This window comes from Diadema antillarum, unplaced genomic scaffold (genome assembly GCF_040938485.1).
Source record: "Diadema antillarum isolate AM-2024a unplaced genomic scaffold, OU_Dant_1.0 seq00001716_RagTag, whole genome shotgun sequence".
Classification (NCBI taxonomy): domain Eukaryota; kingdom Metazoa; phylum Echinodermata; class Echinoidea; order Diadematoida; family Diadematidae; genus Diadema; species Diadema antillarum.
Genome location: NW_027272405.1, coordinates 8,510 through 80,598, shown reverse-complemented (window position 1 = coordinate 80,598; position 72,089 = coordinate 8,510). Strand labels below are relative to the sequence as shown.

Sequence of the window (72,089 nt, the reverse complement as noted above, 5' to 3'; positions counted from 1 at the left end):
CAGTGATTTTTCTCAATGTTGCAGGTCAGCATATGTGAAGGTGGAAGCTGTTGGTGGGCGGGGCTCCACTTCAGGGGCTGGGTGGGGCCCACCAGGGCGGGGTACAGTAGAGCAAGAATTCCTCATGGAAGATGATGACGGACTGGATGAACTCATGATGGAGGAATTGGAGACGATTGAACGACAACAGCAGCAACAGCAACAACAGCAGGCACAAATGACGGTAAATATGATTAATATATCTAAAAATCTTATTTCTATTTGACTTGTATTACTTGTTGTGGTAAAACAGAGATACGTGGTGTAGATATGTAGTGTAGTGTAGATTGTTACCATTTTCCAAGTGTTCATCCATGCTTGCATAGCAGACAATTTTGAGCAAATGGCTCAGTGACTCAAACAGACTGGTGGAACTTTCATCAATGTCAGAAAAGTTATGAAATTCTGAAGTTTTACATGGTTGTGGTAAAACAGAGATACTTGGTGTAACCACTAGTGGAAATTAGAGAAAATGATGTTGTGGCAATGCAAGTCTCTCATTGACCTGCACACATTCTCTCATTCTCTCTTTCATCCCCTCTTCTTTTTCATTATAGTACAAGTTAATTAAAGGGCAGGTAAACCCAAAGAGCAATGTGGATTGAGTGAAAGCAGCAACATTAGTAGAACACATCAGTAAAAGTTTGAGGAAAATCGGACAATCGATGCAAAAGTTATGAATTTTTAAAGTTTTGGTGTTGGAACTGCTGGATGAGGAGACTACTAGAGGATATGACGTATGAGTGGACAACAATACAAAGAAAATATAAAGGAAAGTCAACAAAAATTCACTTTTCTAGAATTATGAAAGAGCAATGGACCAACCTCTTTCAGAAAGCAGGGGGAATAATTGCTACCCTTAACATATGTCAATATCAAGTTGATGGAATTTGTAATTTTCATGAAAAATGGATTTTTGTAGAATTTTCTTTATATTCTCTTGGTATTGTTGTCCATTCATACGTCATAACCTCTAGTAGTCTCCTCATCCAGCGGTTCCAACACCAAAACTTTAAAAATTCATAACTTTTGCATCGATTGTCTGATTTTCTTCAAACTTTCACTGATGTGTTCTACTAATGTTGCTGCTTTCACTCAATCCACATTGCTCTTGGGGTTTATCTTCCCTTTAAGGATGGGAATGGAAATGGAGGGTCCCTCTACAAAGCAAAGCTTGTACGATATGGGACCCTCAGAAAATACATAAGACAGCGAATAATGATACAGTCAAACTCGGATACCTCGAATTCGTCGGGACTGAAGAAAATGGTTCGACGTACGCGAATTTCGAGGTACGCGTACGTCAAATTTTCTTCGACTTGTCCGATGTTTATCGATGTTCAACGTTTATCGATGTTCAACATGGTGTCTGTTATAGTGCCTACTGATTGTTTGCATGCTTGTCAATTTGAATTGAATCAACTTTTATATGAATGAATTGAGTGAAAATAGGAAATGAAATCAAAATTTCAGAAATAAAGATTTTGGTGGCCCGATCGCGCCACCAAAAAAAAAAAAAAAAAGTCGGATGTTTGCCTTCACTTTTCAAAATGAACAGCGGTAACAATCGGTTACGTAAGATGCTAAAATAAATGTCAGAGTTTTGCGTTTAATTGTGGAAATGAATGACGGTAATATTCGACTCGGTATGATACTAAAATAAATGTCGGATGTTTGCTCATAATTTTGGAAATGAATAACGATAAGACTCAGCTCCGTATGGTGCTAGAACTAATGTTAGATATTTGATTTTGCGTTCGGAAATGAATAAGGCTAACATTCGGCTCCGGAAGACGCTGAAATAAATGTCGAATTTTTGCTATGACGTTCGGAAATGAAAAACAATAACATTCAACTCTGTACGATGGTTAATTAAATGTCGGATGTTTCCTTATACTTTTGAAAGTAAATAGCAATAGCATTCGGCTCCGGAAGATGCTAAAATAGATGTCAGATGATCGTTTTTATGTTCGGAAGAAAATAGCAGTAATATTCTGCTCCATCATGTCCATATGATGCTAAAATAACTGTCTGATGTTTGCTTTTAAATTTCGAAATGAATAACAGTAACATTCAGCTGCGTTTAATGGTAAAGTCAATGTTTGATGTTTGCTTTGACGTTCGGAAAAGAGTAACAATAATATTCAACTCCTGACAATGATGAAATAAATGCTGGATGTTTGCTTCTATGTTCGAAAGTAAATTGCAATAACATTTAGCTCCGAAAGATGCTAAAATAAATGTCGAATGTTTGCTTTGATGTTCTGAAGTGAATAACAATAACATTCAACTCCGTACGCTGATAAAATAAATGCCGGATACGTCCGAAAGTAAATGTCAATAGCATTCAGCTCCGGAAGATGCTAAAATACATGTCGAATGATTGCTTTTACGTTTGGCATGTTTGGAAGTGAACAGCAGTAACATTCTGCCCCATACGATGATAAAAAAAAATATATATATTGGATATTTGCTACGGTACATTTCAAAATAAATATCAGTAACATTCAGCTATACGTTTGATAGTCCAAAATGTCTGATGTCTGCCTTTACGTTCAAAAATGAAAAACAGTAACATTCGGCTCCGTGCGATGATAAAATAATTGTCAGATGATTCATTTCACTTTCGGAAGTGGACAGCAGTAACATTCGGCTCCGTTCGATAATGAAATAAATGTCGGATGTTTGAAATGAATAACGGTAATATTCTGCTCCGTACGATGCAAAAATAAATAACAGATTGTTGCTTTAAATTTTGGAAATGATTAATGGTATTAATCCGCTCAGTTAGATGCTAAAACAAATAGCGGATGTTTGCTTTCACGTTTGGAAATGGATTACGATAGTATTCAGCTCCGTAAGATTCTAAAATGAATGTCGGTTGTTTGCTTTTACATTTAGAAATGAATAACGGTAACTTTCGGTTTTTTACAATGCTAAAACAAATGTCGGATGCTAACAAATGTCTGCAAATGCTCCCATTTTCTCATTTCAAACGTAAGTTTTGACCTCCTCAATATATGGGCATCAACTTTTATAATAATATCTACGCCTATTAACTTGTCAAATCTTTAAACACTGAGTAAGATGATTGAATTTTCTATTCATTTGTTTTAGACATGGACATCTGTATCACTTCAATAATGCTTAATATTAATTTGTCTATGTTTAGTAGGACCGATTTAGTTTTTCTAATGTTTTTCCTGATTTTTTTTTTTGTCACCAGATTTTACTTTCGACCACCAGAAAATAAAAATCAATGATATTGGTGGCCCGATAAAACTTAGTGCGGAGCCCTGTGTATTCTATTCTTCATTGTGATCGGCCTATACTTCCAGATTTTCATAATCGCATTGCTGGAAAAAAAAAAGTTTCAGTGCTTGCGTTCTCGGGGAAGTAAACTTCGTGAAAGGCAAAAAAAAAATAGTTTAAAAAAAGGCACTACGAGGTAGATTGATGTTTTGACAGTGGAGCGTGATTAATGGCAAAGATATAACTGTCAACGTAAGCAGGTGCGCCCCGACGGTTGAGAAATCTACGCGCACGGTATGACTGTCTCGATCAAAAATCAAAACACAGTGGTTAAAGAAAAGCAAATGATGGGGCAGCGCGTAGTGCTCTATCGTAAAGCACTCCATTGGCACGGGTGCTATGTGCATACCATGTACGTGTGGTGTTGGGGATTTTCCTTGTCAGCTGTGTATCGGGTATTTCTTCTTGGGCGCGCGATTGTTCTGGGGACCATTTCATGAAGGAACTTGTCGGATAAAATATCTGACAAGTCTCTTTTATCCGACAAGTTTTGAGAAATTCTTTAGTCTGATTGGCTGATTTCTCTGAACTTGTCGGATATAATTGACTTGTCGGACATTTCATCCGACAAGTTCCTTCATGAAATGCCCCCCTGGTCTCAGAATATTTACAATCGAGTGTGAAAACATGTGACACGTCTTCGCTGTCCACGCGCGCTTAATCGGAGTGATGTTTACAATTTCGATTCGAGCAACATGCTGGGAAAAACAATAAGTTAATTAAGATCGGGACATTAGATTTCCCTTCGAGGTAACCGAACTTCGAGTTATCTTTTTCGAGCTACGCGAATTTTAATACGCGGAAACTCCATAGGAACAATCGGGACTTTCATTTTGCCCCCGAGGTAAGTGATATTCGGCTTATCCGATGTCGAGGTATCCGAGTTTGACTGTAATTGCATTGCTGTCAGTCTCTCTTTCTTTCTTTCCAATTTCTATCTCTCTATCTCTATCTCTTTGTGATCCACTCTGTTTACTTCACACTTTCTTTCCATCTCTTTTCTCTCTCTCTCCCCTCCATATGAATGTCCATCTATCTCTGTTCCCCGTCTCTCCTTCCTCTGGCTTCTATTCCCTCCCTCTCCCTCATTTTATTTTCTGTCTGTCTACTTTATGAGCTGTTATTTTCGTGAGGGTTTAATTTTCGCGAATTTCATCGCGAATCTCAGTTGGACCGCGAATTTAACAACATGCGAAAATGTCACCATACGCTAAGGTAGTAGTGCGCTTATGTAGGCCTCTGTGTCAATTCGCGAAAACAACATCTCGCGAAAATGTCCATGACTTCCTCATGCGCGAAAATATCTGTACGCGAAAATAACAGCGTATAGAGTATCTGTTCATCTGTCTGTCTGTCTGTCTTTCAGTCTCTCCAGACAAAGAGCAGAGGCCCAGTCAAGAAAGAAGAGGCCTTATGGGAGCTGGATGAGGATGAGGAGGAGCAGCTACTGGCCATGGACTGGGATGATGACTTCCAACAGGACCAGGGTAGAAGTCAGCGGGAGCATGTTGGCAGGGCGGGGCACCAGCCACGCCCTCAAGGGGAAAGTAGTGACACCAAGCATTCGCTGAAACAACTTCCAAGCAATTCATCAAGGATGCTGACCTCAACACCGCGACGGCCTTTCTCCAGTGCAGAATCACACGGGATAAAATCAGAAAAGAGAGCCAGTCAGGGTCACGTCAGGGGCCATCAAGGAGCGGTAGTGGCTTCGGTGGCACCGCTTAGAGCCGCTTCGTTTCAAGTGGCAAATGCCATGCCCCTCTTCAAAACGGACTCCAACCAAAGAAAGGAGGGGCAGTCAAGTGTGGCTAGCGCATCACTGCCACCAAGACAGCCGGAGGCGTCCCTCCACAGCAGGATAAGCTTGTCTAGAGGTGGACCGCACAGAACTGAAGAATCACGCTCCAGGACTCTCACAACCAAGAAAACCATCAAGCAAGAGCCGTTGTCGCAAGAGAAATCTTGTGAAAGCCGTTTGAGTCAAAACGTGGGGCCAGGAGAGAGCACGGCCAAGAGAAGACGAATAGAAGTTGGTGAGGAAAGTTGCATTGCATATGTGATTTAACCTGAAAGTCCACATTTCTGTAATTTGATGAGGTATCTTGTTATTACAAATGCTACTATTTATCAGTAGTCTCATACGGTGGAGTAAAAATTATATTTTATGTGAGCCTCTTGTTATTCATCTATTTCTGTTTGTGATGGTTGCAGAAATTTAAAAATTCTCTTTTCTAAACTTTTTACTTAAATTGGTAACACATTTCAGAAAATTAAAGTTCCATTGTTCTCTCAAATTAACAAGATTTTAGATTTCGATCTTGTGCAGACTCAATTGATTTAATAAGTTCCATCTAATCTTTCTGTAATTATATGATTATACAGTGAAATACAGGGAAGTCATTTAAGTGATGGTGATTGTGCTGTGACAGATTTTTACCAAGATGATAATTTCTGCGACAAATTCCTCCAGCCAGGACTTGATTGGTCAATATTAAAGAGAAAAGAAGAAAGCATGTTGTATGGAGATTGTGTAGAAATGATATTCATGGTGGCACATTTACAGGATTATTCCATGTGAAAGACAGCATTCTGTTTTTATGCCTCTTCCACGAAGTGTCACTGGAGGCATTATTACCTCTTATGCCAGACACAGCCTTGCGGACGAGTACCCTGTTTCTTATTAGCTCTCAATGTTAGAATTTTAGAGAAACATACATGTCTTAACTGTAACTAGCAACATTTGGAGAAGTTTGTAAGAAGTGATTTTGAAAGTTTAAGCTCAGGCAGTATACAGTGGCTCTTCAGTCATAATTTTGACATAAATCATTCTTTCTATAAAACTGAAGTCAACATCTTATTGTTTCACAGAGAAGAGTGTGAAATTTCCCTTCATCTACCTGATAGACATGGAAGACGCCATCGCTCGGAGAGAAGCTTGCCAATTTGACATCAAAGTGAGTGCGCCCTCAATGTTGTTAATTTCCAACAATTTTTGTGTGGTGCTGTTACCGATGCAGTCTTGAAAGTTGTCCAATTAGAGTATGATTCCATGATATGTTCAAATTGGCTTTGATAGATATGATTAAATCACACAAACAGAGTGATGAATTTGCTGTAAAAAATGAATGAGAAAATGGTGGCATTTAAAGTTTCATATGTTTGATGAAATCATAATAGAAATACTAGTGTCATGTGCAAATTATAGGCCTCATTAGCTTCCCATTTACTGACACACCAAATCTTTGCTACAGTTCCTTTATTTTTTGAATAAGAATATGTGCATCTTTGACATCACCTTTTTGCTGTGTTGAAAAAACACCAAAAACACATATTAATGTTATCTAGAGGGGAAAGGTTGTACATGCTAGATTATCAAACAAAAAATGATTTTAGTGATATTTTGTACACAAGCCAATGGGAGAGTTTAGAGTTGATGACTCTTTGGAACGCTTTTCAGTGTTTTCCATAAGTATTGAAAGGAAGGTCTCCTACCACTTCAATAAAGGAAAGCATTTATCTATTTATTTATTGTTCCAATGACAGTAACTAGTGGATTACTATTATGTCATCATCAGTGACAGCATGTAAATGCACAGTACCTGTAGTTTTTCAGATAGTGGCATAATGTGGATTCAGTGATATTTTGCATAAGGTGATGGAGAAAGCCATTTAGTGATTGGTGATTGACAGTGTTTGGTGTTTTTGGTGGTGATGATATTGTCTTGTAGGGTTTCATCATGACCCTGGTGTCCGGCCTATCACATGTCCCGGAATGGAATCTGATCGCCAAGATCAACGATGGCACCATGTCCCTAGACGTTGACATCTCAGATCCGGTTAGTAAAGCCGGGAGGGATGCGATGATTTGTAGACATATTTTGTCATGCAGTCAAAGAGTTGTCAGTAAGGTGCATTTTTGCACACATTGATTCATTATTTCTTCTCTTTTCTTTCTACAAGAAGCATACATACATACATGGGAACCATGTTATAATGAGCTGCTTCAGACTACTGAAATTTCCTGGTTATATCAGGTATCCCACTATATCAGGCGCCATTAAATGAGAAAATAACCAGAGACTCAAGGTACGTAGTGGTTGGGTTTTTATTACCGAGCTCAAGTTGGCTGTATATCCACTGCTGATAGATGGCATTAAAAACATCAAATACAACCATAAACAACATATACTGGCGAGGGATAAAAACAAGAGGATATAAAAGGAATTGGACCTGCAAAGTTGCCTTGATATATTGGATATCTTGCTGTATTCAACCTCATTATAACAAGGTTCCAATGTATGAACATTGTATAAGACCCTGTTTGCTAGCAAAATCAGCAATAAGTATCGCTGTTTGCAAAGCTTGAGAATGGAGTAGAAGCTGAGTAAAGATTTGAGACTTCCTACAACTACATGACCCAAGAAATGCATTACATACTATGATCAGCAGTTTACACTTAATAAGAGGACTGTACAGTACTGGTTGAGGTGAGGATTCAGCTTGTAACGTTTTGCGAGATATTTAGAAACCACCCTATGAAATGTTAAAGAGCATACAATTCTAAGGGAATCAAAAGTTTATTTGATGAAAATCGGATTCGAAATGACTGAGGTATCTAAAAACAATCTAAAACAAAGAGATCCTAATAAAAGTCGTAGCTTGTCAATTCTATCAAGATCACATTTTTGGATATGTCAGCCGTTTCAAGGCCAATTTTCATCAAATAAATGTTCAATCCTTGAAATTACATACTCTTTCATATTTCATAGAGGTTTCTCATCTCGCCAAAAAATGTTATAAACCTGAATCCTCACCTCAACCAGTACTGTACAGTCCCTTTAGATACCTGACTTTCTTCAGTATGTAGTGCACTCCTGTTGTAACAAAACTCTCATTACAACAAATTAAAAACTCATGTCTTTAGATTATCATCTTTATATTTTTAGATACTTTTCTGTTTGGCTATAATGAAATTTGGAAATGATGCAAGAAAACTGCCGGTCCAGAGGACTTTGTCGCAGCAGGAGGTGCTTGTGAAAGAATAAGTGTTCATGTCATGTGGGTTTAACTCTTTAATGTATGACAAAATAAAGCAAAGGTTGAAATCACTTACTTCTAACTTTTTTACTCTGGGTTACTCATCAAAGATTGTAGAAAAGGATGTGTTTATATGTATAGTAATATACATCAAAATTGTATTTCTTATTCAAAAGTTTCATCATTTGTGTGATCATTGTGGATACCATATATTGCAGAGTTCCCTCCTTCGTACACAGGAAGTGTTTATGATTAATTTTCCTTTTTTTTCTACAAATAATGAATAACTGAACTTCAGGTCCTGACTGGATTGATTGGCTTTTCGGTTCCCAAAATGCAGGTAATAATCTTGAGAACATTTCTTCTTTTGTTTTTGTTTGTGATCAAAGACTCTCACAATAATAAGGTACACATATCTAGTTTCTCTGTTGTTAAAGGAAACCCAAACCCAAAGAGAATGTGGATTGAGTGCAAGCAGCAACATTAGTGGAACACATCAGTGAGAGTTTGAGGAAAATTGGACAATCGATGCAAAAGTTATGAATTTTTAAAGTTTTGGTGTTGGAACCGCTTGATGAGGAGACTACTAGAGGTTATGGCGTCATGTGTGGACAACAATATAAAGAAGATATAGAGGGAATTAAAAAAAAAAAAAAAAAAAAAAATCATTTTTCATGAAAATTACACATTCCATCAACTTGATGCTGACATATGTTAAGGGTAGCGATTATTCCCCCTGCTTTCTGACAGCGGTTTGTCAAGTGCTTTTTTATTTTGCTTGAAAAGTTAATTTTTGTCAATCCACATTTCTCTCTGGTGATTTGGCCATCAGTGATCTCAATTTTTTTTTTTTTTTTTTTTTTTTTTTTTTTGGGGGGGGGGGGATGGGGTATTTTCTGATTATAGCTTTCCTAATGATTTGTTTTATGCATATTAAAAATCCTTTGTTTTTATGCTAATACTGAAACTCAATGAGGCCTGGACATTGTTTGAAATTTCGTTTTCGATACTATTTAAGAAAGTGAAATGCAGCCAGAGTTGATTTCATGAAGGTATTTGAAGATAACAGTCATGACTTTCTCTTTATACTTCCTGTTCTGCCTATTTCCCAACAGATATCTTCTACTTTTCTTTTCTTTTTCTTTATTTTATTTTATTTTTTTTTTGGGGGGGGGGGGGGGAGTGAAAATTCTATGCCAAGTTCCTGCTACTAAAGCTCTTCTCTAAATATCACTTTCTTTATTTCTGCACCTTTTTCTATATTCTAGAGTATGCGGAATCAAGTGCAGTCTGCCAGCAAAGAGAAAGCAGAAGAGATTAAGAATGAAGTCAAGCAAGTAAGTGCAGTGCAGCTTTCCTGGGTTGCACAATGTCTGAGCAGAACTGTGCTTGTTGGGTGTATGTTGGTGCATGTGAGGTAGTATGCTTACATTTCTGCAACAAATGTTACCTTAGGGCAGGGGGAATTCGCTCTGGGAAGCTGGGGAGGGGGTAGGGGCTTATTAGGTTTTCTTTTACTGAACACAGATTCATTGTGTTTTTTCTTTCTTTTTTTTAATTCTTGTGCAGGTATTTTTTCTCTGTGACAGCATTACGAAGAAACAGCTAGTGTTTGTTTGTTTGTGTATGTTTTTGTTTTTAAACTTTTTTTGTTGTTGCTATGCTATGCTATGTGTATCCTGATACTGGATTGGATATTGTTTTATGCAATAACTGGATAGAACTTGAGTGAAAAGAAAAATACTGGATATGTGTGAAGCACATAGGGTTTTAGACAGCTGGATTCACACTGCATCAGTGAGGTATTGAAACCAGTCCACTGTGTTTGAGCTTGGGGTGTGTGAGGTTTGACATTGATTGGTTGGCTAAGAGTAGGATGCTCCTTGATGACGCAGTGGGCTGTCCCCTCTGTGGTATTACTTCCAGGGCAAGATGGGGATGGACACAGCCCCCAACAATGCCTCGGATTAAGATCACCTGTCCAAAACTGTCTTGCAACATCATCACATTCAACATTAGCCAGGGCAAGCCAACACACAAACCCCAGTAGTTGATTCAAGTACAGACTTTAATAGTTTGCTGGTCTCTGAGGAACAAAGTAAAAAGCTTATAGGCAAAATAATGCAGGGAAAGGTGTCTTTGGGTTACTGCCGAAGGAGAACACAATGAAGATTGAGACAGGTACCTGGTCTATGGGCAATATCTCTGCTGCTATCAGGCTTGAACCTGGAACCTCAAGATAAAATGTCTCTGGTCTCATCCAATGAGCCACAAGAGTTCCACAAGATACATGTATTTTGGATTTCGTCCCAATTTTTTATTGTGTGTGTGTGTGTGTGTGTGTGTGTGTGTGTGTGTGTGTGTGTGTTTTATTTTATAACCATCAGGTTCAGAGAGCAGCCATTTTTTACTCTGTATTCAATAGTGCAAAAAGATGCTATCGCCATCTACTGTCTTTTGAATACCACATGTTTGTTTGTTGATTCGTTTGTTTGTTTGTTTTTCTTTTTACCATGGACTTGTTTTGGGCAAGACTCCAAACGGCTGCAAGTACAGAAGCCATGGAAACAGCAAATGCTATAAGCCATGGGCAGCACTAAGATGTTCATGAAAAAAAGTGCTAGAAATTTATTATCAGTTAATTATCATCATTAACATACACATCAGTCCTGCTGTCAGTTTTTGAGGAAAGGTGTAAGCTTCTTTTTCCTTGTAGTGTACAGGTATACACCAAATATTTTGTGAGGTTTTTATTTTCGTGAATTTTGCAAGTCAGGTGCTATTCGCAAATTTAAAAACACTTAAATAATATTGACTGTAATCTAAACATGAATGTGATGTGCACGCATACATTTTTCTGTTCAGTACTGTACTCCACGATTGTAAATTTAACCATTTGCGAAATCATCGGGAAGTCCTGATTGGCAAAAAGTTAGACTCGCTATAAGATATATCGCATAAACAGTACATTGATCCTTATGTTCACTCAATCTTCTATAAGCTCCTTTGAGCTCACCAACAATCACAAAAGTATGATGTCTGGCTTGAATTTGTACTGTTCATGCATGGAGAAATTTTCTGGTCTTGGGCAGATGGCTCACTTATGCTTGTCATCGCCTTGCGTAACGCTAAACAATTCATGCCTGATGGCACGTTTGTGAAGTACGTAACTCAGACTAAATCATTTATCTTTTTCCGCATCTAGGGTTTGGCACGCTGCCAACGAGAGCTGATCGATCTCTCCTGCATCATGACGATAGAAATGATGCCAGCGCATGACAAACCTCGCCTGGTCGCCATCAGGAAACTCACCATCGACGACTGCAGATTGATGCGTGAGAGCCTGTCCAATACGTGACGACTTCCATGAGGCAGTTTACAAGATCATGTTGGAAAAGAACTTTTTGTGGATACAGAAATAGTTGCAGCACACTGAAAATGACTCAGTGTTTGCTACTGGTTTCACTGGATCTCCTCAAGTTTGGATGGGTAATAAAAGACAGCCAAGAGAAACGTTTAAGGCCAGTCATCACTTTTATACCTGATTCTGCTTAAAGGCCCCCATCAAAATATGTCATTAGTGCACATTCTGACCAAAGAATATAAATTTCCCTGATATTGGAATCATCCTTACGTATTGAGACGCATGCCACACTCGACTCTCTCTGTGATTTTAATCTGTGAATGCAAGGTAGTCCTGCAATTCTCATATGCTAAACCACAGACAGCAAAGTCTGATGTTTGAAAAGTCTCGCTGTGAAGGAGAGAGAGAAGATGGCAAATGAGCTGCACAAGCTGTGGTGGGAAAAAAAATGACATACAAGGGGAAGGAACAATCCCCAACTGTTCAAGCAGTTTGCTGATTGGTAACCGTGGAGACCAGTATAGGTTGGTGCCTCTGTGACAAAGTTGACTGATGAATTTGCAGAGAAAGATGTTTCTAAAAAAATGAGATATATGTGTGGTTTTTTTTGAGTAATTAAAAATTTGACATTTTATCAACCTTCCGTACAAAAGTCAAAGTAAAAAAAAAATAAAAGTGTAATAATTTTTGAAACTTTGCAGTTTTCAAAAAGCATGTGGCTATGGTGCTGGGAATCAACATATTGTGTTTAGGTGCCTAACCTGCTGCATGCTCAACCCCATCTAAACCTTAAAGCTGGTTGTCTGAGAACTATGTTTGTACATGTATGGTTGCTGGCTTTCTTGTTGATTCTGTGGTATGGCTTTTTTTTTTGAAAATAAAATGAGATGAACTATTCATCACTGAAGTTGGTAGAATTTCAAGAAACCAAAAACAGAAAATCAATGTTTGGTGACATGATCAGGCTTTCAAGAGGATGAGTCACAATTGCACTACGACTCCATCTAACATTAAACTGGAAAAAGGATTATGAAGAAATTGGATTGGGAGCACAGTTGTAACAAGAGGCTGTTGTAGACAGTGTAGAGTGGAAGAATCTTGAATTGTGTGTAAACAAACCTGTACTAAATGATTCAGTATTTAGAGAAATTCAGTGTTTGGAACAGGAAAATATAAGAAAAGAGAGCTATATGACATAGTAATCTATTGTTTTAATGGTCAGTGTGTTTGTGGCAATTAAAATTCCTGTCAATCAAATCAACATATTGAAGTTAGTGCACGTAGGTGGTTGATTTTAGTGAGAAAATAGAAATAAATATAACAGAGAGAAAGAGAGAGGGAGAGTGTGTGCTAGAGACAGACAGACAGACAGACAGACAGAGATAGAGAGAGACTAAAAAAGTGTTTCAGATAGCTATGTGCAGATATACCGGGTACAGTGCACTTCCATTACTATGAACAGTTACAATGAAATTCTTGTTTAATACAATGAAGTAAAAATCCAGGTCTTAAAGGGATAGTACAGTATTGGTGGAGATGAAAATTTGGCTTTTAAATTTTTGCGAGATACCAAGAAAACACTTATGATATAGTACAGAGCATACCATTTTAAGAGGAATTCAAAGTTTATTTGATGAAAATCGGGTTTGGAATGACTGAAACATCCAGAAACAAAGTAAAACATAGCGATCGTAATAAAGTGTGGGTAGAATTGCTCTTTTTTGGATATCTCAGCCATTTCAAAACCAATTTTCATCAAATAAATGTTGAATTCCTCATAGAATTACATGCTCTTTCATATTTTATAAGAGGTTTCTCATTATCTCACAAAAAAAAAATGTTAGAAACCTGAAATTAGGTCTCAACCAAAACTATACGATCCCTTTAAAATTATCATCTGCATAATCTGTATATACATTACTGTTCGGCTAGAACAAAATCTCTATGTAATGGAAGAAAACCGCCAACCCCCAGGAATTCCTTATAACGGGCGGGAGTGCACTGTAATGCATAACTCTTAAAGCGTACCAATATTGTGAGTATTATGTTTGCTATATTTGTAGAATATGCCCTCTGCAAAATATTAGAATTTTTTGGCACTCAAATTTTTATTTATTGGGGTTAAATGTAAATTTCAGAGAGTATACAAAAACAAAAATGACTTGCAATAGACTAGTCAATCACCCGAATTTTTCAATCAAACTATCACACTATTGATATTTTATCCAAATACGTCTTGAATGATTGTGATATGTAATGTGTGTGTGCAATCACCTAACCGATCGACATGGAATCTTGATATTCATAAAAACATATGCTTATAGCTAGAACGCGCACACATCAGTATTGGCGCTTTTTACGGAGCAGAACTTAAGTGTGCGGAGCACAAGTGCCAAATTGTTATAGAGATATGAAGGAAATATGTATACAGGTACTTTCAGGGGCTATCACAGGTGAATTATGGTTGCTTTTTGTGTATTCTAGCTGTGCACAAATTTGATTTGTAGAGTATTGGTACAATTTACATTGTAAGTCTGAAAGTTTTGTGTTTTGTGCCTTTGATAGCCATATGAAAACTTGATGTAGAGATGCCACTTGGATTAGGCACATTATTTAATCTTGTGTTGTATAGAAAGCTAAATGCAATTAAAGAAGCAATAAAAGAGCTGAGGAAAGGACTTAGTTCTTCTGAATCTATACATTTTGGGGAGTCGGTATGTACAGGAAACTCCATTATAACGAGGTCGCCGAGACCACTGATTTTACCTCACTATATCTGTTACCTCGTAAATGTACTATAAACGAGAGCAGCAAAATACAGTACTGGAAAATTAGGACTACATTGTACTGAATTCGCCTTGTTTAGCATGCTATTTTGTTGTAAGCAAATTTGTCATAAATGAGTTTTCCCTGTATTACATTGGCTTCTGGTAATTTCTTCCATCCAAGTGATCTCTCTTGCATTTCCAATAAATACATTGTATATGTGAAAGTGAAGCAATCACTATCTATCTGAATCTCCCTTTATCTATGTCAGTTGTGGCATACAATTGTATTCAGTTTTTATGTGATGTGAGTCTGTGTTGACCAACAGTGCAGTGTACATCCATTCCCATGATCAAGTTCACTTTAAAGGACAAGCTCACCTTGATACACATGTGTATTGAGTGAATGCAGCAATATCAGCAGAACACATCAGTGAAAGTTTGGGGGAAATTGGACAATCCATTCACAAGTTAGGAAGTTTTACATTTTCTGTGTAGTCACTGCTGGATGAGAAGACTACTGGAGTTCATGATGTCACACGTGTAGAACGTTATAAGGTAAATGTAAAGCAAATTCCACAAAATTTCATTTACAAAAAAAGTACACACCCCCTTGCTACTGACAGAGGTAATACCATTCCCCTGCCTTCTGAAAGAGTCAAGTCAGGTGCTCTTTTGTTATGCGAGAAAAGTAAAAAATATGTTGAATTTTCTTTATATCGTTGTACGCATGTGACATCACAAGTAGTCTTCTCATCCAGCAATGGCAGTACTGGAACTTTAAAATTTCATAACTTATGAACAGATTGTCCATTTTTCCTCAAACTCCCACTGATGTGTCCTACTATTGCTGCATTCTCTCAATCCTTATGTATATTACGGTGAACTTGTCCTTGAATGCACAGAGCAAAGACTAACGAAAAGGATGTTGGAAGTTTCATCGAAATTAGTTGTGAAGATTTTAAAAAAAATGTTGAAGAATTGTAAAATTGAACATGTTTTGACATTGATATTGGTTACAGGTTACCACTGATTTGTGTACCAAATTATAATGAACATCAATGATTTTGGATGATAGGAAGTACATCTCCTTCCCTCTTCAAATTTTTTTCATCAGAACACAGTAGTAATTCATTGCACTGGATTACAACTTCAATATGTTTTACAATAGGAAAGTTTGTGAAGATTTGTGTGCTGGATTATTAGAGACAATATTGGAGGCCACATTGTTACCTCAAAAAATGTCTCAATGATGCGGTTGCCATCCTAGAACTTTCCTAATCAAACTCTCTTAATCATGTCTACATTTTGATGAACCTTGTACAGCCAATGTTTGATTTGTCTTCTCTATGAAGTAGTCAATTTGTACATGGAGTGAACTTTTTCATTCACTTTTGTTTGTTTGTTTGCTAGAGCAACTACTGCATATCCCCACCATTTGCTGTATTTACCAAAGATTATCCTGTCCTATTGTACTACAGCCTAACTCATCATCATATTCATCATCATCATCATCATCATCACCATCATCATCATCATCATCATCATCATCATCATCATCATCATCATCATCATCATCATCATCACCATCATCATCATCATATTCATCATCATCATCATCATCATCATCATCATCATCATCTCACCACCACCATAACAAACATTTGATCAGACATCAGTTACCACACATTTCACACAGCAACAATAATCGCTTTTCGGACGTGATACTTCAAAGGACCCAAGGTGTGAAAGAAGCAAGAACCAAAGACTTGGAAGATTCAGTGGATTTTTGTTATTATTTGCATAAATATGTGAATAACATACTGGCATAACTTGTGGCATTTAATCTGTACACAATACTTTTTATAACAAAAGAAGAGAGAGAGAGAGAGAGAGAACAAGCCACTTTGTGGCACTAATGTACAAATGTTGGAAATAACAAAAGGGTTTTCAAAAGTAAAATCTCTCTCTGTTACAGTGTCATTTGGTACAAAGAAAGGTGTAGAAACTTTACAAAAGTACAGTTTATAAAAGAGATAGGGCCTAACATCTGTACACTTTGCATTGCTGGATTCTTGCCCTTGAACAGATTTTTCGGCCATGCACCCAGTAATAAAAGAGTGTATTGGTGGTGTTAATATGAACTGCATCTCAACAAAATGTAAGATCAACATTTTTAAAAAGTAACTTTACAATGTTAACAAGAAGGTGGTAAGTTCTGTCCGGTAAATGTCGCATAATGAGTAACTGTCACTATGGAAAATCAAACAATTATCTCAATATTTCGTCAAGTCTCACACAACATCAACAAACAGCTGATTAGAAAAGTGTAGCAGCCTGCGTAAAAAAAGAAAGAAAAGATAATGACCTCCTAAAAATCGTCAAAAATGTTAAATAAGAATCGCTGCATCACGTAACAGTACTTGTAACAATACACTTAAAAAATATCTTGAACAGATGCCGTTCAGTGTCTTGGTATTGCCTTTACAGACGGAAGAGTTGTCTCGTCAGAGGACTATTACATTACATGCAACATTACATGCGTTCCACAGAGTCATATTACATAACTGGATATTTGCTTCTTGACACAAGGGTAATTCTCTGCTTCAGCTTGGCTCCAAATTTTTGCAATGGAAGAGCAGTCATCACAAATCCTACCCTGTCATAACACATTTAAAATCACTGTTCAAGAACTGTCAGAAAAATATTTAACTTTAATAAGAGTTGTTTTGCTTAAGCATACACACAAAAATCTGCAAGTTTCTCCGAAGGTGAGGAGGTATGGTACATCATTGATTCAAGCCCATCACAGTGAGCTGTCTGGGGTACATGCATCCTTCTAATACCTTTTTGTTTCAGTTATAAATACACACCCTGTTAAAATACACAAAAATTGTGGTCCATTCACATTTTTGACTTTTCAGGACTTCAACAAGCAGATCAAAGCTTGACTTTCAACCAAAATGATTCTAGGATCAAAGAGATCATGTTTTATACAGTATTGATCAATTCATTAAAAAACTTACAGCAAACAGGCTGTTTTTGTTGTTCATGTTGTCTCAAAGTTTACCGCTGTCAAAAACAAACAAATGTCTTGTCAGGCAGATAGAAATGGCTTGTAAAAGGTTTCCATCAATAAAAGTTATACATGTATGAAAAAAATACAGTTTTACTGCGACACCATTTGGTATAGCCATCAAGAGGACTGTTGAAAGGGCAGGGAGTAGTTGGGCAGAAAATATGAGAAAAATCAGGAAAATTAGTTCCATGCGGAACCAATACAGTGAAGGAAGTGGAGACATAGTGAACGTAAAATCAGTGTTTTGAAAAGAAGAGGTGAAAGAGGACATGTGAGTGGAAAGTTAAGAACCATCTACAATGCACACTGTGAAAAGTTTTATGCATCATATCGTAACAAAATAGCTCAGTGCCATACATGCAATGTGACATGTTAACATAGAGGAAACACGCGTGTGATCATATTCAGCGAGGCTGACAGTCATAGCATATGGAAACTGTCGCCTCGACGTAACTATACAAAAACTTGAGGTAGATGAGTTACTCAAAACCAGTTGGTGTCTGAACTCTGAATAATACTATTTCTTTTGTCTATTTTCCATTTTTTGTCGAGTGAAAGCATTATATCGTACAACTAAGATAACAATGTTAGCTCAAAAATCAGTTTTGCATTACAAATTTGCTTTTGGATCATACGTACACAAACTGATTATCAGTTGTTTTCGTATGTTCTTGTCACAGAATTCTGTAAATAGTTTGCATTAATCGTATTAAAAACAAGCAAGAAAACACGAATAATAAAACAGGCCACAAATATGTCAGTAATAGCCGTGACACACTAGGTCTTTCCTTTTGAGCATGTGGACATCAGTTTTGAGCCTCTTGGCTACACCATATATTGATATGAGGGAACACTGGATATCAGCCAAACTTTTACCTTCCTTTCTTCTGTCTTATAGCACACATATAGGGAACACGATGTCATAACTCATTCGATACAAACAAAATAATAATCCTCTCTAATTGGTTAACACCTGACCACAAGCATTTCGCATATCTCACAATTTTTTCCCTCAGCTGCCTATCATCCACAAATAACAACAACAAAAAATATATATCGCTCAAGAATGATGGAAAAGATGGTTGACTCTTTGAGGTTCAACAATTTCTGTACTTGATATGTTACTCTATTTTTTTCTGTTTGTAGCTAACAGGACTAGAATTTTCAATATTGAGAGTCTACTCAGTTTGTGGAACAGAAAGCAAACACACACAGTTTGCTAATACTTGATTGCAACGTCCAGGATATCACACTGGTCTCGAGTAGAAGGATGTGGTCATTTGAAGTACCAAGGTGTTGCATATATTGTCATGATCTTCTAATATCATTCTTAACTGAGGCTTCCCATGGCCTTTGTCATATTGTAAACAATTCTAGGAAGTGAAATTTGGTTGCTATAATATTTTCTTACAGAAGTAGATTTTGGAAAATAGAAAAACAAACCCCAAAATGGGTTGGAGATTATTAAAAAAAAGAAGATTAAGATGATCAATATTTGTAATCCTTCAGTTCAGGTATATAGAAAGGAATTTAAACATGTGAAAAAATGATTTGGAAAGAGTAATAAGACATGGTGGCAAAAAGGTAAAATTTGTCAATATGAATACAAAATGAGTTCAATTAATACTTGGAGCATTCGCCAGTCTGTCAGGACGTAAAGATTCATGTACATTAATTCACAAAGGAGTACAAAAGATGACATATGTCCATTTTCTTCACAGAAGGGATACAAGTGCCAGACGTATCACACATAAGATTCGTCTGTGTAGTCAATTTTTTCTAGGTCCGCCACAGTGACTTTAAAGTCTTTTGTGCTTGACGCACTCTTCTTTTGCCAGTCACGGCGAGCTTGCGTAACAGCGTGCTCTACCTCGCGCGATTTTTTCAGTCCATTTTTCTGATCATTTGTGCTCGCTTTGGAACGCGGTGAAATGAGTGGAGAGGCCGGAGGCTCAGCATGAGGATCAGGGAAGGGAAATCGCAGTTCGGTGCGTCCTGGAATGGAGTCCCCAGCAGAACTCTGACTGGTGGAATCTGGTCCTCGTCTCACTGGGTGATTTCCTCCAGAGGCCCTCCGGGGGGCCTCGCTGTTGTGATGGCGTCGCCGAGGAGAAGGCTGGCTGGACCTGCGAGCGTTCTCCAGATTTCGCTCCTGGTGTTTTGAGCGTGTCTCGTTCCCTTGCTTTGCAGTGTCACTGCTGCTACGCTGCACTGACGTTGCAGAACCCTTGCGATTTGTCGCCATGCTATCGCTTGACGTGCGCCTCACACCGCGAGTCTTTGTGGGTCCATTTGAGTAGCCATTGCCTGACCTAAAGTCATCATCCTCATCACTGGAATCTGAATCCGTGGTGAGGAAGATGATGCCTCCTGCCACCATGTGACGCTTAGTTTTTCCCATGCGTTCCTCATGACGCTGCTTGGCTGTGCTGACCTCGCCCGACCGCCTCCTTGGACTCTGCTCGTGGGAAGGTGGCACGGCGTCAGCGTCGAGACTCTTTGACTGTCTCTGAAGCAGTGCTCTGCGGTTCATTGCTTCTTGGTAGGTTGGAGGGGTGGACCTTGCAAGGGTAGATATGGAAGTATCGGACTGAGTTTTGCTAACACGCTGTTTAGTGGGTTGGCTTGACGAAATTGCCGGGCTACTATTGCGTTTTGTTGGCGCAGGCGGTCGCTGCTGTTCTTGGTGCACGGCTAGGCCCCTCGGGCTTTGGGTCAAGGTGGCTCGAGTTGTGGCATCTTTGGGGAAGAACTCTAGCGGCGGAGTCGCCTCTTTAGTTTGTGAGGGTCTCATGTTCAGAGTCTTTGGCCGGGCTGGAGCACCCATGCGCGAGGGCAAAACCCGCGTTTCATTGTTCATGAACATTTTCCTGTAGGATGGCTGGAATCCATGCTGGCCAATATTTGGCCCACCCCTCGGAGACAAGCGGCCAGGATCTGCGCTGCCTGCCTGAAGAGTCTTGGACACGTTCCCATCACTCCTCTGGTCTTTCAGCCCCAGTTTGGTGGAATGAAGCCGCTCGGAAGAACTTGATGACTGCACATCACTCATGCGTTCCGACGAGGACGACGACATTGAAGATGCGCTACGGCGGCTGGACGTGAGTCGCCTGGGGAATGTGGGTGAGCCTGACCCAATGGAAGGAACAGACTGCCTACGCATACAAGGAATAGCTGACTCCTCGTCAGTGGGAGTGGAAGGCATGGAGGTGACACCATGGCTGCTTCCTCTGAGTCCTTTCTCATACATTGTCAAATTAGAGCCGCTGTTGGACTGCCGTGAGCTGGATCTCATGTCCTCTGGCAACATATCACTCAAGAGTTTGGATGAGCACTCCTTGTTCATGTCCTTGATGAGTTTCAAGGTGTCCTCACTGATGTTGTACTCATGATCTGAGAGTTCTGGGCTATTGTCCGTGGTATTTACTGCCGAGTTGTACACCCTTGCTGCGCGAGTCCTCACAGCCTCTTTGGACATGACGGACGGTTCGGAAACCCTCCGCTGCTGCCAGAACAAGTCATCTGGACTGCTGAACTGCGAGGGGGCTTTAGTGGCTTTGACACTGGGTACTGTCGCGAGCTTTTCTTTCGATTCCATCCCCGAATCTGTGGTGTCAGTATTGTCCGAGTCGGGGTAGAGCTGGTTATCGCTGGACGTGATGCCGGAGTCTCGACTGAGCGTGGACGGCGACAGCACGGGGGTGTTGTAATGCCACTTGTGACTGACACCCGTTTGATCCTGCTCATCGTTGTAGAATTCCTTCTCAATGCTGTCCAGAGATGAGTCGTCTCGTTTGGTGTACGGCGAGACCTCGTTCATGCTGTCCGAGTCACCGCTGGAGTCGTGCCGTCTGTGCTCCGGCCTGTGGGTGGGCGGGTCTCCATACAACGTCAGGACGTCGTCTCCCAACACCTCTTTGGCATGGTTGATCACATACTCAACCACTGATGGGATCTTCTTGGTGGCCATCGCCTGTAAAACACAAACCATTAAGAAACACTTTAAAACCTATTCAAATAACACAGATACATCATGACATAACATATCTGAGTACACTATGAACCTGTATAAAGAAACATCTTATTCATCGAATTGAGCGTGAAAAGTAGAAGCATCCCCAAATGCTACCAAAATGTTGAGTCATTCACTTAAAGAAACTTCAAACCAAAATTCTAGGCCTGACTTGCAACTTTGCATGGATGTCTTTGGAATGTGTTGACATATATCTCCAGACAAATGCTGCATGGTGACTGTACAACAGTTCCTCTTCTTAATCTGAACTGACTGGGGGAAGTGGCTAACCTGTATGGACGGTCCGGCGTTGGCCGGCGGCCAGAGCATGCTGGGAGCAACGCACACCGCCAGGTTGTAGCTGGTCATGTTGTTCTCGTCAGAGTGCAGCGACACGTAGTGGAGCACACAAAAGATGTGTCTGAGTAGCACCATGTTGATGTCTAACAGCTGCTCCATCAAACTGGAGGGAGGAAGAACAGATTGAAAAATGTTTGCATTCAACGTAGCACAAAATGAGCCATCCTCACACTCAATATAACCTCACAGTCAGTCACAAAACTGGGAACCTATTGTTCATAGTGGAGCTGTGATAGTAGAATGGTATTCTATATTTCCAGCAGTACACAGATATTATGTTGTATCACCTAAAGAGCATTTTATATCTTCTACAAAACAAGAAATGATGTCACTTTTGTTGCCTTCAATGAGGTTTGAAATACTCCTGTGGAGGAAAAAAAACTACCATCAACAGAATTGCATGTGTCTACACAGGGCTGATAGGTAGTCTTTATTACATGTGGGTGTAAAATCTGACATAAAAAACTGCCTTTTACTCTTCCTGGAGTATCTATGAAGTAAGCTAGAAACTAATTTTCAGTGACATTCAATTCAAGTAATAAAATTTCTTTTGTACGCTGTATCCCCGTTTTATCTTCGGAGTGATTTTGCTTGTAACGGAGCTTGGGTGGACTCTCACCTTCTGACAGCATTCAGCTTCTCGTCCTTGTCGACGATGTCGGCGGTGGCGATCCACTCCTCGCACTGACTGCAGACGAGCAGGCTGTCGGGAAGACTTCGGAGGAAGTCCTGAGTGTCGTGGAGGGGGGGGGGGGGGGAGAGAAAAGGGAAGATGTTAAAATAATATTGCCTAGCAAAAAATAGCAGTAGGACACTGAAGTGACTCACACTGTCTACCAGATAGCTGTGTGCAAAGTGACTCTGCAGGTATTTGGAAATCAATCCCAACTATTAAAAAAAAAAAAATATAGCGTTTAGCATTTGTGAAACAACAACAAATGGATACATTTCAGTATCTTTTTGAGTGATACAGAGTGTTTTAACCTCTGATATCACATGTTCATGTCCCAGGGAATAAGTTTGGCCCTGACTCCATTGCATCCTTTTCATTAATTTAAACATTTGAAGATTATTGCTGACTTCTACCTACCCCTGAATTAGGAAGTGTTCAAGGAGAAACATTAAAGTATCACCAACTGAAAACGTTGGTGATTCAATCTAGATCTGTTTGCAGCTGCCAAATTTTCTACAGGAAACGTGGGATGAGTCTAAAGCGCAGGGGCTGGCAGGGGTTGGGGATGGGGCAGGGGGACATGGTTGTCTCCCCCCTTCTCTTCTCACTTCCCTCCAGGTGTGTGATTGCATAATTGACAATTGGTCAACATCCTGCCTCCCCCGTAAATCTCAATTTGGGGAAAATTTTGTTTGAGGGCTCAACATTGGAGTAGAGGATATGATGAATCAGATATCACCACTACATTTACTCAAAGCAACCACAGAAAGACACATAGTCCACTTGGCACAATGATCTTTTCCCTCATCACAATGAACTCACTTCTAGATATCCTTTCAATAGTACCTTCACCTCTTTGTTGCTTCAGGTTCACTACATATTGATTTTGATGGCACAAATCAACAATCAACATCTGTTCTTCTAATGTTTTGAGTTATGTTGCTCAACACCAACCATAATATTTTCTAACTACGTTGATAACTGATGCATCATAATACAAATCTGTGAGTCAAAATATGATGGATGTACAATGTTTATTTCACTTTTGGTCATCACATGTAGCAGGAACTTTGCCAGGAATACCAATAAAGTGCAGTGACACTTTGAAAAGAGCAAACAGGGGGTAACTACTGCTAGCAACACACAAGTTTCTGCACTGAAGGATTCAGCAGAAAAGGGAAAATGGGTTGATTTTGACTTTGACTTTTGAGAAACCATGGGGTAGTTGTCGAACCCTGACAGAAATTTTTGACTTTTGGGCATCATGGACTACAATCAGATTTGAAATCAAAACGGCCAGCACCATGTACGGACAGCTCTGCACCAATCACCCAGCAAAAAGACCAGTGGAGGATGTCCATCTCACCTTGAGGACAGACGCGGCGATGTGGACGGACACGTCCTCCAGGCTGCACTGGTCACCAGCGTCCAGCGCCTCACGCAGCTCACGGCACATGCGGGCGTTGGCCGACTTGCGGAAGACACCCGTCACGAAGGGGGCCTGGTGGTAGAGGGTGACCAAGAGGTCCATGATGGGCTTAGGGAGGGTGTTGTCTGGGCACACCATGCTCAGTGGAAGACCAAATAACCTGCAGAGAGGGTGATAGAAACATATTATCATCAATTACTGCTCTGGAGGTCTCGATGTAGGTCTCGATGTCTTCAAAAAATGAATACAACCAAAGATAATGAAGAATCATAAGGTGCACATTTCTTCGAAGGACTCAACAAACCACTGATCATTTCATCTCAGATAATCCTATTGGTGAAAAAATATACACTTCTCAGATCTCTACATCATAAACAAGATTGGCATCTATTATCATAATGGTTGCTTGAAACACTTGTAGGACTTGAATTAAGGATATTTTAAACATGTCTGTTCTAGAATGATGAATATTAACCACAAAATGACACATAAAAACAAGATCAAAGTGATTCAAATTCAAAAAACATTTTGTTGTGTTCTTGTTATATTTGATCAGCTGTAACCCGTCATTTCTTCCCGCACTGTGATCGAGAAAATTCCACTGATAGCGCAATGACCCACTAAGCATTGATACAGACATTCCATGTACACGTACATAAACACCAAGAGTGGTAGTACTTTTTGCAGGAATCCACACAAGGTCATTCCCAACAGTTTCCAGTGAATCCTGGGAACCAAACTCGGGATGTTGGGCGAAAGGAGGGCGGTTAAAAGGGGAGGGGTGTGGTCTTGCTCACCTTGCATGTGGCGACAGGGGCGAGGAAGCTGGGGATGTGCCCTCCTTGTTTGAGATGCTCCTCTTGAAGGAAAGCTTAAAGGGAGATTTTCTGCCCTTCTTCAATCTCCTCTGGATGGCTGACGTATCTACAAGAGTTACAGACAAGAAATCATAAATGGGTAATGCAAAAATACTGGCATTTGCCAGATATGGAGCTACACACTTATTACTGCACTTCATTGCTAAAAAAAAAAGAAGGCTACTAAAGGTTACAGAGGACTCTTTTTGCAAAAGACAGTTTGTACACGAAAATACAGTAGAACCCCACAAAAAGTCAGAGAAATGCTATGTTTGCTCTACCTCGAGAGTCCAGCATTGATGATATACAACTGAATCTAGGACATGTCTACTCTTGTACATAAATTCCGATTCATCATCAACTTACATTGATGAATCCATCTAGTCAGAGATTAGTTGCTTGCATTGGTATCTGATGATATGAAGAACATTATCAGTGAGGTTGCAACGAGCCGTTGCCGTGGTTACCAGAGGGGGAGAGAGAGAGACTCACCGATGCTGAGGGGTGTGCCTGGCTTCCCCCGTCTCCGGATGATGAACTGGCACTGGTGCTCCCGCAGCTCGTTCTCAGCAGACGACAGGTGGTCCATCTCCGGGGTGGAGGGGTAGAGGGCATCCTCCTGCTTGTCTTGCGCATCCCGGATGTGGCTCATCTTGATGGCATGGGGGTATTCGTGACCTGTGAGGTTACACAGGAGGAGTAAGATAAGAGCCGTGGAGGGGTGTAGGGAGTAATAACTTTGCCAGGGGTGCTAACAGTGTGTGTGTTTGTGTAACAACTAGTTGCTACAGTGCCACAGCTGACAACATTAGGGTTTGACGAAAATGTCAGGTGTTGGCCTCCCCTTATTCACATAAATCTTTCCATATCAGAAAACCTTGGGTTTTCCCACATTATTTGTCTTTTGTGTCCCTGCTCTGCATATCATATTATGCCACTGTTCGTATTTAGAGAAAGCTATGTGAAACGATGTTATTCAGACCAATGCCAATGGTTGCATAATAATGTCCTAAACTTGTACGCATACATTCTCCAGCATTTGGACACATCACAAATAGTACATGCAGATTGCCTTATGGTAAAACATGAGATAGGCAAGACTGTTTCTACGAAGGGAAATGTATGCTTGTCTACGACGACATAATCACAGCTGCTGTAGCAAAGATGCATGTGTAATAATTATCTCCTTATCAAGACAAAAGGACATTTATCATTTCAAGAATCAAACCAATTTGCATGTACATTCCTTTTTGAAACCTCATTACAAAAAATACCTCATTTATTATAAACAAACTTCTTTGCTATGTATGGAATGACTTTGTTACAACGAATATCCATCCTTTGGGGGTTAAAGGTCATAAGTGTGACTTACCAATGAGAGGATAGAGAGAGTCTTCTCGTCCTGACTGGACCCAGAGCTGGTACTCTTTCTTCACCTCCTCTGGCATGCCAAACTCCTGCAGGGCCAGATCAAGCAGGTCGCTAGCGCGCTGATCGTAACCAACCTGTAGCGTTTTGGACTGCGGCGGGGAGAAGACACAAAATGATCACTTCATTTAGCAACGCTAACACTTCCATTTGTGGGTGAATGTTTGCAAACAGTCCTCTTCATAAAGAGCATAACATTCCCTCATTTGACAGAACATGTGTGTCCAACATTTAACTTGAGTAGCATTCTACAAGGTGCATGATTAAGTGTCCGCTATTCCGCTGGACATACCCAAAGCCATGGCGTGACGTGGGATGGACCGTACACAGTCCACACACAGGCTGCACTGTCTCTTAGGCCAGACTGGCTGGTGTTAACCAATGACCAGATACAGCTGACTGGAGTATCAAATCTAGTGGCTAATAGGCTCACCCTGTAATGTGTGTGTCATCACTCCCTTCTCTCACACAATCATTCATCATTCACCTTCTTGTGAATGACAGGAACACAGTTAATCATTGTGAGTGACATCACTGACCATTTGTTGTGTGTGTGTGTGTGTGTGTGTGTGTGTGTGTGTGTGAGTGTGTGTGTGTGAGTGTGTGTGTGTGACAGTGACAGTTCCCTCTTCTCAACAGCTATAACATACCAAGACATAGAGAGATTCTGTAAGCTGTAGATGAAATGTGTTTGTTTACAGCATGTGATGGAGCCTTAGAGGAGGGCTGGGAGGGGTGGGGGAAGGGCAGACAGAATGACGTGGTATGATTTGCCAGCCAGGCTGCTGTGGCCAATGAGACATGAAAAGGATGTGGGAGAGGGAGAGAGGAAGTGACGGCGATGTCTCGCTGCACGTTGTCCCGTGCTGGGGGATTCTGACTTTGGGCCAAGCGAGAAATGCCTGCTTGAGGCTTGCTTAAAACAGAGGCTTGTAGTCCTTACGTGGAAATCCCTCTAAATGCCTTGGATAGGCTCTAAGATGATCGTGTGCTTTTAAGAAATCCACACACTGGAAGCCTCTTCTCCTATCCTAAAATACTACATGACGTAGGCAAACCCTCGGTTCTACATAAATCGTCATGTGTGGCTGTGTGTGCGCAGCATTCAACGAGCATTTCAAAGAAATATCACCGCGATATAAAATTCAGTGAGTCACTGCAGTGGGAGGGGGGCAAGGAAAGGGTCTTACCGGATAAGCAGCGTACTCGGGATCCCGGTTGAGCACCCTGACGTGCACAGACTTTCCCTCATCCTCTTTCCTCTTGCTCTCGATGTGCCTAGCGGAGAGAAAAGACAACATGACATTATCAATCCGGAAAGTAACTCACAATCATAAATGACACATAAGTCTTACCTAACTTTAACAAATATGTACATGAAATCAGAGGGCCAACCATTTTGATGTACAATTCATAGCATATTTGACTGGGGAACTAAAAAGAAAATGAAATTCCCAGGGTAATGGCAAAATATCAACTCCATCATCAGAGAGGAAAATTTCTAATTCCACCCACCACCAAAATCTCTAAGGCCTCCGGGGCTCAGCAGTCTGAACCCAGTGGGTTCCATTCTTAACACAGCGAATTTATAAGAGGAAAGGTCACGACTGCGACCCAACCAGGGTCAAGGGGAGGCAACATGCATTGCATCCTGGCAGAACTCCATCAGATATCAAAAAATCAGTCTGCCATCAAGTTTGGCTCACAGACTGCACAAAGTGTGCTTTATCTCCTCGAGACCTTCAACCTCCAGGTATTTTATTCCCCTCTCTTGTTTGGTCAGAGTTCTTGTCTTTATTTTCTTTAAAAAAAAAAAACAAGAAAAAAAAAACACCACCATACAGCCCTTTCTCATCTTTTGCATCCTTCACAACTGATTGTAGAGACTTTGGGGGAAAATGTGTCTGCCATCTGCAATGATATAAGTGGAAGTGCAGTAATGCCAGTGTTTACCTTTGGGATTGAAGGCATGAAACTGATGTTTTGGTAGAGATACAGTGGGGGCCTAACGTACGACACAAGATTGCTCTTCCCAAATCATGTCTGTCTTGTGGAGGTTCATTTCTCCAAATGTACAAAGTCCTTGCATCGATCTGTCAGCTTCTCCACTGCATTACTTCCAGTCTGCTGAGCTCATCATTCTACTTTGAAACCAAGTTCCTCCTTTTCTTTCTCATTCTACTTCTTCATCCCATCTCCCTTCTCTACCCCTTTGCCTTAGAAAAAGAAGAAGAAATGATTCCCATTTTGGAGTCACCTGGCCTTGAATCTGAACCTAATTTCTTTGGAGACCTTTCATACAGCTTTTTGCATGTGAGGCGACGGTGGTGTAGGGGACATGCGTGCACAGTCCAGGATCCCATTCCCTCCTCCTCCTCTTCCACCATACTGTTTTCATTTGTGGCCCCACTCATCAGACGCAGATTAAAGAAGACCCGGGACTGCATCGGAAGTGACACGGTGACACTTGGATAATCTGGTTACCGCTGGGCTCCCCTCGACAGGTTCTTTGCGACCCAACGGTCCCCTTGCATGAAACAAATCGTGGTGGATTCAACCCCTTCCCATGAAAACAATTCAATTGTCCGTGTTAGTTACATGTTACATTTGATCCCGATACTTCAGGGATGTATTGATGAAATCCCTGCATTACTTCGAAGAATTGAATCAGAGTGGTTTCAGTTGCTTTTTGCTTTTTTTTTTTTGATTGACAAGTGGCCTCACTGTGAACCCTGTTCACTGTATCAGCTCAGTTCAATGCAGATTTGCAGGTTATACTACCCAATGAAACAGGCAGAGAAGAAGGAAGAAGGTAAGGATAGTGGCGATGATAATGATGAAAGAATGATGACGTAAACAAAGATAAGAGATATATACATTTTAGAGAGGAAAGGGAAAGATGATAAGGAAAGGAGTACACGAACACACACTAAGAAAAGGAAAACAGGTGACATAAATGATGACAAGAAGTGGATGGAGAGAGATACAAACACACACAAAGTGAATGATGGATAGAAAGAGAGAGGATGAGAAGGAGGTGGAAATCCTGAAGCAGTACTCACTTGCTGAGGCTCTGCCACCAGAGCTCCCGCTCCTGATTGGACCCAAAAGTCAGGACCACGTTGGTGGTGGGCCAGCCCAGGACGAAGGAGCAGTCATGTGACTTGATGACCTCACTGACCTCCTCGATGCAGGTATTCAGCCAGAGTTCCCCTACCCGCAGCCGCTGCTTCAGCCTCAGGGACGTACTCGACCTGACAGATGTGAATGGCAGAGTTTATTGAGAGAGCAGCAGGCATAGGAATAGTGAGAAAGAGTGAGGGTGGGGGAGAGATAGAGGAAGTGTTGAAAAAAGTGAAATGAAGAAGGAACAGATATGAGAGAAGATTGAGAGAAGATAGGAATTATTTAAGACACAGAAATGAAATCAAAGAAGAGGAAAGGGTAGAGGGAAAGAAACCAACAAGAAACATGATTAGCCACGGAATCATACGCTTTTTTCTTCTTCTTCCAGCTAAGTACAGACCACTGTTGGAACATTATCGTACCTGGGCTTGTCAAATTCCCAATGAAAAGTGCAAGTACGCACATCTCAGCTATGAATGTGCTAATGCAGGACATAGCAAAAACATAACAAACACAAGGACTCCTTGGCAAGTTGCAAGGGGGGGGGGTGGTGGACACAATCTTGATGCAATTGACAGTGACACACCACTGACAATCTGAATTGGAGGATCTTATCAATATCAATAGCAAGCAAAGACTACAAGCATCACTAGGTCCCACTTTTATCTCACAAGAGCTCCAGGATATCTTCAATGAGATCTTCAACAAACTCATCAGAAACGGTACACAATTTGCTCAGTCCTAGTCTTATCATCATGAAACTTCAGGGTTACGATATGACAACGGTAGGCACACATTTCAGTGCCGATTTTGACACGTGCGCACTTACAATGTGCTGGAAGATACAATTAGTTTAGCCTTCATGTGGGTCATACTTTAAGCAAGGTGTAAAGGTGATTTAATTCACATAGACTTTAAATGCAGATTTTTGTCTGAAGCTAGAAGGTGAACCGATAAACTTTTGGCAATCAACTCATTGAAGGTTTGATAGCAGCTGCAGATACATTGTATCATCAATACCCTGCACTGTTTTAGGGCCTCATCAACGAATTGAGTGCTAACCAAACTGCTTAATCAGCCAGTAAGACTGATGGAATTGAACTCAAGATTTTTGAAGGTCAAAATCCAAAATAATCCCTTTTGCTATGACACATACAAAGCATATCCAGTGCCGTCCTTGCGTCAAACTGCAAACAATGTGACTCTAAATCGACAGTAAGTTTCGTTCCTATTACAGAGCAGCAAAGACCAACTTACTAAGCACTACAAGAAACCAGTTTCCCCAAAATCAATCCTGCCCTAGTTTTGGCTACATAATTATGTAGAATGATATCAATACTTCTATGATAAAGACCCATTTACTGAACAGGTAGTTTGCAATCAAGCCATATATTGCTGAGATTGGAGAAGAAATTGACTGTCGATTCACTGATGCTTATAGCTGTTGCAGTTATTGTCAGTTGCAATCAACGTCAGTGCTGTCTGAAATGGGGGCCTGCTGTCTTTGTTGTACTTCTCCACTCTGTCACTTGGTATAAGACCAAGCAAAAAAGACTCGCAGTTCTTTTGTTTTTTCGGAGAGGACACTCACTTTGGCTTGGCGACGATGAGTGTGTCGTTGAGGAGAATGAGGTATCGGGACTGGACGTGGAGTCCCACAGACACCTGCACGGGGCCCTCCATGATGTACACCCGCTTGCAGACGGGGGCCTCCGTCGTTGGGGAAGGGGCATCATTGGTGCCCCCTGGAAGGTTGAGGCTAGTGGACAGTGAGCCTACCGGTAGGTCCAGTGCTAGCATGCTGCTCGGAGGACTGTTGTTGTTGTTGCTGCAAAGGAAGAAAGGAAATTTTGGGCCATAATGTAGCAATCTTACTAATGCAACTCCCTGCCTTTGTTTTTGTTTTTATAAATGAACATAAATCATACATATAATTTTGATACATACGTACATACATAGCTGTATTCAGCCACATTCTTATGTACCTTTACCATATGATTTAGACATATGTATAAATACACAAATATATTTAAATGCACACATATCAGTACACAAACTATTTTTTCATAAGTACAGGCTTCAACCAGCAAAGCTTTACAACCCTTCACGTGGCTGGAGGCATCTCCTATGCTGTACCACGTTATAACCACAGAAAACGCAATTCAATTCACGACACAAATAGGTGTGATTTGGAATATTTTTTTTTTTTTGTTGGGGGGGGGGGGGATGGGTGGGGGGGGGGAGATGGGTGGGCAGCAGTAGGTTTATTTCGGTTGCATTACTGGAGTGTTCACCCAGCAGGAGTCCAATGGAGCCAGCTAGATATGGGTTGAGTGACAGCTCACCCAGCCCAGTGGCCCGAGGGGGGACCGTGTTGGTGTTCTCCCAGTCCAGAAAACCTGGGGACCTGTCAAAGCCCTTGCCTTCACAACCAATCAGCACTCCTGGAAGACAAGCCCCAAAGTGGCAAGGCAGATGAGACCTGACTTTGTGAACTACTCCTGCTAGTAGGGAGTTTTCGATTGGGTGAACGAGAAGGACGTGCCGCCGAGCGCAACCGTACGTCAAGGCGTCACGTCTGTACGTTGACCCGCTGCTAAAACACATTTCGATTTCGGGCGCCGGCGTCACGTCTCGTGATCGTGGCGTGTGCAGGAGGCAACCAGGCCCTGTGCCTTGCGTGCATATAAGCGGAATTTGTGACTCGTTTCTGTACTTGTAATATTTATTTTGTCTTTGACTAGATGCGTATCCTGGGAGGAATTATGTGGATTTTAAAACATGATGCATGGTAAGACTACTAGGCAAATGCACTGCTGCACTAGCTAGGCCAAAAGCACAAAAATCTGTTTGCGTACAGCATTACGTGTAAATGCATGTGTGGGACTACGGTAGGCAGTTGCAAAGTGCGAAACAGTGAAAACGGGCAAATAAAGTAGGTACCAGAGGCTGTAGTTTGTATGTCAGCGCTGCTGCTGTGACGTATCAAGATCATAAGCTTTCATGTAATTAGAATACAAAAATTGTATAAATATTCTCTCGAAAGAAAAAGGAAAACAGGTGAACTGAGCACGCATTTCCCGAGAGTCATCGTGCTCTTTCGCACGATACCCGAGAGGAGTGTGACGTCATAGCAAAGGTGGGTTGAGCGCGGCGCAACCGATTTGGGTGGACGGTGATAACCGGGGTGAACGCGTTCGAAATTTGTGCGATGAGCCGAGGGTCGACACTCGCGCATGCGCAGTACGTAAAAACTACGTCATAACAGGGTGACGCCTGGCTCAACGTGCAAATCGAAAAGTCCCTATTACCATAACTTGCCACTCTCACTCCGGTTGACCCTAAAACTGTGCCACACAAGCAATGATGTTCAAAGTCTTCCAATATCAAAAGCTGTATGTCATTTCAGCTTACGCAGCATGGTGAGCTAAAATGTATATGACTCAGTCTTCTCTTTCTATACTTTACACAAACAAAAGCAAAAACAAAACGAAACAAAACATAACCAGATCATTCTTTACAGTCAACTACATCAGAGATTGTTTCTGTATCATGTGGTGTTTTACAGCAGGACGATACAAGCAAACCAAACTGAAACTGTGTGTCACACAGGATGTACCAGGTCAGTAATATGACTATAAAATGGTAACCATAATTTGGTCATTACGCCTCTAAAACCACAGGTAAAGTCAATGTCCTATCAGACCCTGGTTGAGATCAGGTCTTGCGCCTCACATTTTTGTGGCTGTTACTCAGCTTCACCACACTCCTCACAATTTAAAGCAAAATCAAAAACTTCAGTAAACAAAAGAAAACAAAAGTGAACAAATGAAGAAACTGGTCTTGCTGTGTCCAAAAGAGTGAAATTTGCAAATTTCCCTGCATCCTTGATCATGTTAATGGGTAAAATTTTATGAAGATTACCACGATGCTGCAGCAATACGGAGGTATAAATCTTTGACAAAAATTGCAGATCTATACATTGAGATTCCCAACATGATTACAGGCATATGGGGGGGGGGGGGGGGGAGGGAGTCGTAAGAAATGGTGTATATCTTCTGTATAATGACTGAGAGACAACAAAAATAAAAAGGTTTGCATATTACTTTTTTGTGATATTTTCCCAAACTGTACTAGAGCTTTAAGATGTTCACGGTAAGCCTAAAACATGCCTGTGGTTTCTTGGGCAGGGAACAAAGATATTATCCTTTCCTAGAAGTGAAAATATGCAACAAGACCAATATCAACTCAATGCAATGAAAATGCCGAAAACAATGAAGTCTCTGTACAAGTAAAGATTGAAAACAAGAGACAGAGCTAAGGTGTGAAACCAAGCACCCAAAGCCTAGCTCTCTTCCAAGTACAGATTTCGTCGCTGATCTGCCACAAGATGAAAATGAAAGTAACCCGCTGCTACCAGCCAGAAAACCGTGGATACATTAAATGTACCACAACTAGGCCTCTCTAGAAATGCCTGCAGAACACATATTTCTGATGGATCTCACAGGAAAGGGTAAGGGTATGGGAAAGAGGAAGAGGATGAGAATAAAAGGAGGAAGAGGAGGAGGAGGATAATGTTATTAACATAATGATACAGGTGCAACATTAGCAAATGTATAAAGTAATGAAGTTATGGCATCTAATAAGAGAAGGGGGGCCTGGACTGAATCTGTCACTTTACCAGGAATGTCCGGTCAGGTGTCTGAAAACCTCTGCATCTCAAATCCCGGAGTGATATTCTATCAACACCGCTGCTTCCTCCTTCCTCGCCTGACATACCATCTCCCCATGATACCACCTCACTCACTCAGGTGTCTGGTTCCTACGGGCATTGCCATGACAACAAGCCTCACTGCAGGGAGTGGGCAGGGGGAGATCACTTGAGCTGATGTGATGCTAATTTCTCTGGATTGGGGGCTGCTTCTTTTCTAATCAGTCACCTCAGTCCAAACACTCAGCATCCATAAGACAATCGGAATGCATCAACCAACTGTTTTACCATAAAAACATTGGTTTTTCATCTGCCACATGGAGAAATTCTGTTTCTTCCTTTTATATTAGATAGAAAACAGGAAAGATATCTGTGTACAGACATCACAAGCACTGTAATAATCTAGAAGCACTAACACTTCAAGGTGGAAACTCAATACCTAATTGTCATGAGGTGGGCTTGATTTGATATGGTGAACACTTTTATAACCTACAACTTCTACCTGTAGTAGCAATAAAGTCTATAGATTATCACTTTGTCTCCTTGCAGTTCAAGAGATTCGAAATAAATCCACATAAAAGCGATTGAAACATCTCTTTTCCCCTTCTGAAGTCATGGCCAAAGGCACCATGACCTGGGACGATAAACATAATTTCTACTGGTAGAGAAAGCTCTTAAAACTCCTGCCCCACTTCTCACAACACATAGAGACAGAGCGAGAAAGGGAGTGTGGATGATCTGCTGAAATTTGAGGAGGAAGTGAGAAATAAATATACCCGTCGTAATTATTATCCTTACTTTTATTATCATTATCATCATTATTTTCATCATTTTATCATTATCACTATTACTACCATTATCACTGTCATCAATATTACTGTCATCATCTGTAGTATTGCAGTTTTATATTAACAATACTTGGCTTTGGGCATCTCTCGTTATCGTATTCAAATTCAGATTTGATTTCATACATATATATTCCATGCTGCCACGTGTGTGTGTGTGTGTGTGTGTGTGGGTGTCTGAGTGTATGAAAGAGTTAAAAAGTATCACTGCTAGACGCCGAATCTGGGGCTATAAAAGCGTTGCGAGCTCTTTGCGTTGCAAGATCAACTCCTGCGAAAGAGCTCTTAGTCCCCATGCCTTTAGTATGGCTTCATGGCACTGTGTGAAATGTGCTATAGACCCTGAGCTGTACATCTACTTCCTGCATATTCATTTACATGCTGGTATTACTATACGTCCATCTAATAATGGACACAATACCCTCTGGGGATTTCTGTCCAACAACCCCCCTCTCCCTCCCCCCTTTGTGAAAGTTATAGCAATGCCTCCCAAAGCATTGTGGGAAGTTTGGGTTAGAACTGGGTTAAGTGTAGCCTTGTATGGCATTTAACTCTTTGGCTGTGGGAACCCACTGGATGCTGTACAAAATCTATAGCAAATTTTAGATCTCCTCTGGGATCGATTATTCAGAGTTAGCACCCCCTCTACATGCGCAGGAGAACGCACTTGGAATTGCCTCTACTGAAACTTTTTGCCAACTGAAAAATTGTCACAAAGAATGGAAGAAGGGGAAATTTGTGGAGCAAGTTGACAATCAATTCCCCGCATTTGTGGGGAAGCGTCATCTGATGACACGCAGCACATACGCAAGTGCCCCTACTTTCTTAGCTTCACATGACAATGTCGTGATATTGGGGAATCCCAGCCCACGTCATTGACGACATTTCTCGAAAAAAAATCCCTCGCTCGTTTTCCATGGCGCAACCAGCTTCACTTCATACCCACTCGACCAAATGACGTCCAATGGAATCAAGGCAACAATGTAGACATGAATGGCGGTTAAAGGGTATGTACAGTTCTGGTCGAGGTGTAGATTTAGCTTTTAACGTTTTGCGAGATATTCAGAAACCACTCTATGAGATGTCAAAGAGCATGCAGTTCTAAGGGGTATCAAAAGTTTATTCGAGGAAAATCGGTTTTGAAATCTCTGAGATATCCAAAAACAAGGTGAAACAAAGAGATCCTAATAAAGTTGTGGCATGTCGCCTTTTATTATTAGCACTTTTTGGGATATCTCAGCCATTTGAAAACCAATTTTCATCAAATAAACGTTGAATCCTTCTTGAAATTACATGCTCTTTCATATTTCATAAGAGGCTTTTCATTATCTCACTTAGGAATGTTCAAAACATGAATCCCTACCTCAACCAGTACTGTACAGTCCCTTTAAACATACCATCAATTCTGTCAGCTCTACCAGGCAGCATCATATCACTTACTGCTGCTGATGCCATAAAGAGTATGTTCAAGCTTCAGTGCATGGTTTCCTTTGACAAATCTATAAGTGATCTTTCACTACGTGTATAGAAACAGCATTGTGCTGTTTAGGTAGTGAAAGATCACTTACGCTGTTTTGCTAGTGATAGATCGCCTGTATATTTGTCAAAGGAAACCGTTAGAAATGCCTCTGAACAGTAAATTCTACCAACTCATCTAAGCTGGTTCAGAAAGATAATCTGGCAGTTGATACATTAGGTCTTGTTGTACCTTTCTTGACTATCACTTTATCTGCATGTTCATATACTCAGTGAGCTTTGTTATTGCTTTCAAAGTGCTTACCATGAACTGCTCTTCCACGCCCCCAATTTCAGTCATAACAAAAAATTCCATGAAGAGTCAATATTTGAATTTTTTCACCTTTACAAAAAAAGGGTAAATTTGCCCGCATATGCTTGAACACGTGCATACAAAATGTTTTTTGTTTCTGCCTTCCCTAAATATCCTACCATTATCATTCCATTTATCCATTCTTCCCTTCTTTGATATAAATCTATAAGAATTTCCTTTGAGCTCTGATGATCAAAGAGTCTTGAAGTGGGTGTGGGGTGGGGGAAGAGCACATTACACAGCATTTATCACATTACCTATTCTTCATGACAACAAAGCGACAGAGAGTTTTGTAATGCGACAGGTACAGTATGTTTGCTTTGCTAGGATGCTCTAATGCACACGATGATGTCTGATCACGAAAAGAAGCCTCTGGCATTCAGAAATGTGTTTGCAAAGTTCAGAGTGGGTACAAGCATGACTTCCAAATCAAGAAAGGCTGATTGTTGTGAAGCAGTTGAATCTGAGCAGCATGTAGGTACTAACTTTTTTGGCTGTAGAATGAAGAATAAAACATTTCCTGATACGCTAGGAAGAAATATCAAAGGAATTATAGAGTCCAGTAGGCCTATTCATGTCACCCCGAGGATTCATATTCTATAAACTTTGTCTTTAAAAAATGATAATGATAATAACTACAATGCCGCCAGCACCCTTCGGGCAGAGGCATAAAAAGAGAGACTCTTATATAATGACATCAAGAAGTAAACAACATATGCCTTGATGGTCGATGATATGCAACTTTGCTTTGAAATCATTGGAAATGCAAGAGATATTCATTCATTCCGTTGTACCCCCTCCCTGTTTACAACCTTAGCCATTTACTGGAGTTCAGCTTGAGGGCATGCCTAGAGGAATTTGTTTTTTCCTCTCCTTTTGGGGTATTTTTTTAACAAACCAAGCGAGGGGAGAGGGGAACACTGAAGCAGGTCAACCATGATTGCCTTTAAATGATGAAGACATCCTGGAATTTAGCTTGCGCAGACGACACCTGGGAACATCTTTCATTCACTTCTATGGCCGACTCTCCCTACCCAGGTACCTAAAGGCTCGAAAACAAAGTCCTGTTGACGATAGCTCTGGTGTGGTAGCTTGTCGAAGTCAAAAAGCCCTCCCAACATGGCACGCAATCACCATTATGAGTCAGTCCATGAACGTCTCACTTTGAACAATGATGTTTTCAAAAAAATGAGCCCGATTCGAAGCTGTATCTAATGTAAGATTTCATCCTGTAAACATCCCTAAGTGTGCCTGTCTTTCTGCTCTAAACATGTTAGCAATGTCAGAAGAGCAAACGAATTGTGGAAAGCTCAGAGAGCTTGTACATATATACATGAATTCCCTTCATGAGCTAGATATTCAGGCAGATGAGACATGTTAGATCTATATGCTTAAAAAAAAAATACATTGAGCATTTTTTTTTTTGGTTAGTTTGATCTATTCTCTGCATTTCCCTGTCATACCATACTGCCCCCTTCCCAAATGAAATTTGCCATTTGATACACTCATAGGGGTAGGACTAATGGCTTAAAAGAGGACGAAAAAAAAATTGTCATAATTACGTGCAGGGCTGAGGTTCAACAGCCTAGATACCTGCAGTTGTTGGTTGTGTGCCATTACGCACAGACAGTGTAAACGTGATGTAGACAGCCGCTCAAATGACAGATCATATCCCCCCACTAGCAGGTCACATGACCTCAGGGTCACTACGCAACACATATAGTTATCATTACTGACATGACATCAAGCCCACAGCGCTGCCATATATACATACCCTCACGATAACCAGAACTCACAAGTAAAATATGAGGGCACTTGCCTTAAAACATTAGTGTACAACACTTGCTACTTGTCTTCTAAAGAACTATAGAATCCTCGCCTCCCCCCCCCCCAATACATAGAGACAGACTCAAAGACATATTTAACCTTATCAAACAGTCATTGCCAGAGCATACAAGAGTAGGAACTTATTATTTCTGTGATAAGCTAAGCCCACAAATACTTCTCACGAAGGACAGAGAGATAGAGAGAGAAAAAGAATCTTTCTTTAATATTTGAACTAAGGTTGTAGATTACAAGGTTTCTTTTTAGGTCAATACACTCTCAAGTTCAATGATCAGTGTTATGACATCTTATACAATAAACAAACCCTCTCAAACGAGATAACACCATTGAAGAATACTTTTTGCTCTACTTCAAAAACTAAGGAAAAAGTACAAGAGACCTTGGCAAGCCGCAAAAAAGAAAAAGAAAAAAAGTGCATTTGGAATGGTAAATACCTTGAATGCAGATTTGGTGTTATCTCATTCATGTGAGGAAAAATGCCTCTTGTTCCTTCTCAAAGTTTAGCACAATGGATACCCGACCAACAATTTTACAGATGTATTGGGGGGGGGGGGGGGGGGATGGGGAGGGATTGGGGAGGGGTAGGAGGAGAGGGGAGGTACACTGGAGGAAGAGACTTCTGTTCTGGGATGGACTAGTTCTAGTGGTGGACTTGTTGGAGCTGTACTGAGAGATATAGGCCTAGTCCAAGCTTCATTCAGGTCCGGTTCCATTCATAGCCACTTCATTCATGCCCCGCTAGTTCTACCCACGTCAGGATGTGTACAAGAGGGGCAGCGGAGGGTGACCCACACTTGTGGAGCGATTGCGTGCTGTTATCCTTTCGAAAAACCACACATATTCGCGCGCTGGTGGCAAATATCCACACAGACAGGAAAGTACACAATTGTATTCATTCCCAATCTAGTCTCTCTTTACATTGAGCAGATCAGCATGGTTTATTAATAATTGTTTGGGATTTGTTTATAGTTTTCCACACAAACCCCAATATTTGAGTATTTTTTTCATCTAATGAATACTGATTGAATTTTCATTTGAACAAATATTACTTTCCGGGAATGTAACCTCATAAACCACACAACATAACATTGTTCCATGACAATGTGTGAAATTACTGCATCTCTTTAACTAAGCACAGCAACATGTCTTTTTTTCTGTGAGGCTTTTGTGATGTAGTGCAATCAATCAATGGCTTTTAGGTGCTATAAATTGAATAACACTCAGGGTTTCAACAGATCAAATCTCTTGGTGATCCAGCATGTTAAAACCATTCACACACACAGACATGCACATGTGGGGACTTCAGGGGATATCAAACTTGTGTCATACAATTTGAACTGATTTAATGCTACGCACATACACAGTGTTGTACATTCTTGCTAGAGGTTTCTTAAACTGAATTGGGCTTTCATGCTCTAGCTTTTCTGTTTTCTTTTCTTTTTTTTTTTTTTTTGGGGGGGGGGGGAGGTGGTGTGCTATGATACTGTCAGTCTCAGAAAAACAACAAATTTAGAAACATGAAAAATTAGCTAAAAATCCAAACAACGGCAAGCATTACAACACATCATGCAGTCAAACAAACTCTATATAGCACCCTATCTATTGAGTTTGGTAACACTGAAATATGTCATTAAATTCTGTTCACAAGAATCTATATATGTGACTGAATAGTTTGGTAGGATAAAAAAAAACTGGAAAAGCACTTACAGAAGTATCACTCTTCCTATTTGTCTCTCACAATTTTTTTAAAAATAAATGTATATGAAATTTTACAAATAAATATAATATTACTAAATAAACTAAAATATGTGGCCATAATATGGTGAAAAATCGGGATCAATTACGACAAGTTTATCATGTCTTACCTTTTGTCCTGCGCAGTCTTCACCTTTGATGTAGACAGGGCGCTCTTCAATACGGCGGAGGGTGCCGACCGCCTCCTAGTCGAAAGGGCCTTGAATTTCTGTGAACAGGAAACCAAAGATAGAATTCAATATGATCAAATCTTATCTTGTGACCACATACATTCATATGACCCAATGTCAAATACCGGGATGCTGCATAAAAAACAAAGCAAAACAAAGAAATTACAGCAAAACACAGAACCAAAATCGGACAAAACAGAAAAAGAAATCATAACAATCACATTCCATTCACATGAGCCAAAGACAGGCTTGTAAGAATTCTCATTTGTGATGTACTTCATATCATCAAAACAAACTCTGAAGGTATGCAACATTGGGGGGAAATGCACGAGTGGCACATGGGTTCACACTTGTATCAATGTGACTAGTGTTACTCTGTTTGCCAAAGGAAGGACGACAGATACAGCATGATGGCTTCAAGCTGGCATTACGATATAGAGTTTGTCAGCCATATCTTGACTGAGTTGTAATATTATCATTCATAACTTCCTGAATGCCGTGACGATCACAATTTCATTGAGGTACTACGAAACTGAGCAAACACGGAATGCAACGCTCGGTTCCACTCGACGGACAGTGTGATAAACAGGTCGAGTGAGGGGAATGAAAAATTATCAAATTGAGAACAAAAAAAAAAAAAATCAGTTTCCTTTTAGTTCTTTTCAAGCAATACATCCGATAACCATTGTGATGCACAATTGCCTGTCCATGACTGATCCTTCTAAGGCAAGGACAACCTTTGCTGGTTAACTCTACCGCCAACCCACTAAGCAAATATGAGCTAAACATATCTCCAACATATTTCCATGTATAAAAGTATGATCACTATTAGAATTGGCAAGCTGTGTCAGTCTTTAAGACCTCTGCCCTCTTAGAAATAGCAATCCTGTCCAGTAATACATAGCTACTTGAGTGGAATTAAAGTTTACTCATATTACACATTGTTTGACTGCACAAGTCTTCCCATAATGTCTATTGGCAGCAAGGACAAAATTCCATGCAACATAATCAGTCTGGGCTAAACAGTCCAAATGTAAAACAACAACAAAAAATGACAATGATGACTGTTACAGCAAATATAATTACAAATACATGGGACTGTCACTCTTCAGTTGAATTATGGAGATGCAGATGTGCAACATAGTGTAATACAATATGACGAGCAGAAGGGGAGCAGGACTACCCTGAACTTTTTCACGCATCGTGATCACGGACACATCCACCAGGACTGCGGCAGAGACCAGCAGGCATTGTGGTTTGGGGGATTTTTGCAGTTACGAAATGCACTTAACCCGATATGACAGATTGATCAAGTACCGCTATCAATGCTACTTGTAACTCGTCAAGTGTACAGGGGAAGTCACGTTGGGAGGCTAAGTTTACTTGCTTTCTAAAAACACTTCTTCTCTCTCAAGAAGAGACACGAGGGCGAGACACGAGGGCGAACCACACCAACATCGACGCGGAAGAGCAACGGCGGAAGCAGTCCTTCCACCAACTGGATCCTGTTTGAAATCAGCAGTTGTTGGTTTTTTTTCTAAATAGCTGCAGTATATGTGTGAGTGTGGGTGCGGGTGATGGGTGGACACCATTTCATAAAGACTCAAAATAGGCTCTGACTGATACGGAAGCGAAGGACAAATTTCTACAGGTATCACAACTTGGTTTCTGGTTACTAGACCCATCCTGCAGTTGAAGATCCAGGGCTGATGTGTTGGTCACCCAGTGTTGCATAAGCTTTGCAATTTACAGTAATACAATCATACAAGAATCCCTTCTTATTATGTAATTCACTGACATTTTGAGCTTGAGATTGACTCATGTTTGTTTCAAGATTTCGATACTAGTTTATGTTCATTCAGTGTTATCATCTGTAAAGTGCTTAGAAACATTTCTAATAGGTGCTATATAGGACCTAATTGTTCATGATCACTATCCTTCTGATCTAAGTCAAATGCATTCTCTTTTGATTTTATTTTGAATTTCCCAATTTCCCCAATTATAACAGAACTGCAAACACATATTCTGTAACTACTTTTTAAGAATTAAAAAAAAAAAGATCTGTAGAATAAAAGTCTACACTCACATGGAGAACCATACTTATTAAAACTGTATTACATAACCAACATAGCACACATAACCTGTTCTTACATAATCTCTCCTTTTCAGTCAGCTGTACTGGCCTCATGGTCAGTACATAAGATATCTGAACACGGCACAAACAATTACATCACAACTTTAATTTACATTACAATAGCAAAGTACAAAGCTTCCACTATCATGCCTCTAGTACACATTACATAATAGACCATTTCCGATTCTCTGTATTCAACTTTATAAAGATTTTTTTTTCTTTAAACACCTCTGGCATTGCAGCAAATTTTAAAATAGGAATGAATATTTCAGCCCTTTCAACAGGCAACTGAATAAGCACAAGACTACTAACAAAACCTAGAAACTTGTAAAACAGATTAGGCCTATATGGGAAGAAGTTCTTCCATTTGGCCATCCCAAGGATGTACCTTACAAAACTGACAACAGTGCTCACAGACACCATGAGACTATATTTCACTAAATTGGTGCTTTCTAGGAAGTAAATGCTTTCGCAGACACTACAATGAGACAGCCATGTAATAACTAAAAAAACTGTTCAAAATATCACGGAGTTGCTATCTTCATCAATAACTATTTTTTTTCATATAAGGAAGCCTCACAGCTCCCCATAGACACCTGGAATTGTTTGCTTAACAGGCCTATCACCTTTTGTAACGAAGAAATCACCTCAATGATCAGAATATCTCATTGCAACACAAATCTGTTTCTGCCAAAAATGAAATAAAATGTGAAACTCTAGTGTCAATGCTACTTACTTGAAAAGGAGAATTCATTTTCACCTCATGTACTTCATGATGGTTGTCACTGATCCGTAAAAAGAAAGCAAAGTTCTGGTTGCTACATGAAAAACATCCACAAAGTTAACCACCGGTACCATTGACAGCACCACTAGATATGAGCAATATCGAGTAAATCTAGAACACCTCTGCTACAAGAGAGAGACCACACATTTTCAAGCTCCACTTTGCCAAATTTTGGTGATTCAAAGTGTTGGAATTGCACAACTTTGATGTCATCATCCACTGATAATATCTCATCTTGAACAGGCAACACGCAGGAAAACAATCAAGAAAATCGAGCTTCGCTCGCTCAACTTCTTGAGCTGATCGGTATCACAGGAACATTCCTTAATAATGAACTTCATCATCATCATCTTCTTCACTGGCGACCCAGTCATCTATGGCAAACTAATCACATCTTGCACAAACATTGAGTCACAGTCTCCCAGACATACTGGTATTCCATGCCGGTCACTGCTATCGTCATTTCACAGATTCTTCACATAGCGCAGACACGGCAAATTTTCGACCAGAGTTAACATTTAATCTCTTGAAGGTCTGTGCCGATATCTGTCTGCACAATGACACAATTCTCTTCACAGATGCGATTCCAAGATCATACCACACATGCAGCTTCTACAGTCCTAGTTCTACTGAGAATCTGAAGGGTCGGTTCCAGTTTGTGGCAGTTTGTCCATCGCGTTGGTCAGCCTTTATCAGCCTTATCGGCTCAAAAAGTGAGCAAGTCCAAGCTCAGTCAACGAGGGTGGCACAGAAAACAACATCCAGCTGAAACCATCAAAACTGTTTATGCAAGGCAAGACTTCTGTCCACAAACATGACCACTAACAGAAAAGAACTCAAGTTAGTCCACACTGGAAAAACTCTGATACCTCATATCTAAATCCCTTCTCAAGATACAAGTTCTACACACACACTCGCACACCACTGAGCATCGCTGGAATCCTGATTATGGTACAATAGCTCAGTTGTTGCTTTTCTTCTGTTGGCTGCTGGATGGAGGCACTCAATGTTCACATGACATTCCAAATCTTGAAGATTAGTCGATTAGAACAACAAGACATCTCAAAGTTTACCAGGTATGCTCTATCCAAGAACAGTGGAGGGTCCCCACCCATAGTTTAGCATTGTGTGGATGCGATAATCAACAAACTCGAAAATTAGTGTAATATCTCAATGAACCCTCTTCCCCTGTACTTTTGGGTCAACCTCCAGTGCATGTGGTACACTACTGTGTCATCACACATTATCAGGTTTATCACTAGCACTGCGTGTACAATTCTTCTGGTTCTGAGGTTTTATTATCAAGTGGGACTCTCACTTGGAAAGTCTTTAAAATTAGGCGTCCTGTGGACGTGCATCTGTTAACACTATAAGCTAAACATCAAAATCTAAAACTTCAAAGATTACAAATGATGTTTGAACTCTACTACTGACAGTATCTCCAATGATTGAGGAGTTATGATAACTCCTTGCACTGACAGAGCACAGCCAGATGTATGTACTACTTGCACTAAGCCACCTCTTGTCAGGTCAATATTGGTCTTTTGGTTATAAGGATAAACTGAGATATGGAGATTGATCCAAGTCAACTTTGTTTTCTTGACGTGACTCTAGCTATCAAACTCTACAATGACTGATTACACATGCATTCTGCTTTCTCTTCAGTGCAAAAGTTAGCTGCGCTGTTAGAAAAAAAAAAGAAATTCATGTTTGAACAGAATCCATGTGATGTACTCAAAATAGATACCATGGCAATGTTTTATCTCAATTCTACATGTTTTAAACTAAAAATTCCCTTTCAAGGCACTTTCTTAAGTAATCTGTGATACTTTACTGCACAAGCTGGTTTACTTTATAGAAGTAGTGAAAAAAAAAGATTTATATTTATTTGAATAAACTAAAAAGTAACACATTACATGAAGATCACAGCTCCCTGCTTTTATCTAATGCCACTGTTAGTGTGACCATGGTCTAAAAACCCATGCAACAGCTCATAGTTACAGCTATTCCACAGGTCATAAATACTTGAAATGCCACTGAATCAGATAAGGAGACATGCTCCGACCCATATAATAGGCTGTAGCTTCTTTTATTATTCTGTTGCTATTTTTCAAGACATACTTCCCATACATGTCATACAACAATGATCTGCTTATAATGCAATAATCTCATAAACAACACATTCCTTTTACTTGTATGTCAAATACAATTGTTGAAAACATAATTTCTTTGCAAACATTAAACATTTAATTCTTCCTGAGTCCGAATGCACAAGTATCAAACCGGCCAATCAAATGCATAGGCCCTAGTTACATAAATGCTAAGTGTAAAAGAGCCACGTGTATCATAAATGAATGCATAGCTGTAGATGACCTCCCCACTCTTTATCAAAACGGCCACCCCATTCATCAAGAATTAACACACATGCACGCAAAGAGAAAAAAAAAATGACCATCAGGGTCCACTTGGTTCACTAGGTAACAATGAATCAATAGGGCAGACACCACAATTTATTGCACGAATGTAATGAGAGAACAATTGTGAGGGCTGGAAAATGAGAGAAATGTTTGGAAGGATGGGGTAATCACCAGCCATAAAAGCATCCGGCCACAGGTGCAGACTTACCCACTGCCGGCGCGAGGCACGCACTGACCGCCTGGTATCTTCGGACGGCATGACTGGCAGAGGTATGTGTACAGTCAAAGAAATGATCTCTCCTTCACAATGTCTGTGATGGTGTGGAGATCCACAGACCTTTATAGTTTGAAGGCTCAGAGAGACAGCTTGAGCATACTGGTCAATTCATGAGGCAACACCACGACCAGATCATAATGACAGCAAAACATAGGAGCATCAATGAAGGGGTTTAGTCATGTTTAAGTTTTCGCTTCAGTTGTAGGTTGATTCTTCTCTTTTCTATAATCCAGATCCACTGAGTTGAGGCAAATTTATAGACAAATCTCTATCGCACAATCAAACCAAGTATAGGGTAAAAGTAGACCATAGGCTCTCATGACCTGGTGGAGTACACATGGGGTTGATGTGGCCAAGAGGAATCAAACTAAACGCTTCCTGTCTCTCCCTTATGAACATTAGGGAGCAAGTGAAGCCCCAGCATGGAGAACGCTGGGCTCGCTGTTGGCACATATCGCAGAGAAGTCAACAATGAATGTCTTCCAATGACATCAATTTCTCACCCAGTCTGTCAAATGGAAAAAAAAAAAGAGGGAAACTTGAACCACATGCGTCATGTATGCTGTGAGGACTTTATGGCCTTTCCCTTCTCTCTGCTGTGTCGACCTCCACTTCGGTGCGGGTGTCCTGGTAGGCAGAACGCTAACAGCCAACTGACAGTAATGTGAGCTGAGCGCAGGGGTAAGATCAGCCACCAGGGAGAGAGAGAAGGGGAGAGCTGTAAGAGTCGGTTTTCTGGCCAGCAAAATTCGTTCCCAGTGATATACGAGCGGTAGTGGTTCAAACTGGCATACTCCAGCGGTCCAGCAGTAGTACCACTAGGCAGGGGTTGGATTACACCAACAGACACCTGACCCGTGATGCATGTGAGCTACCACCCCTCCCCTCTTTCTCCAATGTATACACTATATACACACACACATACACTCACACAGATACACACACACATCATCACATCACATGAACAAACTTTTCCAGTGGCTGTATATACACCACCATGGCACGTACAAAGTCAGCTACATTTTGGGCCCTCTCTCAACTGTGAGGAGTGGACAGCATCCAATGCAGAAAAATGACGGTTAGGGTTGTTAACGGCTTTTTTCTTGATGTGTCACTTACAGCCACATTCCACTGTCACAAAAGGGGTCACAAACTGTCAACATCAATTTGAATTTCTCTGCAAGTTGAATCTGTGTGAAAGAGGTCTGGAAACAAGATCTACAATTTGTGGCACTTTTTTTTTGTCTACCCCCCCCCCCCTTTCTGGGGGCAGCCATCACAGCATAGTTGGGTCAATTAGGTTGTCTGCAATGTGACACATTCCCCATTAAGATTATTTATATACAGACCTGTAGCATGTTTCACACCCAGGTTTCCTTCCAACAGGTTCCATGACAGAATAAGTGCAATGCCTCCGCTAAATTAGCCAACAGTCTCACTGTCTCAAAGAGGCAAGCATACGGTTACCAGGAACCACACTGGGACGACAGAGGGAGCGTGTTTCACTCCTGAATTCACTTCTGCAAATGCCGACAAACCTCAAACGAGAACAACTGCAAGGTGCCTTCGAAAATAGCATTTCAGTCTCATCGAGCTAATATGCCAGCATAGGACTCCGAAAAGAAAGTGATAGTACTGATACATTATCGGGGAGTTCCACCTTTCAATAATCATATTTAATACAAACAGAAGTACCTTACCTGAGGTCATTTTTCGGCATGTGAGAAAATGCGTGTCCAGATTACTGTTGACACACACACAGTGCATGCCGGTCTTGGGTGTCAAAACTTTTTGTGTCTCAGCATGCAGCTTCACTATTTTGGTCGTTGCCTTTGTTTTTTGTCAAAAGATAGCTCAAAGGACTCTTGCATTCGCCAGAAATTCAGCAGGAAGGTGAGAAATGTAACTTGGGTTGTAGCACTTTGGGATCCTTTCTCTTCCCTGCCTGGCTGGAAATAGCTCAACAAACAGCATCATCTTTAGAGCAAATAAAAAGCAGCAAACCATCACAATTTGTATCTATCTCTGTCATCTGACAAAGGGTTCCTCTGTTTCTTCACCACAATTGCAATACTAAGCATATCGACACAGTAAATATACATTTAGGCCTATTTTTTTAAACCAGCCCCTTCCTCTTTTGGTGGCATGCACTTCAACTTGGTATGATGTCATAATTCATACACAGATTCTTGACAGGTAAATATCAAATATTGAACTTACTGCAAATGGCGTAATCACTCCTGGGCAGAGCTTCTCTGCCTCGCAATCCCTTTTCTCCAGCATTGAATATCGAAAAGTGTCAACAATGATGGGGAGGATATAATGCGCAACCTGAAACTCCCGTGCCCATTCGACAAGTCGACGAGATAAACACGAGGTCCGGACAAGGGTGAGATCAATAGCATGCCCCGGGGGCAAAGAGAAGAAAGAGAGAGAGAGAGAGAAAAAAAAGGTGCACATTGGGTTCCAGCGCCGCCGATTGTCAACGATAAGTCAATAGAACATGGAAAGTGAATAGAAAGCTGGGACGGGTCATTCATCCAATGGACATAGAAGTACAAGAATGTGCCACTGAATGGCGGGACCGGACAACAATAGTCTTCTCATAGCTGAGCACGCTGGGTAACACGAGTTTGTCTTGTAAGAAGTGAACGTGATTGTTTCCCCCCTTTCTATTGACAGAGGGACAAGAGTCAAATGCATTCCTTGTAACTACTCTTCCGTCGTCGCGCAGAATCGCCTCATGACTTTTATTTTGGTGCAACATCGCTCACCACTTACACAAGTACAACCTGAACTTAAACTGTCATTTCAGTCTCTCACAATATTTTTGTCACTCATATTAGCCTTGGATCAGGTTTATATGCTTCTCTCTCTCTCTCTTTCTTAATTTTTTCCCCCTCTGTCAATAGCAAAAGTCTGTTTGGAGGAGGAAAACCATATGTATCAACAAAACTCCCCCAACTTGAGTTGATAACCTCTCATAGAGGAAGGGCAAACATCTTCAAGCCGTGTCCCATCCCCATATTAGGAGTTGACTTGTTGGAGGTGAAAGTTGGAGGGGGGGGGGGGGGTAAGAGAGATGGAAAGAAGAAAAGACAGGGTAACCAAGAGCTAGATGGATAAGGATGAGATATTGTGAGATGGATAGAAAGGGAGAGGAGGAGAGATGGAAGCAAATGATGCCTGCAGCATCCTTCAAGGTGGAGACAGAAGGATGAGAGAGATACAGATGAGAGATGGGTAGAGGAAGAGATGATGTAAAAGACATAAAGGAAATAGAGAAAGCAACAAAGAGAGATGGGGAGATGGAGGGCAAATAATTCAAAAAGAATACTGAATAAAGATATAAAAACTGAAGGAGATGAAAAGGTGGAAAGAGAGGAAGGGTCGGGGGGGGGGGGGGGATGGGGAGGGCAGGCACAAAGCAGGGATATAAATGAAGAGAGAGAAAGATGCTGATTGGTTGAATGGTTGGTTATCCCACCCCGGGCAGATAATTGGAAGTCTCCTGCTGGTTGAAGCAGCATCATCCTGCCTCTCCCATCATAACCATCAACATCCCATCAAACATTAAAAGCCACCGTAGACAGAGACGAAGTCATAACCATATCCTGGCAAATTAAGACACCAATCAGTGAATGTAAGCCAGATACAGCAAAAGAAAGAAAAAAAAGCTAACTGGCTCCTCACCTTGATCCTGACTGCATGTAAAGTGTACTGAGGATCTATTTCTTGTTACGGGGACCCTGATTGTTTCAGTCACTACTACTAGCATAACTTGGCAATGATATCTCCACGCAGCATTAATGGGGATGTCCATCCTGAGGTTTTCTACCATTTTGTAAATATCATTCACTTCCTCTATTTTGAAAACTATTATTCTGTCTAGACTAGTGACTCATGTAGCCCCATGTCCATTCATGGTCTAAATAAATACTTGTTCTCAGAAATCAAGTACTATGAGAGAGAGATATATATTACACTACCAGCCTCTGAGTTGATGATCATACAATATCATATTTATCACTCTGATTTTCAAAGAATGTAACCCATATTTGGATTCTGCAAGTGAAATGAAAGGCGAATAAATTACTGGTACTGAAGTACTGGTAATGATCACGCAAGCATGGTTTCCAGTGCTCACTTTTAGACAAACTTGTGCATAAATCATTTCAGATGACAAGTTTCAAGATGCCTCCAATTTTACTTTCCTTTGTTGAATACTCAAGAGCCTTGAAGCAAGACTACATGGAGCACTGTAAAATCATACGGAATATGCACACTATGATTTGTCAGACAAGCACCACAAAGACAGCCTACAACATTGCATACATCTGGACAAGGTTTAATGTGAAAGTTCTCCAACCACCCACACAGATACAGCACAACAGGGAGATCATAACAACGTGATATGATTGTTCCAAGATGTTCTTCGAAGGTCTTTAAGTAAGAACTTTCCAGATTTTTTTTTTTTTTTTGGGGGGGGGGGGGGTGGGGTGGGATGTATCAATGTATGATGTAGCAGTAAAGCTCACATGAACCACATATGTTCAGGTAGAAATAAGTCCTGTTCTTTTAACAGCCTTCTTTGAATAAACAATATCATCATAATTCAGAGACACACAGAAATCTGTATGAGGAGGAGCTTTGCTCTGGGGACCTTTGTGATGATTACTGTATCAGCACTGAAGGGAACAAAATAGTACATGAGCGCAGAAAGGGCACAAATATGCAAAAAGAGGGTTGAATCGGTTTGGAATTATTGGTGTAAATGGCAAGTTCTTTCAGTTTTCAGTCTTCTAATCCTAACAATGAAAAAGTGGGATAACAGATATTCTCTCCTTCTTAATTTACAAGATAAAATGATTGCTGTGGAGCTTTGACCTCTCTCTATCTCTCCATCGTTACTCCTGAGTAAAAGTGGTCAACACCAGCCAATTTTCCAAAAGGTGGATTATTGATGTAATTATACAGAATGCAGCCAGATTCGATCAAATCAGACAAGATTGACACATACCACATATTTTAACACAAAAGCAGGTGATAAAAAATATATCGATGGCTGAATAGACACACAGAGACATACAGACAGACAAACAAGGCAGAGAGGTCAGCGGTCAGTGACACTGACCGTGCACATTCACTTACCTGTGCTTTGGTCATCTCCTTGGTGCCAAAGAGGTTGAGCTCGTCATGAGGGAAGCGCTCCTGCACCTGGAGGAGGCGGGCCTCATTCTCCGCCAGCATCATCTCCTCCTCCCGCTCCTTCACCATCTGTGGGGTGAATAAAGTGAAGACGACTTTAACGGTTATCATCAACATTTTGTCGCATACAAAGCGGAAGAGGATGTCATGATAATTTTACACATTGTACATCATCACCCAGTAATACACAATTTGAGCAGAAGCTCAATGAAGTTTGATAGGCACCACTAACATACACTGTATATGCCATATATTTAGCAAGTCTAGTTTTTCCTGAATCATGAATCATGCCCAACAGTTTCACAAGTGGTTGAATTTGCGATTGAGGAGCACAGTTATGGACAGAGTAATGTATGCATGCACATTGCATTCATGTTGGAATCAGTCAATACTTTCGTGTGTTATGAAATTTGCGAATAGCATCCACTCATGAAATTCAAGAAAATAAAAACCCTGCATATGGCTACCAAAGAGCTAAAAGTAAAGACAGATGCATACAGAGCTACATACATGGAAGAGTAAGGTACAATTTGTAAACACAGGCTTTTGCCCAAAATGCCATGCACAGCAATGCAAATGATTGGTACAAAACAACACATATGTCAGTCTTTATCGTACTTTACCTTACAGTGTAGACAAGACATTTCTCACAACGCGTGTGAATGGGACAGCTCAGATATCACATGCACTCTTCAAGTCATCGAAAAAAATGACTGAAAAATTAGACGGAAAATGAAAGTGGCTTCCCTAAAAACATCATGCATGCTGTCCGTGTTTACAGCTGATTGGCTAAAATGTCATATCTCTGATGGTGTTTCATTTAGTTTTCCATGAAGTTATTGCAAAAAATGAAGGGAAAACTTATGCACGGAAGAGGAAATATATTTTGTTTGAGAGTGCAATGTTTTGTTCCTAAAAGGACTGCAATGTACATGTATCGGTGTATTCAGTTCAAGGAAGGATAAGCCATATATGTGCAGCCACATCCTTGCCAAGTAATACGGTTTCCTACAAATTTCCTTCAATAGGAGAGAAATTTTTACTGCAGTGCTCAATTTAGGCATTATATCACTTGAAATGGACAAAGAAAGATTACTGTAATTGTTACTGAATCATTTGATAACTGCCATGGCTTTATGCAATCTGCAAATTACAGAAATATTGCTTAATCCTTTTATTCAAAAGCAGAAGAATTTTTCTTCTCATGATTTATCTGATCTTTGAGATCTTATCTCGAAACAAGCACTATTACATGGCATCCCATATCGTTAAGAAAAAGGAAAAGGAAAACAAGAAAAACATTTTCAAGAGAAAAACTTATGTTTGTGTCAAGATTATTATTTGCTCGAGAAAGAAGGAAAACATTTGTAAGGCGTAGCAAATTGCCCTGCGGCTCTTGTTGACAGAACAAACCGAATCCGTGGCCAAAATCAAATAGAGGCAACAAGATTAAATCTGGGTGTACATATATTTCAAGAACTGCCAAAAGATTACAGCAAAGATAAGCCATTCTGGATTACGGCTCCATTTTGACTTCTTTCTATTGATGTAGTAGGAGAGAAGCAACAGCAACACTTTGGTATCAGTTATCCCTGAACACCAGCCTAATGGTAGTAAAGTCCTGTGTCATCATCTCACGTAATAGGACGTGGCAAACATGGAGTTTCATGACTACAAGGGATGATGTAAACTCTGTTAACAACCTTCTTGCTCTCATCTTGACAAAGACAATGAAGGCCAACATAAACACTCTTTAGCAACCTTTCTGTTCTCATCGTGACAAGTTTTTTTTTTTCCTTGAGTGCTGCTGCTTCAAGAGAATTTCAAGATTCCAATCCTTCAATCAACTGTCAATGCTGACAACAAACCACCCCATACACACCAATTTCATATTTTCATTTATGGACTAGATGCAATTGTGCCCACTTTAAAACAAGCATGGGAGAGATCGTTTGCTCCAGCCACCAGCAAACATTGTTGGGTTTTTGCATATAAAATCCAGCAAGTCATCTGATGGTTGAGATTGAGAGCCCTATCACATTCAGCATGGTAACTGATGTGTAGAATGCCGGAACGTTGCTCTCCAGTTGACCATGACACTGACGTGCAATGCCATCCATCTGAACCATTGAAAGCCATCACTGCCGCTTTTTATCCATTCATCCCTTTCGTATTTTACAATCCTCGAGTAAAATTTCTCACCTCCCTGAATCCAGAATGCTCCATTAATTTGAAAACTACGCCCATTTTCTTTTTTCTTTGGGGGGGGGGGGGGGTGACATGGTTCTCATTCACTTCTTTATACCTGTTGATAGTAGAAATCTGAGGTCAAGTTCATCAACACTCTTTGAAATTGACACGTTCTACATATTCTGACACCCACAAATTTTCTACTGTAACAAATCAACTGCAATTTCCTCCTATGAAAAGCAACAAAAAACTCAAACAAGTGATGGTTATTCTATGCCAATGTACCATCTTTCCAGGTCATGTTTTCATCTTCCCTCTCATACATTGTACCTGACATACAAAGACAAATTGAAAGTGAAAAAGAAAGACTGACGAATGACCATGGACCAGTATTCATTTGTATTTCCACCGTAGAGTCCCTGGCAACAATTGTATGAGTATACTTGCCTCATACAGGGGGTAGTCTGACCAGATGGAGAAATTGATTCACAAATACAACCAGGAACAATTATCATTCCAAATCCGAGGAATGTAGACTCTGTCATTTGAGCTTATCTCCCCTTTGTGGCTCCTAAGCATAAGGAAGACTTACTGCAAATTTCAACACTGACTTCAGAACTTTTCCCTCCAAGCAATTACCCAAGAGAGTTCCGTTTAAAGACAGTGCAAAGAGATACACTAAAAGTTCAAACTTAAGTGACCCTGGTTTGGGATAACTGTTGGCAGTCATTTTTGCTTTGTTTTGCTGGTTCAGTTGATTGATCGTGGAGTCGCAAATATGCAGCCGTGTTTGATTTGCTTTCAGGATCATGTGCATTTGGACGACTGCAATCCAATTATACAATGAAAATGCAGCACGAATATGAACGGAACTTCCTCAAACTTGTCCATACCAATTACTGGCAGAATTTGACTAAAAGCACTGCAGAAAAGTACAGCGAATGCGGCTTTCTTTTGACAACTAGGTTGATACCACCACCTTTTCAAAGCTTGCTGTCAGAGTATTGGGACTGATCAAATAGTGAACAACAAGTTTTCTTTTGTTGAAATTGGCACACATCTTTATTACTGGTCCTAAATCACAACCTTTGCACTACAAACTGTACCAATGACGTAAAGGGTGTATTACACAACCTTGTTCCTGATCTATTATTGTATAATCTTTGAGTTTGTGGAGTGTGCAGTCACATTCTATTCATTTCCATGTAGATCATAATGTTCCCATAGAGATTGCTACCCACCTACGTCGTTCCAGGAAATATGGCTATATAATCAATGTAGCATGTTTATTTTGACAACGTCAAAAGCAGCACAAACAATAATGATGCGCCCAATTAATATTGAGAAGCAGCAACTGTGCCATCGTGGTCCTCGCGGATATGAAAATTGACATGCCCGGATACCAAACGCTTACCTGGAATTTCTCACTGCAATTCGCTGCAATCTCATTAGTGAAGCGTTCAATCTGGCTAACCACAAAATGCACTGAAATAAGCAGCAAACGGAATCTTTCTTTCAACGACCCCAAACCAGTGTTCTTATCTTTATGAGCTAGTCCAAAACACTGCCAACTTTACTACATCCTTTATGATAGTTTCCTGAAGTGTACAAGCTAAAAGGTGAGTTTCCTTCCGTCTTCTATGAAAATCTTCAAAGAACAATGCCTACTTGCCTCCATCTGGTATCACACTTATATGTGATATAACATATCTAGATCAAATCAACTCCACTCAGTATCACTTCCAGAGTTTTATAAACATATCAATTACTACTATTTTTAAAACCAAAACTTATGGGCAAAAAGCTACCAAAAATGTTTGATCCAATGTCACTCATACACACAATTTAGTGGTTTGGGAAAAAAAACACACCCTGACACCATGCAATGGTTTACAATGATATTAATAAAATGAAAAAAAAAATTGTTTAGGACTGCTGCCTCTTCAGCCAATGCAATTATTTTTCCCAATCCCTTGTTTAACATAAAGAAATATTGTATCCCCCAAATCTTGGATTTTGTGATTTTTTTAATTTTCATTTATTTATTTATTTATTTATTTATTTATTTATTTATTTATTTATTTTATTATTTATTTATTTATTTATTTATTTATTTATTTATTCATTTTTTTTAAATTATTTATTTATTTATTTATTTATTTTTTATTTATTTATTTATTTATTTATTTTTTTATTTTTTATTTTTTGAGGGGGGGGGGGGGTTGACAGCAAACTTGTACTCATCAGCCATGATAGTTGTCTGTTGGAAAAACTCTGTGAGCCAGTTTGGCCACAGAATTCCATCCCAAATAACACACATGGCAGTTAAAATCGAAAGCTTCGCTCACCACTTGGTGATCAGCTTTATTCGAATTGAATCACGCTGCCCATCTTTCACACACTGAACAAAGACAGATGAATGTAGGATTGTGCTCTCTAAATCTTTTGTCCGAGAGGGGGATAACTTCCCATTGGATTGGGGGGCTTAGAGAAGAGGAAAAAAAGGGAATGCACTGATCGGATCTGCATAAACTCTTGAATCAATATGTGCAGACTGACGGACAGGAGTAAAACTTTCTAAACTTAGTGCAATTTCATTGTGGTACAGGACCTAATGACCTTATCCTCCCAACAAGGACTGGCACAAGATGCAGTGAATCGATGGAGACACAATTCATGGAGAATGTGTACTCTCTGATTAGTTTTTACAGCTGAAAGATGCATCACTGTTTTAGATGTCATTACATCATGATAGTGCTGCAGAACCGAGGTGTGAATTCTTTATTGTAAAAAGGGTTACTTTCTTATGAAGTCCCTCTGGAGAGAAAAGATTGGATGTACAAATGATGTTGGACTATACACTGTGACCATTCAGAGAGTATGAAATGTAGAAAAAGTTCGTGCACTTTGGTGTTGTTTCACAACATTAGAGATTTTGATAAGAACGTTTCACCCAATTTGAACCATGATGTGGAGTGGTAGGGTGAATAAACTCAAATTACGGACTTCCTCTGTGCTATCTACGGACAGCCACAACCTTGGTTACATGAACAGATGATTGACCAATGTATCAATCAAGCAAACCAGTTCAGGGAGAGTTCATATGATTTTTGTTTTTGTTTTATTTTGTTTTTTAAAGAGGTCTATTGGACTTACTGCTTGCAGGGCATCAAAGGCTGTATATCCCTAAAAACATAAAAAGCCCTCAATCACACATCATAACAGATGATGGCCGTATATCACAGAGAGTACAGGAAAGGTTGTGAAACCTTCATGGTCAGAATTGTTAAGCTGGCTAAATTTGAACCCATGCATTTTTCTTTATTACAGACCGGCAAAGGAAATGATATAATGGTTAATCACAGAGAGCTCTGATTCTGAAATCTTGTTTTACTTTAACCAGACCTTGGTGTGAATGGCCTCCTTAACTCCCAATGGACCAATGCTTAAAATATGTTATTAGTGTCTTATATAACAGTACAACAGGTTAATAATAATTGCAGCATTAAATACACAATGTCATGCATTCTATGCATAGTTCATCGCAGACATTAATTTCCTGACCCTTTTGCATTAAAAAGGTAAGCCATGGAAATAGCAGTGTTCCATCATCATAATGTAATCAGGAGCTAGCCGGTGTATGAGTCAGGGCTGGCAATGACGAGGTCCAGCTGCCCTCTTTCGACGAGTTAGAGAGGAAATGATCAATTCAATGATTGCAAAGCGGTTTTCCTGTCATCGTAGGTAGTCGCCCTCCCGTTTCACTACCGATTTCTACACAAATTTCATTAAAGTTACGCTTCAGCTGAACTAAGTAGCTTGTGCTGGAACTTTCAATTCACCTACTTTCCATTCACTCAGCTAATCCAGATGCAATGGTCCCACTTGGCATAAATGATAAATTCTCAAAACTTCTTGAAACACTTTGGTTATCTTCACTGGAGGACAAAAAAAAAAAAATTGTTCATCTGCACATGCCTCAATCATTTGAACATGAGACTGTTTGGGGGTTTGTTAAAATTTACGTAGCTCGCACAAAAAATTCGATCAAGATGCCTAAACAGCCCAAGCATTTTGTTATACATCCTGTCAAGGACACTACATGAAAACCGCTTCCGTGAATTTGTTCCACAGCCATGAACATCTGAGAAGTTTCTTGGGTACTATAACATCTACCAAAGAAACTTCAAAACTTCATAAAGATTGATTCGTCATTGAAGGTTCTTATTCCTTGTTTATATCTGTTGAAACATTAGGAGGTTCATATTCAATACTGCTCATTAAATATCTCCAGGAAAAAGCTTGCCTGTGTAGATCTATTAAATCCAGCCACAGAAATACTCCTAAAGGAAAGAATCTCTACCCTTGTTGAGTGAAGACAAATGGAGACGTGATTCACACGTAATTTGAGTGATTAAGGACTTTCACCCTCACTGTCGTTATAGGTTTCATTGGTACTACCAGAGCATGCATAAAGACCTCCGCCAATTTCACCTGCTTGTTCAGTTGGTTTTTTTTTTGTTTGTTGGGGGGGGGGGGGCAGTTGGAGAAAAAGTCAAGTAGAGGGGTTTAAGGTTCATTGAATAGCACTTCACTTGGAATTCACATGGACGAATGAAAGTACGGATGTGTGTTCCTTTAAGATGTAACCAGGTTTTTTCAATATTGACGCAGTACACACTCCATGACTACAGTTCTAAGCACTGGAAGTCGGCAAATGAGTGGCACGAAATGTGCTTTTGAGGAATGTGCGGAGTCATTTGGAAAGTCAAAGGGGCATTTAAAGGTCAGAATGATAGGACATGACTTCCTGCCAGTGCCAAATATCTGCCAAACTCTGGCACATTATGGTAAATTTGAGCAATTTTAGTGTATATCATCTTCATTCTGAAATGAATTGCTTTGAGGACTGCCAAGCCAGATCATTTGGAAAAAGGAGGTATTGACAACCAATCACCATGTCTTATTGGTCATCAAACTTAACAACTAAAAAACAAAATAAAACGAAAAAGCTCAAGAATGATGTACACCATAACTAGGCAAGACTGTAGGATAGGATCTCTAAGGACCAGCACATCTATGTACCAGCATTTACTATCCAAGCAATACTTTTGTGGCCAAGACTTGTGCCTGTTTTTATTTGGGGGTTTACCACAGGCTGTGAAGCCCATATCATGGCTGGACAGCTACATAAAGACTGGAATGGAGGCCACAGAGATCACAGTGCAAACCCAAATCATTCTAGAGGAGGATGCGGGGACTCACCTCTCGGACAGTCTGGGCGGAGTCTAGGAGGCTCTCGTAGTCCCGGGGATGCCTGGTCCCGGAGCCGGAGCTGTTCTCCAGCAAGTTGTGGAGCACCTTGTCATACTGGGACACTCGCTGGACCTACAGAGAGAGAAGAGTGGAAACAGAAATGGGAACGTTACTTTAGGATTGAACACACACGGCTCTAAAACACCAGTCCAAGTTGACAGATATGTATTCTGTTTTGTTCTTACCACTTAGCTTACTAGATGCACAAGTCTTGTAGCATTATAACATTTCAATTGGTTGTGAGATGAAAATCGATGGTCGCTCTACTTTCGTCTCATCGAAATTCTGGCTGTAGGGACTTTCAATTTGATTTCTGAACTGTAACAGATGATGATAATTACCAATGAGTCCAAGCACTGATCTTTGTCACATGTGCAGGAGATTCCAGCCAGAATTCCAAAGTGGTCTCAAGAAAGAGCTTATACCACTAAGATGAAGAAGAATGCTTGTTGTAAAAAACTTTTTTTCTTTACTAGTATTTTGGAGTGTCAGTCTGGACCACTGGAATACCTTGATCTGATCACACAATAGGGATAACCATCCATCACAAAGCTAGGTCTTGCCACAGGCTTAACACTATTGCTTTCAAGCAGACAGTGGACACATACATCACTCACATGTACGGAAGCATTCTTATGGCACACATAGAGTGAAACATTCTTATTACACACGTACAGTGAAACAGATCATCATCTGTTTCTTGTAGTACACCACTCCGCAACAAGATGATGGCACACTCCGATATCACAATCAGGGCCGCAAGGCAAAACAGCGCAACATCGCATCAATTGTAAAACAGGAGTGTGTTATGCAGGGAACTAGGAGCACACATCATTTGAGTGATTGTCCGGGATCCAACAAGATTCAAGGAAATGAGAGAAACCTCTTTGCCTGCTGCTTATGTAGGAAAACTCGCCTGCAACTATATCCCCCCCCCCCCCCCCTTTGGAAAAATGATGTAAACAAAAAAGAACAGAACATGTTCGCAATCACCATCAATTTCATCAACAACAAGAATTTCAGAATTTCCCCAATCCCCAGGCAGAGCATTTTTTTTAGTCCTCAAACTTTGCACTGTATGATTTCCTTTCATGCCTGACCCCCTCCCCCCCCCCCTCCACAAAACTATGGGATCCACCTGAATCCCTAAACTAGAAAAGCACTTTGGAGAATGTCACAGGATGACAAGGTGAAAAATATAAACATCACTAACAGCTGGTGGAGAATGTATTGATAGGTATTACAAGATCACTAGCTATTTGGTAATCATACGGCTTCTAACGTGTCAAAGCGTTCCATCTTTGTCGGTGGAATATAAAGCACAGATGCTTTCATCCTTGACTTGAGAAGTAAAGATCATGTCTAAAAGCTGTTTACGGTCATGCGTACTTTGCCCAACACACCAGACTCATTATTCTCTAAATGTAGCCTACGGCTGTTGACAGACATCTAGACAAAATGTTCAAACAATATTCGTCGGCTTCAGTTCTCTTTAACAATTTATACATTTGTAAGAGCAATTCAAATCACGGTGTTCAGACTCACATTGTAATTCTCATGCTTTAGCTGTAATGCTGTGTCAAGGATACTGATGCATACACATGTAAACCATGAATTGAACTTAATCCTTTTCTTCTGCTTATCTGAAAAGTGCTTTGAATCCCCAAATTAAATTTTACTAAGTGGTCATAATAGTCACATGGGAATGTTAAATAAGACATTCCTGTCATTCTAGCCTTTTATGCTGTCTCTCTTGGTCCCTCTTTCTTGATCTATCTCTCCTAAGGTACAATCACTAATTCACCAATTTGCTAGCTTTCCCTTAACTAATTAAAAGATTTGCCAAGGAAATGATAACTATATGTACAATTGATAAAGGGAGACTGAAAGAAGATCTCTTTTTTTTTTCTTTTTCCTTTGACTATCAATGATGGTTTGGTCAATAGTCACAGTATATCTATGACTTAAGTGTATCCTTCACATCAAGATCTTCTTAACTTGTTTCAATCTACCAGAATGGACTGATCACGGAAGGAACGGGAGCTTGCCTCTGACGGGAGCGTCGGTGATACAGCCCGGTGAAGTCTGTGCCGGGATGAATCAGAGTGCCTCCTCTGCCGTACCCGAATGAGGCCCCCGTGGAGCTTCCAGGAGCTCGGGTGACCCTCCTTCACATCCATCCCGCCTGCCCCGGCCTTACCCCGCTCCAACTGCTGTATTGGCAGCCGCAGGTCCAAGCCAGAGAAAGTATTTGATGCCGCAGGATCCATCACTTCTCATCAAGACATGACGGCGAACAAGAAAAAATGCAAAACGCAAGTAATTCCACCAACCATCGACGCTGCATCAAGCTACAGCTTTAATTCCTTCAGTTACACACAACTGTCTGCGATGAAAACAAAAACTGTAGGTATCCACAGTGTAATCCAAGTCTTGATTTTCCTATTTTGTAGATGGGGGTTCCAAAAGATTCACATAAAAAGAAAAAAATAGGATATGGAGATGGTGCACATAAGCTTTAATTCCTGTTGTGAAACACAAACCAAAATCCTTTGACCACATCCACGTTGTATAAAGTACAATGCTACGATCCTTCTATTGGCTTGAAGAACAGGCAATGTGTAGGCCTATACGTGGTGTACGAGAGTGATTTACTGCTAAGTCCACACCGAGATTGGGTTGCCAGCCTCTTCTGAATAGGATCCGAAAGTGCCAGCCAGCCGCAAGATCTCTCACAATTTTTCAGCAGTCCATTGAGAGCCACGCAAGAGGAAACTGCTCAAGAGGAAAAATCTCCAAGAGTGGACGACTGAAATGCATGAAAGGCGAGGACTGGGCAAAGTAGGTCTTAGTGGAGACTTCCTTCTATCAACTACTGACTTGCTCTTTGCAAATAAGAGGACCCAGAGAATGGTAAGCTCTGTGGTTATCGCTTCAGCAAACACAAGCCCCCTTTTCAATTGCACTGGGCCCTCAACTGGGCAAATACTCCAGAGTAGATAGTTCCCCGATTTACTCTGTCCCTTCTTCCTCGGGATCCCAGTCCCAAACTTCACGCGCAGAGCTCACAACCACACTACCAGCCCGTCTCCCAGCTACTACCACGATATGGCCTGCTGATTGTTATCACCGCTGATGAGAGAACAACATAGAAGACTACCAGAAGTTAGCCAATGATATGGTGTCAAATTAGGGGATGGAAAAAAAAAAAGAGAGATTAAAAAAAAAAAATTGTGGGAGGTTCTTGCAGTGCCTGTAGGCTGTAAGATAGCTTGTGAGGCAGCCACAAAAGTTGTGCAAATAAACACCTATCTAATATCTTTTACTGTGTGCACGCTTGTGTGAATTTTGTGTCTCCCCCCCCCCCCCCCCCATAAACTCTTTCTCTTCGGTCTTTTGCGGTTTGTGCGTGGAATGTCGCACCGCAACATTAACCCTTGAACTTGTGCCTTTTGAGGGCGTCCCATTGACGAAGGTATTTCAGTGAGTATTGTTGTAAAGAGGGTTGACAAACTGCTGCCACCATCGTTATAATCCGCAAGCCATGTCTTTGCATGGGATTGTGAGTCTTAAAGGCTTATCTGACATCAAGACACATATTACATCTCAGAGCTTTAGTGCAACTTTGGTGACCTAGCAAAAGTAGGCACTTTTAGAGAAAGTATGGAAAGTTGTTCTACATAAGAATATTTCATGTCCTTCTGAAGTAACATGCAAATTACAGGCAAGAATTAATTAAACAAGCAATAGATATGTTCCTCCACACCTTTTTTTTTTTCATTTGGTTTCATAAAGTTATATACATGTAGCTTCTAATAGCACTTCCAATAAATTGCCTGGCAAGCTTCATTGTTTCGTTTCTTGGCACCTCAAATATTAGGTCTAAATCTCATAATTTTTCGTCTTAATTTACAGTTTCACATTCATTCAGTCAAAATAACTGTCAAAGAGATTATTGACAAAAATTTATTATGCAAAACTACACTTTGCCCTTAATGTTCCTTGTGCGTGCACTTTTCACATGCTTATATCAGTATAATCTTGCTTTGCTATTCCCCCCTCATTTGTTTGTGTTTAAAGGCAAACATTTCATGCATTTCTTCGTTAGACCTACAATGTATAACAATTAAGCTTTTTAACATATGTGCACGCCTTCTAAACATGGACACACATTGCATCTATAGTATCAGTAAAGAAAATTTCCCAAATATTTCAATCTTATCCATAATGAGAGCAAATACTGACTATGACTAGCGAAGTTGTCACAAGACATCTACCAATGAGAATTATCTCTGGACGTGGTATAAACTTTCCATCATCAGAATCCAATCCATTTTACTGATATAACCTCCACTGTAGAGAGACAGAAAAAAAAACCCAACAACAACTGAGTATAAAGCAATCCAAGTCAGTTAGGTTCATCACTACTGCCTTAATCCCATAGTCATCTGTGGTTGGTCTTTAGTCAACAAAAAGAATGAAACTAAAAAGGATGAAGTGAATAGTGGCTGTTTGCCACGACTTTGTGGGTCCACTCCTAATCTGGTTTGATTGCCTGGTTAGGAGATCCTTGAAAACTGGATGTTTTCTCGCTAGAATGCCTCAATTTCCTTCCATATAGGGGTTGATCAATAATGTACATGGGATCAAGTTTATTACCGCTGGACACACAAGATGACATTAACTCAAAGGCAGGCTATGGAGCAGTGTTATAGCAAGTCTACGGACTGCGCACACTCAATGAACTCAACAGTTTGTGGAAAAGCCATGGGACTACTACCCAAAGAATACAGGGGAAACACATGGCACATTCACACAGCCTGAAAAATCACAAACACATACCCTTATCTCCTGTATGTATGCCTAACATACAGTGTCTCACTGTGGTTACATGTGTATAGTCGATTTCTTAGGGAGCTATGTTCTACAGAAGTCAGGATGGGTTTGGACATTGTATTTCATTAGCAAATCAAGTACAGCATAAATAGGGTTTTGCCTCTCTGTGGAACTGCATTATCACATACTAACTGAATATCATCCATTCTTTTCGAGTGAGCTAAAAACAGAAAAACAGATATGTGAATTGTTCAAACATCACATAACCTCTTTTTGAGCATACAGAAATGTTTCAGGTAAGGATTACTCAATTAGAAGGCCTTGTTTAAAACTTTAATGTGGATGAAGTGAGCAAGACTGCAGGCAAATGCTTCAGCGAACGATAAGCTGGTGAAACTTTTCCCGCCTGAACAGAAGAAGCCAGTCCTAGTCGAGTTGGGATTAGCCTCCATGTGAGCACAATGTTGGGATCTAAAGGTGTGAAAGGGCCCCCCATCACAGAGCAGGAGTAGTGGGGCTCAAAGGGAGAGTGCCTTTTGTTTATGATACGCCGAGCATGGGGCTATTTCGGGTATGCCCGGGAGAGTCTTCAAGGGCTTCTTTCGCTCTTTCTTTTTGGAATCTTTGATAGAGATAGAAGAGGTTTCACAACAGAGCAAGAATCGGTTGAACGGATTTCTCTACTATGTATAGGACTCTTATGTCAGCTTCCCCCTCCCCCACGGCTTCTTGAGAGTTTAAAAAAAAAAAAACATTATTCAAAACTAAATCAGTGAGATCCAGTAGAAAAAGTCTACACAGAACTAAAGCTAGCTACCGGTTCCGAAGCCTTTGGGTAAGGAGTTGTTTATACACATACCACTATTGGAGCATGATAGGACCCATCTTCACGCCACAACCTATGCCTCAGGCTGTACGTTTTGCACTACTGCAGGTCAGATCCAGGGTTGCTTTCTCACCTGCTTCAAGCAAAGTCACTATCTCTCATTCAGACATCATCTGTAAGCATGATACCACTAATGATGGTATCAATAATGATGGTAATGCTGAGGCTATGTCAAAGTCAAGATGGTGATGGTGTCAGATAGAGGACTGTTTTCAGTTTTTAGAATGTAGGCCTATATCAGAGACCTTGCAATTTTTTTTTTACCATATAGTGCCAGAACATACATAACAGAATGCATGCAAGATTTATGCTAAATGCATCATGCTTAGTGATCTTCTTGCAACCGAACAACCAGGCTCAAATATCATTGAAAAAAAAAAATACCGAGAAACACGGGCTAACCCCCACGCACGTACACAAACTTGCAATTTGATACGTGACAGTCACAATAACAGTGAAAAATGATATGTCTCTCGCGAGCACATTTGCAAATTAATTACAGCTGACATTGATATCTTGATCATTCCCTTATGATCCCTTGCTGTGGACCTGAAGCTTTTTAATTTGGGGCCACATTATTGGAAATGAAATAATCTCTGACAAAGAGTGAATATGACTGTCAACTGTGGTTATGCATAATCGATGTTACAACATGGGGAAAACCAGAAATGGTGCAAAATTACTCCTTCTCCCACAAAAAAAAAGAAGAAAAATGCAGAAAAAAAGAATGATCATAATCCTTTCATACATCCCTCAAGGACCCTAAAAAGTGCAGAGCCTGTGATTGATCCTGCACTGTACTTTTGCCAGGTGTGAATTGAGCCCCGATGAGCCTCTGGGCACTACAAGACAAGGCAGAGAGTCTGGTGGACCTCTTCTGCCTGTGTGCAATCTGGTACATGTAGTGGTAGCAGGACACAATCTTCAAGTATCTCGAGATTACGCACCAGGATGAAGTGGCCTAGAGAAGGGATCACCGGTGGCTCTTGAACCATATTCAACTCTTGCCCATCAAGACACGACACATACCTTTTGTGTTATTCTTCCTCCTCCTCCATCCATTCAAAATCTTCCTCATCTTCTGTCCACCAAAGATGGCTCTGATACTGCCGGTTTGTCTACCCCATCCCCTGTTTTCTCTCTGAATCCCATTGCCATGGAATATAGGACAGCTCTAAACCAAGTTGCACCCCCCATTTTCTGTTTAAATCTAACCATAAGGTAGCCATATGATGCCTGAACTCATGACATGAGATTCTTAACTGAAGAATGCCATGTCCTCTTGAACCCCAAACCAACTTTAATCCTCCTATTCATTCAAACAATCTATGCAAGTCCAGCCCTGGCTATTTCTTTTTCAAACAATGCTTGCACAATGTCAGTAAAATGTAATGGTGGTGTCAATTCAGACCAAGGGACAATGGAAAAGAAGTCCCTTTGATCTACATGCCAGTACAACATTTTCCTTCGTCACAAATGGGTCCAAATCTACTAAAACATTATAATCAAACTTTCACACACTGTTGGTCTACACATCTATTTGACTACTTCCCCTTGTACTCAACCTTTATATCTTCTGTAGGCCTATATATTCACACACGACCAACTAAAAATGGCATTGTAATAACAAGGAACAACAAGAACAAGAAGAAAAGATTATGATTAAATGAGGACGTATTTACCAAGCTACACTTGTACACTGTTTCAACTACCTCCAATCAAGTCTCTTTATCTGCATCCATAAAGAATATAATGCAACAGCTGAGAACAAAAAAAAAAAATGTTTTAAAAAAAAGTGTTGTGGGCTTTGGATTTGGAATCAAACCACACACTTACCATTAGTTAAGAAGAAACAGAGCCTTCTTGTATTCAGTATAGCAGGCCTATTTGTTCAAATTTCACCACCACCGTTGCACTAGCCACTACCGGTCCACCACATGCACTTGTTATTCCTTCGGTATCAAATTCCAGCATTCTCTGACAAACTGCAAGTTCATGGCCCGGCAAAGACACTGACCAAGGTGTGGAATAGAAAGCTAGCCAGTGCCACACGCCCCTAAGTGTCCTTCATCTTTCTTCCTACTGAGCGGAGTACACTGGGGGTCGGTTTGTTACCTTCTTGCCCCCTTCTCTGCTTTTCTTATGGGTGTGCAGGTAATCTGGGTCCTGTGGGGGTTTAGGAGTTGCCCCCTTCTCCTTGTCAGTTTCACAGGTAGATATGTGCACTGAGGGACCCTCCTCTCCCTTCTGGGCTCCCCTTTTGCCCTCTTCTTCTCTTGACGGATTAACCCCACTTTCCTTCACCTCTTTTCCACACAAGCACCACACTGATACACAAAAGTCTATTCGCTTGCTTGAATAACCCCAGCAGGAGCTTAGGCTCAGTAGGCCAGGCTTTTCGCGTTGTGGTACAGAGAACTTCGGCACTGTCCACATCTGTAGAATTTCATGCAGGAGATCAAGGCCGGCAGAAGAGTTTGCACTAAATACCGCTCATTTACCCATCCTCCAAAGACCTCGCACTTTCGATCAGCCAGAAACAAAACTCCTCACTCTGGGTGGCAGTTGTATAGATTTCCCATCAACTTGTGGAGTGCATGCAAATGAGTCACTTGAGTGTCCTAGAGCCAGGATGGCTTCACAGTTCCCTCACCACTAGAGAAAACATAACTTTCACTTCTATATCAACACATTTAATGTGACTCTTCACTGGGGTGAAACCTTAACTACCGGTCCTCTTAATTGTCCTGGTAACTATTTTCACTTTCCAGCGTTCCTTTCAACTCAGCGGAAACTCCCGAGGCAATAACGGAATCCAGCAAAAGAGAAAGTTTCTGTACCACAATAGTAAGGAGGCTGCTGTTTTTTTTTTCCCCCTTCTTTTCTTTTTCATTGTACATAGCTCTTACATACCACAAAATCTCTCCATGAGGCAGAAAATCTTGACAACAATAACAAATTAAATTCCTCTACCTGGTTGAGCAAGCCTAAAAGGATGCTGAGACAAATGTTCCTTGAAGGACATTGTTACTATTTCAAAATTTAGAGAATCTATGAATTATCTATATTTAGCAGTACATATTCATCACAAATATCTCTATTGCAGACATTCATAGGGGCCCATGGAAAGTTTGCGTTGCTCCTTCTGCCAAATACGTAACACTGAAATACAGCAGAGAGAGAGAGAGAGTGAGAGAGAGAGTGAGAGAGAGAGCTCAGATAATCTGCAAAAAAGAATAACAAACAAGCCTCGCAACTTACAGGATTTCAAAGGGTCTTGAAAAAAAATTATATCAATAAAAAATTTACTCATGAGAATAACAAATTAAATATAAGTTCACGCTTCAAAGTTCAAAACAACTTCCTGCTATAATTTCTGGACCGAATTCCCATCCGTAGCATTCAAAGATAATCCATGGAAATTCACCGCGTTCTTTCACCTCACTCCATAAACTGCTCAAGTTCTGAAAATGATTTTGTCCCATGACAATCCGATACCACATACAATCTTCACAGGAAATTTGGTGATAATCATGGTAAATCATCAGGTTTCACAACAGAGAGAGTTAAAACCTTATTGATAAGAAAAATACCCAATACGATGCCCACACTGATTTCGAGACATTTCATTAATTTGAAAGACGCCTTGGAGATGCCAGCCAACATTTGTTGTATTTTTTTTTTCTCAGTCACGAGACTGGGGACAAGTATAGAAGCAGGTTGGAAAAAACAACAAAATAATAAGAAAACAGATTGGAAAAGCGTCGCACCATAATCCCAGCAATTAAGTCAACTGAGCATTCTTCAATAAAAACTCATTCTCCCCATTTTTCTCATCTGACGATCACCCCCTCCTTATCCATTGATTTCTTCTTCTGATATACCCGCAAGGTTCCATCCGCATGGAAAAAGGAGGGTCAGCGGAGAAAAATGCAAATATTGATCAACCTACAACCGTACCGGCCGCTCACCCTGCCTTCCAATCAGTAACCGCTCCTTGTGGCGAACAACAACCACAAAAAAATGGCACCTCAGTTCCTTGCCAAGCTTCTTGCAGTGATTCTGAGTGAGAAAAGTTGCAAACATTTTCTGCCAATTATCTTTTTTAAAGAGGAGAAAATACTGCCTAAATGAATTAATTCTACAGTGATGATTTTGGAAGAAGAATTAGAAGAAGAAAAATAACTTGAAACGGAAATAATTTGTAGCCTGAAATACCCCATGATGGGAAGAGTAGACGGGTACAAACGAGCAGTCGCAGCAAGATTTGTTATATTTTCGTGGGCCGATAAACAAGCACCCTTTGTGCTGCGGAATGCTGATAGGGCATTATGCGCTTCAGTGCCGGTAATTCTGAAATCAATTATGGGGCTTTCACCACATTTAGCGAGTAGCACAAAAGAGGTGCACTGGGCCCTTGGTTGTTTTTCTCTTGCTTCCCCACATCACGTGCATGTCATACCAACATGCACTTTTTGCTTGTGGCTTCCCCTCCCCAACCCCCATCCTTTCCCCTTCAGGACGACACAAGCAGCTAAGTATTTTGTAAAAAGCAAAATCAGTCTGGAGAAAAGGCTAGCAATTCAGGTAACTGGCTGATATCATCCTTGCCAATATGCAAAGAAATAATGATATAAGTTCCTTCAGCATGAGTAAGAAGCAGAATGTCAGAAGTACCAGTGACTTTAAAAATACTTCTGGCTCTCAATCGCACAATGTACAAGTGCAGAGAGCTCAACAGTTCAATCAGCATCACACTCACAGACTTGATCATTCTTCTGGAAGAGCCTTTTGAGGTGGGGAAGAGCAAAAAGATGATGCCCCGAGGCTCAGATGGTCATTAACCCGCGCTGTGAGCCGATGAACCTCAGAGACCAATCTTGTGTTAAATCCCACAAATCAACAGTACGTGGAAGTGGAGTAGTCTTTGTCAAGAAACAATTCAACTCTGCAGAGATGGTTTTAACCATGACACAGATTTGGAAGGGATTATAGAAAAACACTCACACTCCTTATTGCTGGTGCCACTGAAATGATAGAAAACTTCTTCTTCTCTGGGGTTAGCTGCTCTTTCATTTCAGTTATGACAATAGACACGCTTTTGTTGTAATCCTGGGCGATACAGATAGCACACATTTGGAGTTCATCTCTCTGAATGTGTACTCTTTGGCATCAACAGGCACTGGCGCTCTCTGAGACGATGCAACTTCCGTTAAAATGTGAAGTGCATTGTTTCCTCTGGCGGAGCTCAGCATTTTGCAGTGATGAACACCAGGAGGAGGTGTTGGAGGAGGGAAAAACTGGAGGAGGATGAGGATGGGGTGGAATGTTCACACTCATGCTCACGAGATCCACTTGACATTTGAATGAACTGAATAACTACTGTATCTGCGACACAGACCATGACCGCTAAACCAAATCATTTTCTCTTTGCAACAATTCAGGGCCTCGAGATTGGATCACAACTTTACAAGCTTTGTATTTGTTACCAGAAAATAGATAGGATTATCATGACATTTTTCTTTCTTTCTTTCTTTCTTTATTCATTTTTTTTTTTTTTTTTGGGGGGGGGGAGGATAACAGGTGGAATGACATAGGAATGGAGAAAAGGGTGGGGTGGGCAATTGGTGGCCCTCACACAATCTTGCAGGTAGAATAAGGAACCCTAAAGTTCTTGTGATGTGTGAAAGACCAGCCACAGAGAGAGGGAGAGGTATGACAATAATTCAATATATATTTTTTCCTTTCTTCCTTTTTTTTTGGGGGGGGGGGGAACCAAAAAGAAACAAGACCTGGGAGCATGGCGCTGGCTGGAGTCGGGAGCTGACAAAGTTGTCATTATCACACCTAGACGTGAAGGTTAGACCAGACAACATCTTAATAAGGTTACCTGGTGAAATGTGGGGGTCAGACGCAGGTCACCAGACTGCCATCAATCCTCAGCGCCAGATCTTTCAAGTTCAGGTGTTAACTTTGTCTTGGAGGAACAAAGTTTGCGCCCCTCAACAAAGATTTCTCCCAGATGACAGCTCCGAAATATCAACAACGAAACATAACACTGTAGAGATCTTGACTGGTTTTTTTTCCCATCTCGCAGCAACTATCAGGAACAGCTAGCATAGCAGTGAGCATCCACCATGTAGTTGACCTTTACATAAGCTCACACACACACACACACACACACAAAAAAAAAAACCATGGCAGTAAGGATAATGGTCTAAGGGAAAATTTTAACAAAATGACCCCAACCAAAAGATCTTAACTCATACAATTCAGAATTTGTAAATTCAAATTACAAAAGCAAATTGTACGATCTACACACGCTATTTACACAAACCTTTACAAAAGAATTAAAGTTAATATGGAAAATACAAAAAGAAAGAAATAGAGAGAGGTTGAGAAAGATACTGCAAAGCAACTCAGTCTAAATTACACATTTACAGTCCGTTTCTACATCAAGAACCATGCGGTCTATGAGAATGACTCTTTGATTTCATGGGGACAATGTAAGGGGCTGGGGAGAGGCCAAATATTGTTGTATGCGTAATACTATCTCATGAAAAAGACCTCATAAGGTGGGAAAAATTACGCAAATTGTTACATTTCAATTGTGACGTTTCATGTGGCTATAGACTTACATTGTAAGTAGCAAGGTACAGTGACAGGATGATGAGCATATTACTATCTAGATTGACATAATGCATTGTGTGGCCACAAGGCCAAAAGTGTGTCTCATTGGCGGAACTGAACTATCTCTACTGATTCATGCAATGTGGCTTACAGCATCAAGCTACTGTGCATGCAAAGCACTCGTCTTTCTTCCTCATTGTATAGTGAGATGGAAAAAAAAAAATGACAAAAGAGGGAAGACTTTAGTATGGCCTGAAGGTCTCAATTCTGACAGTATTCTAAAAGCCCTTCCCTCCTATGAAACATTTAATCCCTCCCCATGATCACAGTGTCATCACAATGGGGATTAAAACAGCAGGGGTGATCTCAATTCATGTTCAAACCTAACTGTGACTAGGGGGGAATGGGTGGATGGTTTCATCAGGGTGTGGCCTTTTATATCAAACCAGACAACTTTAAAAATCCCCCACTTAACCCGCCCAATGGCCGCTAATGAATGACCAGGGCGGCTGGTTTATTTCACAAGCCGCAAAATTCGGCTCCCCCTCATTCCCTTCCTTTTCTTTGTGTTTCTATCGGAAATTTGCACTTGAGATAATCTGTTTTTTATAGCCACATAGCCGACTTAAAAGATGACATTCAAAGGGTATGGAAGACCTGACTTGCACAAGATATAAAATGGAACTTTTCCATGGGACTAAGGCCCTACATGGGCCAATACACGTCAGTTTTTTTTTTTCTCTCTCTGCATTGAAGTCTGTGAAAATAAAGAA

General features: G+C 40.5%; 2 protein-coding genes across 2 annotated transcripts in view; one reads left to right on the top strand and one right to left on the bottom strand.

Annotated features, from left to right (window-relative positions):
- The window catches only part of LOC139711865 (recQ-mediated genome instability protein 1-like), an 18,591-nt gene extending 6,795 nt beyond the window's left edge, over positions 1 to 11,796 (top strand). The window contains 7 exon segments of the mRNA XM_071623715.1: positions 25 to 223; positions 4,718 to 5,387; positions 6,223 to 6,308; positions 7,083 to 7,190; positions 8,690 to 8,731; positions 9,660 to 9,728; positions 11,597 to 11,796. Coding sequence (XP_071479816.1) covers positions 25 to 223; positions 4,718 to 5,387; positions 6,223 to 6,308; positions 7,083 to 7,190; positions 8,690 to 8,731; positions 9,660 to 9,728; positions 11,597 to 11,749 — 1,327 coding nt within the window. The 3' untranslated portion in view covers positions 11,750 to 11,796.
- Positions 11,797 to 19,343: 7,547 nt separating this feature from the next.
- LOC139711864 (uncharacterized) lies at positions 19,344 to 67,235 on the bottom strand. The gene is made up of 14 exons (XM_071623714.1): positions 66,523 to 67,235; positions 58,914 to 59,036; positions 51,402 to 51,527; positions 40,579 to 40,676; positions 31,076 to 31,312; positions 29,421 to 29,612; positions 27,549 to 27,636; positions 26,303 to 26,450; positions 25,423 to 25,608; positions 24,871 to 24,997; positions 24,011 to 24,233; positions 22,591 to 22,700; positions 21,903 to 22,074; positions 19,344 to 21,572 (listed from the first exon to the last, which is right to left on the bottom strand). Exons 1-14 carry the CDS (start codon positions 66,523 to 66,525, stop codon positions 19,344 to 19,346), a joined length of 4,062 nt encoding a protein of 1,353 aa, XP_071479815.1. The 5' UTR covers positions 66,526 to 67,235.
- Between the last annotated feature and the right edge of the window lie 4,854 nt (positions 67,236 to 72,089).

Coding starts and splice junctions, on each gene's coding strand:
- LOC139711864 (XM_071623714.1), bottom strand. Junction 51,528..58,913: donor CCGCCCAGACTGTCCGAGAG/GTGAGTCCCCGC, acceptor TTCACCCCACAG/ATGGTGAAGGAGCGGGAGGA. Junction 31,313..40,578: donor AAGACTGCGCAGGACAAAAG/GTAAGACATGAT, acceptor CTTCCTTTGCAG/CAACAACAACAACAGTCCTC.